Here is a 55,000-nt window from a genome sequence, read left to right as displayed (position 1 = left end):
TTATCAAGGTCACCCCCTCTCCTCGGGAGGGTGACATGTTCGATGCCAATATAACGCAGAGACAAAATCGAATGGCCTGCCTCCAAAAAGTGGGCCGCAACTGGGTAAGTCAGGTTTTTGCACCTAATGGTGCTACGGTGCTCTGAGATACGTACTTTTAATTCACGCTTTGTTTTACCCACATAATTTTTACCACAGGGACAAGTTATAAGGTAAATAACTGCCTTAGTGGAACACGTAATAACACCTTTAATTGGGATAGATTTCCCTGTTTGGGGGTGTTTGAAGGATCTACATTTGTAAGTGCCATTGCATTGAGCACAGCCATTACACTTGTAATTTCCATCCAGTATGGGCGCAAATAGGCGTTGTTCAGGAATATCTTGGGGTGGTAAATCAGAGTGTACCAATTGGTCTCTGAGATTTCTGCCCCGCGAGAATACGACCAGGGGAAGATCAGAAAACACATTACCAAGACTATCATCATATTTCAGAATGTGCCAATGTTTGTGAACGATTCCTTTAATTTGTTCAGAGCACTTTGAATAGCGGGTAGTAAGAACGCATGAATGCGTCTTTTTGCGAGACTGACCTTGAAAAAGGTCATGTCTCGTTTTGTTTTGAATTTTCTCAATGGCAATATTAATCTGATCATTGTTGTACCCCCTCTCCTTGAACTTATCCTGAGTCTCAGCCATATTTCTGTCGAAATCTGATTGTTTAATGCAAATTCTTTTGATTCGACAGAATTGGCTGTAGGGCAAACTATTTTTCAAGGGAAGTGGGTGACAACTGTCAGCCCTCAACAAACTGTTACGATCAGTAGGTTTCCTGTAAAGATCAGTGTATAAAACATTATCTTCACACAAGATCAGAAGATCAAGAAAACTGATTTGACGTGTATCAGATTGCATAGTAAATCTCAAATGTTCAGAACAGGAGTTAAGAAAAGCATAAAACGACTGGAGCAGTTCTGCATCACCCCTCCATAGAACAAAAATATCGTCAATATACCGTTTCCAAATAATGATGTTAGGCAAGAAAACATTTTTGAGAGGGTTAAAAATGGATTGTTTCTCCATGTAACCCACATACAAATTAGCATAGTTAGGAGCCATGGGAGATCCCATAGCAGTACCCTTCGTCTGAATAAAGAAATAATTTAGAAACATGAAGTAGTTGTGTGTGAGTACTATTTCAGCCAACGTTACAATGCAGGCACTGGAAGGTAGCTCATTAGGGTCACGTTGCAGAAGAAAATGTTCCATGGCTTCAATACCGCCCTCATGCGGAATATTTGTGTATAACGACTCAACATCAAAAGTAACTAACAAGGTGTTCTCAGGCAGAGGATCAAGAGCCCACAGCCATCCTTACATTCCATCCGCGTTAAACGTTTAGAAATAAATTACTAGTGCTGCTATGTCATAAACCCTCAAAGTTCCAGAATGGGGTGAAAATGGCAGCCATCTTTGTCAGGGAGAAATCCATACCAGTCTAATTGGAATTAATGATTTAATGATTGTACTTAAACTGGAGAGAGAAAAAAGTAAGGCATGTGATACATCAGAAAAATAAAATATAATTATTGTCAACCTAAAATATTGTCATGTACTGTAGTTTACACAGGTTTTATACAACATAGATGTAAACAGACTGTAAATGTCTCAATTCTTGGAAAACCATGAGTGTTATTATGCATTTTAAACTGGGTGGTTCGAACCCTGAATGCTGATTGGCTGATAGCCGTGAGTGTTATTATACAATATCTTCCTTGTCCTATCATCTACCGATGTCAGCCAGTGTACGGCTGTGGATTGAATGCATTGTTTCAATGGAATGTTGGCATATTCACAGTTATTTAGAAAAACAGTTATGGAACCATTCTTCTAAAATTGACCGGCTAGCCAGGTAACAAACATAGAGTGTATATGAAGTCTTCAAATTCATAATTGTACACAATATCTTATCGCAGCACTGGCTGACCATGGTTGATCAACTCCCTTAACGAAATGTCTGACCTTTTTATATCGTCATAACAAGGTTCATGTCCATTCTAGTATTGTAATACCTGAGTCTATGACAACTCAAATGTTTATTAATAATTAAACTAAATAATAGTGATTTATATCAGCCTAATCGCATGGTGTAGATTATATCACACATTCCAGTGTTGGAACTTGATTTGACAGCTCTAACACATCTACATCTCCGACACCATCTAAACATGAACAATGAAAAGCTATGGGTTTGTGGGCTAGCACGGATTGAATCCCGGCCGAACTCCCTCATTACTATCCTTGTTGTTCACGGCTTGAATCCCGGCCGAACTCCCTCATTACTATCCTTGTTGTTCACGGATTGAATCCCGGCCTAACTCCCTCATTACTATCCTTGTTGTTCACGGATTGAATCCCGGCCGAACTCCCTCATTACTATCCTTGTTGTTCACGGGTTGAATCCCGGCCGAACTCCCTCATTACTATCCTTGTTGTTCACGGATTGAATCCCGGCCGAACTCCCTCATTACTATCCTTGTTGTCGACGGATTGAATCTCGGCCTAACTCCCTCATTACTATCCTTGTTGTTCACGGATTGAATCCCGGCCGAACTCCCTCATTACTATCCTTGTTGTTCACGGATTGAATCCCGGCCTAACTCCCTCATTACTATCCTTGTTGTTCAAGGTTTGAATCCCGGCCTAACTCCCTCATTACTATCCTTGTTGTTCACGGATTGAATCCCGGCCTAACTCCCTCATTACTATCCTTGTTGTTCAAGGTTTGAATCCCGGCCTAACTCCCTCATTACTATCCTTGTTGTTCGAGGATTGAATCCCGGCCGAACTCCCTCATTACTATCGTTGTTGTTCACGGATTGAATCCCGGCCTAACTCTCTCATTACTATCCTTGTTGTTCGAGGATTGAATCCCGGCCTAACTCTCTCATTACTATCCTTGTTGTTCGAGGATTGAATCCCGGCCGAACTCCCTCATTACTATCCTTGTTGTCGACGGATTGAATCTCGGCCTAACTCCCTCATTACTATCCTTGTTGTTCACGGATTGAATCCCGGCCGAACTCCCTCATTACTATCCTTGTTGTTCACGGATTGAATCCCGGCCTAACTCCCTCATTACTATCCTTGTTGTTCAAGGTTTGAATCCCGGCCTAACTCCCTCATTACTATCCTTGTTGTTCGAGGATTGAATCCCGGCCTAACTCTCTCATTACTATCCTTGTTGTTCGAGGATTGAATCCCGGCCTAACTCTCTCATTACTATCCTTGTTGTTCAAGGATTGAATCCCGGCCTAACTCCCTCATTACTATCCTTGTTGTTCGAGGATTGAATCCCGGCCTAACTCTCTCATTACTATCCTTGTTGTTCAAGGATTGAATCCCGGCCTAACTCCCTCATTACTATCCTTGTTGTTCAAGGATTGAATCCCGGCCTAACTCCCTCATTACTATCCTTGTTGTTCGAGGATTGAATCCCGGCCTAACTCCCTCATTACTATCCTTGTTGTTCGAGGATTGAATCCCGGCCTAACTCTCTCATTACTATCCTTGTTGTTCAAGGATTGAATCCCGGCCTAACTCTCTCATTACTATCCTTGTTGTTCAAGGGTTGAATCCCGGCCTAACTCCCTCATTACTATCCTTGTTGTTCACAGAAGTCTCCAGCAGAGCAGATCACCTTTGAGACTCTGAAGAATGCCATTGGTAAGATTGACGCATACACACACACACAGACAGACAGACAGACAGACAGACAGACAGACAGACAGACAGACAGACAGACAGACAGACAGACAGACAGACAGACAGACAGACAGACGACAGACAGACACCAACCACCAACAATACTACATGTCTTATTGCTTTGGATAAAAGCACATTTTAATTTCTGTCTCTCGAAACATATTGTCTTTCAAAACAACTTGTCTTTCAAAACCTATGATTCTTTTCAGATATTTTGAAAGACAATAACCCCCTGCCCTCTCTCTCTCTCTCTCTCTCTCTCTCTCTCTCTCTCTCTCTCTCTCTCTCTCTCTCTCTCTCTCTCAGTGGATAGTGTGAATGGTGAAGAGCAGGAGAGGGAGAAGAGGAGACTGGTGGTAGAGAGGTTTCAGACCGCCCCCTTCGAGGAGATCGCCGCCCACTGTGGGGCCAAGGTGAGTCTTGACCCCTGACCTTGAATGAATTAGAATGGCTCCGTTTTCCGGGCTCCTGACCAGTCTATTTTGTGTTTGTTATTTTTTTAGCTGCTTTTAACTTTTTTTTGTACATGTTTCCGCCATAATTTCATCTATATTATTCGTAGCCGTCTATTTACCACCACTAACTGACGCTGCCACTAAGACAGGACTCGACCAGCTGTATAAGGCCATAGGCAAACAATAAAATGCTGATCCAGAGGCAGTGCTTCTAGTAGCTGGGGATTTTAATGCAGGAAAACTGAAGTCAATGCCACAGATGTCACACGTTTGAGGAAGCGTGCGATTGGCATGCTGACCGCAGGAATGTACAGCGGAGCTGTTTGCCCGGAGAATTTAATGTTAAAGACTAATTTCTCTACCATAAACTGAATCCAACGTCATTTTAGAGAATTTTACAGTACGTCCAGCTGGCCTCACAACCACAGACAGCGTGTCTGGCGTTGTGTGGGCGAGCAGTTTGCTGATGTCAACGTCCATACCATAACCCCATGGTGTCGGTGGGGTTATGGTATGGGGCAGGCATAAAGCTACAAACAACGAAATCAATTGCATTTTATCAATGGCAATTAGAATTCACAGAGATACTGTGATTAGATCCTGAGGCCCATTGTCGTACCATTCATCTGCTGCCATCACCTCATGTTTCAGCATGATAATGCATAGCCCCATGACGCAAAGATCTGTACACAATTCCCGGAAGCTGAAAATGTCCCTGTTCTTCCGTGGCCTGCATACTCACCAGACATGTTACCCAGTGAACATGTTTGGGATGCTCTGGATTGACATGTACGACAGCGTGTTCCAGTTCCTGCCAATATCCAGAAACTTTGTACAGCCATTGACTCGGTACCGGTACCACTTGTTTGTAGCCTCGTTATTGTTATTTTATGGTGTTACTATTTTTCCTTGAGTTTATTTTTCACGTTTCTTACTTTTTTGAAACTTATTGTGGTAAGTGTTTCACGGTGAGATCTACACCTGTTATATTTGATTGACCTCTAACCTCTAATTCATATCTCTATCTGAATGCTGAAAGTACCCCCATGAACAAAACAATAACTGTGTGTGTGTGTGTGTGTGTGTGTGTGTGTGTGTGTGTGTGTATTCCAGTCCTCCCTGCTACAGAGTAAACTGGACCAGATCTTTGAGCTGACAATCAGGCCGCCTCCCAGTCCCTCTGGCTCCGCCTCCCAAGGCCAGACCCCCACCCGCTCTGTTCCTGTCTACGAGATGAAGTTCCCTGACCTCTGTGTCTACTAGAGATATATACACACACACACACACACACACACACACACACACACACACACACACACACACACACACACACACACACACACACACACACACACACCCTAACCTCTGTGTCTACTAGAGACACACACACACACACCGGTCTGTATCCTGGTCTGTCCTGGTATGTTCCCCACTGTTGTCTCTTTCTATTGGGGACAATCTACAGAATCCCTGCTGTCTCTCTCTAGAGGGGACAATCTGTGGAATCCTTGCTGTCTCTCTCTAGAGGGGACAATCTGTGGAATCCCTGCTGTCCCTCTCTAGAGGGGACAATCTGTGGAATCCCTGCTGTCTCTCTCTAGAGGGGACAATCTGCGGAATCCCTGCTGTCTCTCTCTAGAGGGGACAATCTGTTGAATCCCTGCTGTCTCTCTCTAGAGGGGACAATCTGTTGAATCCCTGCTGTCTCTCTCTAGAGGGGACAATCTGTGGAATCCCTGCTGTCTCTCTCTATTGGGGACAATCTGTTGAATCCCTGCTGTCTCTCTCTATTGGGGACAATATGCAGAATCCCTGCTGTCTCTCTCTAGAGGGGACAATCTGTTGAATCCCTGCTGTCTCTCTATTAGGGACAATATGCAGAATCCCCTCCATTGAAATACCAATGGAATACCCCAACCATCATTGCATGTATATCAATGTTGTTGTGTGTTTGTATACAGCAATAACGCCATATAGTTCAGCAATAATGTGACATCATAAGAGTATACAGAAAGTCTGTATGTGTATGTGTGTGCGTACATATGTTGTACATTCACGTGTGTTACTACTGAATGTGAACCAGTGACTAAAGTGAATGTTATTGGGTGTTTGACACTGTGATTCATCCATGTACTGAGGAGTGTACCACCAAGCAGGACCACACCGTCAGCCAGATAACTTAAGTTACTAAGAATATATATTGTTTAAATTTATACAATTTCACTTTTAAGTCAGTCTTCTGTATGAACCACAGAAAGTTGTTCCCGGCTGATTCTTTGATTCTGCTTTGTGACATCATACCCCCCTGAACTACCACTGTGTACTAATATCAATCAAACAACAGTGTCCGTATCTAATCTACTCTATTATATTATACTCTACTCTATTCAATTCAATTCTGCTCTGGTTTACTCTACCCGAATCTACTCTGCTCTGGTGTACTCTACTCTACTCTACTCTACTCTACTCTACTCTACTCTACTCTACTCTACTCTACTCTGTTCTACTCTGCTCTACTCTATTCTACTCTACTCTACTCTACTCTACTCTACTATATTCTACTCTAATCTACTCTATTATATTCTACTCTACTCTATTCTACTCTATTCTACTCTATTATACTCTACTCTACTCTACTCTACTCTGTTCTACTCTACTCTACTCTGTTCTACTCTACTCTACTCTACTCTACTCTACTCTACTCTGTTCTACTCTACTCTACTCTACTCTGTTCTACTCTACTCTACTCTACTCTACTCTACTCTACTCTACTCTATTCTACTCTACTCTACTCTGTTCTACTCTACTCTACTCTACTCTACTCTACTCTATTCTACTCTACTCTACTCTACTCTACTCTACTCTACTCTACTCTACTCTACTCTGTTCTACTCTACTCTACTCTACTCTACTCTGCTCTGCTCTACTCTACTCTACTCTACTCTACTCTACTCTACTCTACTCTATTCTACTCTATTCTACTCTACTCTACTCTACTCTACTCTACTCTACTCTACTCTACTCTATTCTACTATATTCTCTTCTACTCTAGTCTACTCTACTCTACTCTACTCTACTCTACTCTACTCACTGTGTCAGTGTAATCTCTGTTTCCAGTAATATTCTGAATGTCAATATTTAATCAAACTCTGAAAACAGAATCCTGTCAAACAAGACATGCAGAGTGATGCTGTGACGTCTTGTTTGAGATCTGACACTGACGCTCTGATGTTTTGTTCTCAGTGTGTGTGTGTGTGTGTGTGTGTGTGTGTGTGTGTGTGTGTGTGTGTGGTGTGTGTGAAAGGCAAAGTGTCTCTTCCAGTTCATCTGTTGTTGTTGTTATACTGAAACCAATCTAGTCACAATTTTCATGACAAATCATAACAAAAGGATTGATTTGTTCTGGTTGATGAATATTGGTGATGGTTTGTGATTCAATGCGTTTGTTCCTTGGTATTATCATGATAATGCATTGAAACTTATTCTGTTATTGGACCTCTGTATGTCCCTACCAGTCGCATGTCAGCATTGGTGTGTACACCTGTCTGTTAAAGTATGGTCTTTGTGTGTGTGTGCGTGTGTGTGTGCGTGTGTGTGTGTGTGTGTGTGTGCGTGCGTGCGTGCGTGCGTGTGCGTATGTGTTGTCTTACTCTTCCCTGACTCTGTGCTGTCTAATTGTTTCTCTCTGTCACAGCTGTACATAGAATAATGAATATACAATTAAAATATAGAATTTTAACAGATGTGTTTGCGTGTGTGTGTGTGTGTGTGTGTGTGTGTGTGTGTGTGTGTGTGTGTGTGTGTGTGTGTGTGTGTGTGTGTGGTGCGTGCGTGCGTGCGTGCGTGCGTGCGTGCGTGCGTGCGTGCGTGCGTGCGTGCGTGTGTGTGTGTGTGTGTGTGCGTGTGTGCGTGCGTGTGTTTGTACTGTGTTTACATGGTGAGATTCAGGGCATTGTGTCAGTAAATGAAAACTGCTAGACTGTGGTTGCTTGCAGTAAAAACAGGGAATCGGGTTGGAACCAGTTCAGGGAACAGAACTGAAAAAACAACAGCATTTTTGTCAAATCTTTAAAAAAAACAATTCACTATTATTGATATTTTGTGTTGTTGCCATTTAGTAGACTCTCCTATCCAGAGCAATTAGTGTTAAATGCCTTGCTCAAGAGCACATCCACTGATTTGTTTTACGTAGTCGTCTCTGGGATTCGAACCAGCGACGTTTCGGTTACTGGTGTCGTGACGTTGTATTAGTTAATGTGACGACTGCTGCTCATCGAATGATTAACGGTTTATAATTGCGTGATTAAATGAATTAAGCAATGAATCAAGCAATTATTAACTCATTAGCCTGGGGCACCATGGGAACATTGTTTTGATTGAGTTTCTATTTCCCAAATTAACTCAAAGGATATCAGAATATCGATTACAACAGTCGCTAAATTAATCAATTTCCTCTACAGTCTCATAATCTGAACGTCGTACAATCCGGGAATCTGCACGGACCCGGGCTTTACCACTGAATTTACCACACCAATCTTAGTTGATTATTTATTTACTAGCAAGCTAAAATGATGATAAAAATACACATACACAAAACACAGTCTAGCTATTGATTAGGACTTAGTATAACGGGCCAACACACTATGGCGCTTGTTACCCAAAATGGGGATTTTAAAGAGAGAGAAACAAAGGAAGTACACGAGAGAAATATACATTTGGGTTCATTTGTCAGCCATGCTTATTTAACTAGCCTTGCCCCGAACTGCCGCTCTTATGGGTCAGAATATAATGATGTAATTACGTGTTGGAGGTCTCAGGTGGGAAGCTCCGCGTGGGTCGTTTAGGCTTCTAAATGACGCACTTCTCCGGCGCAACTCTCTGGTTGTCCTCACGATGTCAGTGTCCTTCTTGGCTAAATGGTCTGATCCCTCACCCTTGATCTGAAAGGGGTCTTCTGAGGACAGACAGCTCTGTAGCTCAGAGCTCACAGCTTCGGCCCGAACGGGGTCGATACCACGATTCAATGGAGAGTGGAGGCTGGGTGGTTCGGCTTGAATTCACCCGCTTAGACACAGCTACTCGTCCGTAGCTCGTGTAGAAAAATATTTCTTTGTCTTCAACCTTGTGTTTCGTTTTGGGGTTCGTCGACTTTGTTAGACCTTAGCTGCAGCTTGGGGTCAATAGTCTCCTATGTTAATTCTTCATTCTCCTGTCTTATACCCTCGGGTCAGAAGTGGGTGTAACCGCCTTTAGGGCAATTCTCTGGGCGGACCAAGTAAAGGGGGCAAGGCTTTGGCTCTAGAAAATATCCAATTTTAGACACTAACTTCACATTTCATCTTTACCAAAACATTCTGTTTGATTTGGATATTTTCTAAACAACGTACAAATGTATAAACATCAGGCACATACGGGGAAAACTCTTAAAGGTACAATGTTTTCATAATAACGTCATCTCTTAACCTTTAAAAACAAATACAAAAGTTACATACATTTTAATATTCCACTTTTCGTCATGACCACCATTGTGGCTGACGGAAACCATTGTTCCAAAGTCCCTTTATTGCATGTTTAATGTTCTGAGGCCAGTTCTCCATTGTTAGGACAAAGGAATTTCTCTGTGGCCTAAGTTTTATTATGGGCGTGAGGGTCATAAAACCCCCACATCTTCAGACCCCTAGATCTCTCCTCCTCTGTTGGGGGTTTGGGAGATAATCTGTAGGGTGGTGGTCTCCTGTACCCTGACCTGATCAGGACAGTCATGACAGTCCCCCTCTGGTAGGTTCAACTTGGAATGATTCTGCATGTTGCAACCCACCATAAGAATTACCATCGGATGTCCTGGTCTGTGGATCATCAGAGCAGCCCCCCCCCCTTTGGTGGTTCCCCCTGGTAGGCTTTCCGCAAGCTGTGGATCACCACCAGAATGGATCAAGGAGGTCTGGCAGTGGCTCTGTGTTCCGGCCCGTCGTCCGGTTATCCCAGTTAGTGGACCTAGGCAGTAACTTGGCAGACGTTAATAACGCACAACACTCAGGCAATACATCATTACATTTCCTCCCCAAACGAGCGGCGTCTTGGCTCTAAGGCTTCCTAAGTGTCAAAGGTAATGAAACGAAAAATTGGAATAAAAACATAAAAGTATACAAAATATGTCTACCACACCTTAATCATCTAATATGGACTATGTTCTATATATGTCCAAGGTCTTGGCTAAATAGCTCTATCATACCCTCGTAAAACTGACCATCCTACCAATCCTCGACTTCGGCGATGTCATTTACAAAATAGCCTCCAATACCCTACTCAACAAGCTGGATGCAGTCTATCACAGTGCCATCCGTTTTGTCACCAAAGCCCCATATACAACCCACCACTGCGACCTGTATGCTCTCGTTGGCTGGCCTTCACTTCATCATCGTCGCCAAACACATTGGCTCCAGGTCATCTACAAGACCCTGCTAGGTAAAGTCCCCCCTTATCTCCGCTCACTGGTCACCATAGCAGCACCCACCTGTAGCACGCGCTCCAGCAGGTATATCTCTCTGGTCACCCCTAAAGCCAACTCCTCCTTTGGTCGTCTCTCCTTCCAGTTCTCAGCTGCCAATGATTGGAACGAACTACAAAAATCTCTAAAATTGGAAACACTTATCTCCCTCACTAGCTTTAAGCACCAGCTGTCAGAGCAGCTCACAGATCTCTGCACCTGTACATAGCCCATCTTTAATTGAGCCCAAACTACTACCTTTTCCCCTACTGTATTTATTTATTTAATTTATTTTGCTCCTTTGCACCATATTATTTATATTTTAACTTTTAACTTTCTTCAAACTACAAATCTACCATTCCAGTGTTTTTTCTTGCCATACTTTATTTACTTTGCCACCATGGCATTTTTTTGCCTTTACCTCCATTATCTCACATCATTTGCTCACATTGTATATAGTTTTTTCTACTGCATCATTGATTGTATGTTGTTTTACTCCATGTGTAACTCTGTGTTTTTTGTATGTTGTCGAACTGCTTTGCTTTATCTTGGCCAGGTCGCAATTGTAAATGAGAACTTGTTCTCAACTTGCCTACCTGGTTAAATAAAGGTGAAATAAATAAAATAAATAAATAAATCATGGCATTGTCTCTAATGTCATGTCTAGGGTGATCCTACTTGCAGGTGGGTAGTTAAGGCACTTGGAAAACTTGGCCCCTGGAGGCCAAAGCTTACATTAGGGACATTACTGGGCTGACCTAGCGAGTTCGGGAGAGGAGGCTGGGACTGGGCCCTGTAAGAGGGTTTCCGGATCCATTGCCAACTTTCCAAAAATCGGGATCGCTTCCGTCCCACGGGTGATCCTAGTATAAGACCTCATTAGGTCTTCCATTGCACGTGTGCGCCTGTGTACGTAGTAGGTGCACACGCCAAGGGAAATGAGACCAAGGATCATGGTAACAGTCAGGATACTGTCCGGCACCGTCCAAGAGCGGGCGACAGACCAATCTTTTGGTCTGTAGTCAGTCGGGTCGACTAACAGTGCCTCATCCAGTACGCTAAGATCAACAGTCATGGGTCCCTCGTACTGGATTTGGTATTGAATAGCTTGTGGTAACTCAAGGGAACGTTTAGCAAAAGCGTCCGGCATTTCAATCTCTGTGTCTATCCGGTCGTCGGGAAGGTGGTATAGAGCGAGGTCGTCTACGTGAATAATCGCCCCCTCTGGTACCGTAACAAAAACAGTCTGGTTGGGGAGGTTCAATTGGGTGATGGAGTCATGGCGTTCATAAGTCATAGTGGCGGACGCGAACGGTGTGTTGACCAACCATCGGTTCCCTACCACCTCCACTTGTGTGGTGGTGGCCCCATCCCTGGCTGTTAGTTTGGCTCTACAGCGTTCTTCGCTGGTGATAGCTTTAATACCACACAGACGCTCAGTGTTATCCCTGACAAATGGTTTGCTAGGACAAAGGTAGTGGACATCTTTGGTTAGAGTACACATTAGCAGGTTAGGGGTGAGATAGAAATCTGGGTTGTTTTCCTGGTAAGCTACAACTGGGGGCGTGGCAATCTTTACGTGGGTACTGTCGCGCCAAAATCCTACATTGAGAACCGTTTTCAATCTATAGATATTCTCCAGTTCAACAACCGGCAGCGTCAGTAGAAAACCCACTTCATTACGATCAACATCAACGTGTATTGGGATGGCCGACCCCAGACTATAGGCCAAATGTGATTGTAACGGCCTTAGTGTGGTTGAAGTAGCTGAGGTCAATATGTCGTGCACCATTGAGAGGGGCACTAGATATGAGGGGATTCTATTCATGGCCAAGTGGTCCATAGAAGAGCTAACTTCACTGAGAAAATCCTCCAGTAACAATTGAACCAATTGGACATGGGCATAGTCATGGTTCATGACCTCTGCTAGCTTTCCTACAGACAGGATAGTTTTGTTCAGGAGAGTAGCGTGTGTGTTGACCACCAGAATAGTTTCCTGGAGAGACTTTCCCACATGTTGCAACCTAAGGTGCCTTCATCTGCTGCTGGATAAGTGGCATCTCTTCAGTAATCTCCCTAACATTCCTCTTGACTGTGGCTAGACTGACTGCGTTGACGGCAGTGGTACCTAGGGCAAATAGTGACCCTACGGCTGCCCCTATCGATAGTAGCGCCCCAACGAATCGTTTTTCTCGCCTGGGCTCAGCTAGTTCTGACTGGGTTACTGTGAACTTTTGGAGTTGGGCCAACTTATGGGCAGTGTCTAGCTGGGCGTGCTTAATTGCCTGGCTGGTCCAGTCAGCCCCGGCCCAACTCAAATGCGCCGCAGGTGGAATGTGTTGGCGGTACACATTCTCTGCATCTAGGCGGACATATACCCTCTGCGTGTGTACTCTGCAGTTAGTTATGAGGAGTCCTGGATCGTCGCGGAGAACGATTCCCGTAGGGGGTCCGTTCGTGATTACGTCTGCTGGGTTGGTTTTGACCAGGGCGCAGAGTGTCAGGATCATCCAAAGGAACTCCATCCTACAGAAACGCATAATCAGAGATTGTTGGATTATTTCAGTTGTTTGTATTCGTAAACAAAATTGTTTTGACAACTATTTTTCTGTTTTTCTTATTTTTAATCAGTACAGCGCAGGACGATATCACTAATGACAACAGATGTATATCTGGTAGCTGGGAAGAGAATAAAAGATATTAGGTGCAACGTACTGGTCTCCTGGAAGGGATCAGCTGAGGGTACTTAAGAATTTTCTTAGTACCTCTGGTTTTTTGCTAGGGTTTTTATCTATTCGGTGCTGGCTAGCACCCCTTCTATTCCCATGGGGGGAGTGTACAACTTGATTTGGTTCCGGTGGACCCACTTTAATGTGGCGTTTTGTCGACCTTTGCTGATTTTGATCTGGTAAGCTACAGGTGATAGCTTCACCACAATCTCGTGCGGCCCCGTCCAGTGGGGCAGGAACTTTGTTGCGACGCCCGCGGGTTTGGTGTATATGTAGTACCACACCTTATCTCCGACCTCGAACACCTGGTGTGAGGCTTTTTTGTCGTAATAGGTCTTGTCACCTTCTGCACTTCTTTCCAATTGTCCTTGAGCGTACGCAAAGGTAGTCTGGAGATGGTTCCGCAAGTCGGTCACGTATTGATGAGCCGTGTAGGCGGTGGCTGCGGCGACATCTCCCGGTTGGTACAGGAGATGCAGTGGAAGGGTCATTTGCCGGCCCGTCATCATCTCAAAGGGTGTCATTCCCGTAGACCTGTTGCGTGTGGCTCTGATTGCCATCAGTACCAATGGGAGTTTGAGGTCCCAATCTTTGTGGTTGGCTGTCACATATTTCCTCAAGATTCTGACAATTGATTGGTTGCTCCTTTCTACCCCCCCCCCCCCCGAGCTCCTAGGGTGGTACGCGATGTGGAGTTTAGCTTTGACTCCCAGGAGCTTCCACAGTTCGGTCATTACAGCTGCCGAAAAGTGGGTTCCTCTGTCGCTGTCCACGGTTTCTCCTGGCAGGCCGAAACGACTGAAAACGTGGTTTAGCAAAAGAACGGCAGTGGTTTCCGCTGTGTCATTGGTCGCCGGCAGGCACTCCACCCACTTTGTGAATGCGCAAGTCACTGTGAGGAGGTACTTGTTGCCTCTGGCCGACCTGGCAACTGGGCCGACCCAGTCGATCTGGATCGAGCTCCAGGGGTAAGACACACCCTTGCGTTGCAGGGGTGCTCTGTGAAGTGGCTTGGTGGGTTGAAACTGGCAGCAAACTAGACACCCCCTCACGTATCGTGCCACGTCTTGTTCCATGTGAGGCCAGTGGGCCACCTGTCGCAATGTTTCACATGTAGCCTTGACCCCCCTATGGCCTCCACATGGCTCGTCGTGGGCATGAGCTATCATTTTCCCCCTCTGTGTTTCAGGAACCACCCACCTTCGAGCGGTGTCGGTTTCTGAAACATACACCAATAGGTCATCTACAAGTGTGAGGTGCTGTTTAGTTGCGTACAGCGAACGCAAGTCGTGTGAACCTGCCAAAGCCAGTTCGGACACTGGGTGGTTGACAGGATCCGACAGGAATGCCATCAAAGTGGTGAGGGACTCATCTTGGTGTTGCATCGCTACCAGGTTGCCATTCATGAATGAATGCGTTAGCAACACATTATGTTTGTGCGACGACGTTTTCCGTGGTGCTACATGGCTACGCGTTACCGCAGACACCATAGCTCCCTCAGTGGGTTTTTCGTCTCGAGCAGCAAACACCCAAGGGGTGCCGTGAATTGCACCAGATTTCGCCATGCTGTCAGCATGGTCGTTGCCAAGTTTGTCACGACCAGGTGATTTGGAGTGTCCCTTGACTTTCTTCCAATACACCTGTATGTCGTGTTTGGTGATGAGATCATCACAAGCTAGAATGAGCTCTTTGTTTTTCACCTCTTTACCACTTGAAGTAGTCATGTGCTTTTGTTTCCAAAACGGCAAGTGGCATAAGAAGGTGAGTCTCGCGTAGTTAGAGTCGGTGCAGATCGCCAGTTCTGCCAATTCGTGTTTCACCGCTGTTTGCAGGGTGATCAGCACGCCAGCCACTTCTGCAAACTGGCTGGTCTTGTTGCCAAGCTGAAATTGAAGTGGTTTGCACGGAATGTCGTTGTGCCATACCAATCCCACCCCAGCTTGCAAGTGGTCTAGATGGCGGTAAGAACAGCCATCTACAAATGCCATCGGCATGTCGAGACACACGTTCTCTTCGAAATAGTGATGGTTCGAAGGCAATGGCGGAGCGATGTCACGCGGGGGTGGTCCGGAGTCGGTTTCATCGTCACCACAGTGTTGACACACCGCCAAAGCACTGCCCAAAGGCAGCTTCTTTGCTTTTGCGTAGTTGATTACTACATCATGGCTCTGCAGCGTCATGAGCCAAGCCGCTATCCTGCTGTTGTGTACAGCACCCTCACGGATTCGTTGGCTTTTCAGAAAAGTCACAGGCTGGTGACATGTTTCTATGATCACCTTTTGTCCGCCGACATAACTGGTGAAGTGTTTGATCGCCCAGACTGTCGACAGCAGCGCTTTTTCGCAGTCTGAGTATTTGTGTTCGGCGGGGTTGAGTGTTTTGCTCGCGTAAGCAACCACACGTTTGTCTTGGTCGTATTTTTGGTACAACCCAGCGCTAAGGCAGTGCTCTGAGAAACCGACTTCCAAAAAGAATGTCTTGTCTTTGTTGGGGTATACCAGGCAGGGTGCCTCGCAAAGCAGGTTTTTCAAGGAAGCCACCGCTTCGTTGTGAGTGACATCCCAAACGAATGGGGTGTCTTTCTGAAGAAGGTGAGTCAACGGTTTTGACAAGTCGGCGTAGTTTTCGATGAATTGACGGGAGTAATTACATACTCCCAAGAAGCTGCGCACCTCGTGAAGGTTTGTAGGTGTTTTGATGTTGCGGACTGCTTGGATTCGGTTAGACTGTGGCAGGATGCCCTCGGCACCCACCAGAAGCCCAACGTAGTTTACCTTGGTCCTGCACCATTGTCCTTTCATGATGGCCAACTTAGCCCCTGCAGTCCCGAGTTGGGTGAGAACGTGGTCCATTTCATTGAGGTGATGTGACCAAGTCTCACTTCTCATGAGAACGTCGTCCACGTAAATTATCGTCCCCCTAGAGGCTGCGTCTGGCATCGCCTTGTGCAGGAAGATGTTGAACTCTGAGGGGGAGTTCGCATACCCGAATGGGCAACGATTGAACGTGAAGAGCTTGTTCGAGAAAGAGAAAGCCAACTTGTGTTGGTCACGCGGGTCGACTGTCATGGTCCAGAAACCATTTGCCACGTCGACTGTGGAGAAGTACTTGGCGTTTGCCACCTTTGGCAACTCTTGGTTGAGCTGTGTCATTGGCCAACGAGACAACGGAACCAGTTCGTTGAGTTGTCTATAGTCAATGGTAAGACGCCATTTACCCGTTGGTTTCAGAACGGGCCACACGGGAGCGCTGTACGTACTGTTACATTCCCTGATTATCCGTTTAGCTAATAAGGAATCGATAATCTCTTGTACTGCTGCGTATGCTGCGAGCGGGATTTTGTATTGTCTAACGAACGTAGGAGTGGCTCCGGGTGGCGTAGGAATACGCACCACATGGATACCCGTAACCCCGCAATCCAGCGAGTCTGTCGACCAGATCTCACTGTGTTTGTTAAACAATTCTCTCAACTGATGGCGTTCAGTGTCATTGACAAGAGCATCAGCCTCCGACAGTAGTTGTATTACCTGTGCATGGAAACCAGGATATGGTTCGGCGACATTGTACAGGTCTTCATCGGGTGGCGACGGCATGTCACCTTTGGAAGAGTCATCGGTTGTTTCCTCACAAGAGTGTACTTCGCATGCAGGAGGAGACGCAATATCATCCTCCGTGACGATGGAGTATATTAACAGGTTGCTGTCAGGATCGACATCCAGCCGGAATGCCGATGTGTCGTCCAGTGGCAATACAGGAGTTAGTGCTATTGCTTTTGACTGACAAGTAAACAGCGTACCTCCCTCGCCATCTAGGTCTAGGGAGGACGGAAGAGGCCCAATCACAGGAACAACTAGTTCAAAATCATGGAAGGCGTAATCGATCAATGTTCCTAGCTGAGTGTGCCGAGGAATGGAAATATCCGCTTGAGTCAGATTTTGTACCAGGAGGTAAGTGGATCTAGCGGTTAGTTCCAACAGTGGGTTGCCATTGATAGTTAGCCCCAAGTCGAATAGTTTTGGGGAGGGTTGGAAGAACGCAGTGGTGCCTTCCATCCGGTATCCGGGCGCCAGGTTCAGTCTTACAGAAACCTCTGTGGTTCTTGCCGGTATCAACATGGCGGACTCAGTTATCGTCTTGCAAGCTTCAGGAATAGTCTGCCCGGAAGCCATTCGCACCGGGTCGAAAGACAAGGCATGTTGGTTTGGCTGCGCCAAAGACCAAAGAACTTGGTGTATGGTATCAAGTTTAATACCCAATCTTACCAAAATGTCCGCTCCCACATAGACTGTATGTGGGAGGTCCGCGACAACCAGTAGGTAGTGGGATAATTCCTTGGTTCCAATGCGGATCGATAGCGCACACACCCCTATTGCGGTGAGTGTTGTCTGGGGAGTCGTTCCCAGTGGAAATCTAAACGTTTTCGGCACAAGGGGATGGCAGTTAGCCGTTTTCGAAATTTCGTTCAGCATTTCCAAACTGATTGCGGATTTTTCTGACCAGGTGGCCAGCCTGGTATCCTCAGCCATAGTGCCGTTTAGGCACACGCCCCCTATCAGAGGAGGGCGGTAAGTGTCGGCTGGTGAATCACCCAAGCCGCACAAGAAAACCACATGTTCGGTTAAGTTCCGAGTCGAACTCACATTGTCCTTTGCCACAAATGGCGGGCTCATGGCCAAGTTCACAGGGTTTGCGTCAGATGCTGACGTCTGACCCACGTCGTTGCACAATGTATGGCAGGTAGCCTTGGAAGAATGCGGCGAAGTCAACGGAGTTGGCATAGGTATTTGTGACCAGATTTGATTGGTTTTCCAATCCATTAGTGGTACCAAACGGTCAATTAAATCACTCCCAATCAGCATTCGTTCGATTTCGATGCTAGTCACATACACGGGGTGTATCAGTGACACGCTTTCGAAGTTGAGTTTAAGTAGGAGACGTTTGGTTAGGGGCGAGGTAGCTTGAGTGAAACCTCGAAGATTCGTATCGCAATGTTCCGTTTTCAACCAACGTTTTGTTGGGTCCACTGCCCTTTTTAGTTCATCCAGCAAGGTTTCGGATATAAGGGAAATTGTTGAACCCGAATCTATCAGAGCGTGACAGGTCACACAGTCCTCCAGGACTGTTCTAAGGTATGGCCTGTTCGAGTTGGTTTTTCTCGTCATATCCCCAACAAAATGGAGTGGGTTGGGAGAACGGAGCGGTTTGTAATCTGCGTCGATTTCCAAGACAGATAAGTTACCTACGTGACCCAGTGGGTCCTCTATCGGAATGGTAGAGGAATCATCTGTTGCAAAGCTGCTTATCTCGTGCATCTCCACCTCCGTGTCCAAGTCTGTAGACAAAACCTGCGGGCTTGTGTCTAGAACGGGCGGTACCTGGAGAGGGATTTGAGTGGGGGCGGGGGTAATGGAAATGTTTGCGTCCTCTTGAATTGCATGAATTTCGGCGGACTCGGTTTCCAACGATTTTACGCCTAGTCATGAGGATTTATCCTTGTCCTCTTTCTCAAATTTCTTACGATGCAGTACATCTTTTATCAGAGCTTCTATATCATTTCGGTTAGTGTTTAAATCATTGTTGAACACTTTGTTGCCCTTGTTACGCTTGTTACCCTTGTGTCCTGACCCTTTGTGAGAGTTAGGCGGAGGGGCATGTCGGCTAGATTGATCTCTACGGGACCTGTTAGATTGGGGACGTTCATCGTAGCTATAGTTACGGTGGTGGTTGTCGGGGTGGTGGTTACTTGGTAGCCACCCCCTTTGATCGTCCTCTTTTACAGCATATGTCCCAGATGCAGCCCCTTCTAATTCGAGTGATGGTTCCCGCCTAAGCTCAAAAGTCGAGGTGTCCGGGCTCTTAGCCCGGCTTGCTTTTGATGCTTCAAAAGCGGTGCTTGCCAGCTCTCGGAGCGTCGAGATTGGCAACCCGACGTGGGCAGTAGGGCCCAAGTAGTTAATGAAGTTGGGAGACATGTTTGACAGAAAAAGTTGTTCGAACGGTAATAGGTCTTCCATTCCTGTTTCAGTGAGCATGCCAAAGTAAGCTGAACGAAGCCGGTGATAGTAGGCTTGTGGGTGTTCATTTCGAGCTTGTCTGATATTGTTAGCCAACGAACTATCGTGTTTGCGAGTCGCAGAACCACTGAATTCTATTTTCAAAACCGTGGCAAGTTTAGCATAGTCGTTTTGCACGTGTTGCTCTTGTAGACGGATGAACCTTGTCACGTGTCTGTTGGACGTTCGCTTCAAAAGATAGAGCCTGTCTGCATTCGTAGCGTTTGGGTAGCCATCCAAGGCGTCCTCTATGTCTGCTAAGAATGTCTCAGTGTCGTTTGGCTTTCCCGGAACGGGGTCGAAGAGGCGGAAGTTTTTGGCGATTTTGTCAAGGCGATCCCCGCCAAGTGCGCGGGGAGCATCTGCACTCTCCAGTGGAGAATTGTGGGCCGAGAGGCCAAGAGGAAAAGTCAAGCTGTGGTTGTGTTGGCGAGGAGGCCCCAATTCACTGTGGGCCGAATGGCCAAGAGAAAGAGGCTGAAATCTCCTGTCATCTACATTCCCTCGTTCTCTTAGCTCCGGATGTGAGCTAGGTTGCTTGGTCTGGTTGTCCCGCGATAGCGCGTGACTGTTCTGGAGTTCCTCCAGATGATACCTAAGGGTGGTGTTATGCTGCATCGCAGAGTCCACCTGGGAGTTGAGGGTGTTTATTTTCGACACGTAGGTGTCGCCCTTTTTTCGCTCGGCCTCATACTTATCTGTCATGGTTTGCAGGAAGAGGTCGCGAGTGTGGAGTGAGAGATCCAGTGATGCGATGTCCTCCTTTTGTTTAGAGGTCACATTTTCCAACTTTCTCACCTGGTCTTTCTCATCCTTCATTAAATCAGCGACTTCAATGAGTTCTGCCGTTTTGTCCTCCAACTTGGTCATTGTGTTCATTAACTGATCGTCTTTGGTCTGCAGCTTTTGGAATAGAGCATTATTGCTTTGAGTGGTTTCATTCACAACCGTTTGTAGGGCATCAATTTGCTCGCCCCGTTTTCTAGCTAGCTCGTCCGATTCATCTAGTTTCGCGTGGACTTCATCGTATTTAGTTTTGGCTAAACCGAGTTGTTCTTTTAGAATACGGACTTGGTCAAGAGTTTGTTCGCGTTCTTTGTTATAAGTGTTAGACAGATCTTCCAATTTATCTGTTCTCACACACAGTTCCTCAGCTAGCAGTAGCTTATCTTTTTCGGCTTTCGATGCCAGCTCCCTGGTTCTCTCCACCTGTACCTTGAACTCCCCAGCTTCCTGCTCGTGCCTCTGCTGGGCACTGAGGTACTGGTGCACTGTCCATCTCTGCTGGTGGGCATAGTTGAGGGCTAAACTGGAGAGAACCTTCACAAGGCCTCCGCCTGATGGTCTATTTTGAAGAGCGTCTGTCGCAATGTCTGCATTTTTCTCGCTTATGGCATTGAAATCTAACATTTTAAGCCCCTCGGCATAGTTAGGATTTGCATCGTTGCTGAGGTCCGCGATCAATCTTTCCGTGGGTGAAGGTCCACTGATTAGAGGGGAAATGGGTGGAAACCCATCTGATGGATTGCTCATTATTATGATTGTCAGTTATTTCAATTTACGTAATGTTTGGGGTTTTTAGTTGGAGGCTGCAAACACGATTTAACTCAGTTTGTAAACGTCAATGAATCATCAAGACTGGGTCAGTAATGTGAGTTGGTTATTACTGAACTTGCCAAAACAGGTTTAATTGATTAAATCGATTTTAATGATAAATCTAACCTGTATCGGCTATTTGGGAATTTTAATTTTAATTCACCTGAAAGAGTTGCTATCTCTAAGTTAACGTTGAAAAGTTTAACTATGTCTCATTGGTTAGTACACATTAGTTTGCGTATTATTCCAATAACCAACCTGGACGGTAGTGTAGCAATTTAATGTATATTAAATTGAACGAGACAATGATATCCAATCAGTTGAGACTGGTCAGATATCGTACAGCATAACCTGAATTATTTAAAAATAATTACTGGTGATTCTTCACCACCGGAGGTCACTGTTAACACAAGCTAAAATCAACAGGGTACCAGTGAAAATAGAATTTTACAATACTGTTAAAAAGTCTACCTAAACACCATTAAGCTGGTAAATGGCTTTAATCTATTAATCAATTTGAATGATTAGTCAACCCCGTATAGGCTAAAGGAATTAGCTTTAATTAACCTGAAGTAATTGCTATATCTAAGTTAACGTGGAACAGTTTAACAATGTCTCATTGGTTATGGCACATTCGTGTGTGTATTATTCCCCTAACCAACCTGCACAGGTAGTGTAGCAATTTAATGTATATTAAATTGAACGAGACAATGATATCCAATCAGTTGAGACTGGTTAGATATCGTACAGCGTAACCTGACTTATTTCACGAAAAATGACTGGCGTTTCTTCGCCAGAGGTTACGGATAGCCCAAGCTGAGATCACACAGGATTCCCGTCTAACGCGGGAATTCACTATGAACAAAGAGGAAAACAAAAATGGCTGCTCCCCTTTGTTAGCTCAGCATCTGGCACAATGCTTAGCTTTCCTTGCGCGGGGTTTCCCCCTCGCCGCACAAGGGATGTTCCCTCCAACAAGGGAACGGGTTTACTTGGTGACGTCTCACGTTCAACCCTTAACCTCTCCCCGTTACCAAACGCGAGAGGTAGAGAGATAATAACCTCGCTTCGGTCAAACGAATATATCTACTCTATTGTCCGTAATGGCTGGCTCATATGTCCTCTGCTCTAGGAATTACTTATGACCGAGTCAGATCACTCCTGAAAGCGATCGACAGAAATAACACTACGTTAGGCCCAACTAGTATTATTTCTCAGAATGCCTGCATCGGCTGGTACATATGCCCTAGCTGTTAGCATTCAGTAGACCCCCCTTCACACTGGCTTTGGTCAGATATACAACAGGGGTCGTTCTCTCCCGACCAGTATCTGGGTGAAATGGAACGACACACACACTTCTCTCCCGCACTAGTCCTGCCTATAGCTATTAATGGAATGTATATATATTGCTACACAATTGATATGGAATAACACAACAGTGCGGCCTAGTCCTATCTTAGACTCCTCACAGGGGGCGCCATATGTCGTGACGTTGTATTAGTTAATGTGACGACTGCTGCTCATCGAATGATTAACGGTTTATAATTGCGTGATTAAATGAATTAAGCAATGAATCAAGCAATTATTAACTCATTAACCTGGGGCACCATGGGAACATTGCTTTGATTGAGTTTCTATTTCCCAAATTAACTCAAAGGATATCAGAATATCGATTACAACAGTCGCTAAATTAATCAATTTCCTCTACAGTCTCATAATCTGAACGTCGTACAATCCGGGAATCTGCACGGACCCGGGCTTTACCACTGAATTTACCACACCAATCTTAGTTGATTATTTATTTACTAGCAAGCTAAAATGATGATAAAAATACACATACACAAAACACAGTCTAGCTATTGATTAGGACTTAGTATAACGGGCCAACACACTATGGCGCTTGTTACCCAAAATGGGGATTTTAAAGAGAGAGAAACAAAGGAAGTACACGAGAGAAATATACATTTGGGTTCATTTGTCAGCCATGCTTATTTAACTAGCCTTGCCCCGAACTGCCGCTCTTATGGGTCAGAATATAATGATGTAATTACGTGTTGGAGGTCTCAGGTGGGAAGCTCCGCGTGGGTCGTTTAGGCTTCTAAATGACGCACTTCTCCGGCGCAACTCTCTGGTTGTCCTCACGATGTCAGTGTCCTTCTTGGCTAAATGGTCTGATCCCTCACCCTTGATCTGAAAGGGGTCTTCTGAGGACAGACCGCTCTGTAGCTCAGAGCTCACAGCTTCGGCCCGAACGGGGTCGATACCACGATTCAATGGAGAGTGGAGGCTGGGTGGTTCGGCTTGAATTCACCCGCTTAGACACAGCTACTCGTCCGTAGCTCGTGTAGAAAAATATTTCTTTGTCTTCAACCTTGTGTTTCGTTTTGGGGTTCGTCGACTTTGTTAGACCTTAGCTGCAGCTTGGGGTCAATAGTCTCCTATGTTAATTCTTCACTCTCCTGTCTTATACCCTCGGGTCAGAAGTGGGTGTAACCGCCTTTAGGGCAATTCTCTGGGCGGACCAAGTAAAGGGGGCAAGGCTTTGGCTCTAGAAAATATCCAATTTTAGACACTAACTTCCCATTTCATCTTTACCAAAACATTCTGTTTGATTTGGATATTTTCTACACAACGTACAAATGTATAAACATCAGGCACATACGGGGAAAACTCTTAAAGGTACAATGTTTTCATAATAACGTCATCTCTTAACCTTTAAAAACAAATACAAAAGTTACATACATTTTAATATTCCACTTTTCGTCATGACCACCATTGTGGCTGCCGGAAACCATTGTTCCAAAGTCCCTTTATTGCATGTTTAATGTTCTGAGGCCAGTTCTCCATTGTTAGGACAAAGGAATTTCTCTGTGGCCTAAGTTTTATTATGGGCGTGAGGGTCATAAAACCCCCACATCTTCAGACCCCTAGATCTCTCCTCCTCTGTTGGGGGTTTGGGAGATAATCTGTAGGGTGGTGGTCTCCTGTACCCTGACCTGATCAGGACAGTCATGACACTGGCCCAATGCTCCCTTCATAACGGTATGTTTCGTTCCAAAGATATTCCTAATGTTTAGTATATAATACGTTTTAATGTTAGTAATAGCTTAAACACATTCCAGTTCACGTCATGTCATGATGTTCAGAGCCAAGCCCCCTCCATGTCCTCCATGTCCACCCTCTCTCTCTCTCTCTCTCTCTCTCTCTCTCTCACTCTTTCCCCAACCGTGAAATTTCAGTCACATCTCACACCTGCAGTTATCTGCCAAATCGAACGCGTTCCATAGCAAGCTTCTCTATCCGTGCTAATGGGCAGAGTAAATTTCTGAGCTATTTTGTAAAACTCTGTTGATTTCATGTGTAAAAAAAAAAAATGTACGAAAAGGAACTATAGTACTTGTTTTTGGTTGGAACCAGTTCAGAACTTTTTATTTTCTTGTCGGAAACACTGGAATGGAACAAAAAGAATAATGGGTTATGTTCGTAACAGAACGATTGGAAAATGATTTCAGTTCCATCCCCTGATTGGAATATTTAATTTATAATTTACAAAAATATTACATTCCAATAAATAATGTAATCATCACTCAGTGACAACGGCATGGTTCTGTACAGAGTTAGGATTTATTGGAGACAAAATTACAGTATTAACTAACATCATCGCTACATCAGAGGACAGTGCTTTTAGCCAATCACAAAACATGTCTGTCTCCTAATGGCCAATCAAATGAGAGCTAACTGGCTCTAAGTCCTACAGTGACTTTCTCTTCCTTCCTCAACCCTGGAAATGTTATTTCCTTTCCCTCAATGCCCTCTTTTCTTCCCCCTTCCTCCCTCCTTTTTCTTCCCTCCCTCCCTCACTGCTCTCTCTTCTGCTGTCCGTCTTTGATGATGACGTTTTTGAACAATGTGAGCAGTGGTTTCTGACTGCGTTCGTCCCAGCTCTTCATGAACCCTCCGTAGCGCTTACTGGCGGGCGGTCCGCTCCAGCGGAAGTGGTTCATCTTATACGAGCCGTCTTTCTTCTCCTGAAGACTAAACACTCCCCCCAGGCCCTCTGCCTCGCCCCCCTCCGCAGTCCCAGCCTCCAGGGAGGGGTACATGGCGTCATCGGTGCCCAGCTCTCGTCTCATCTCGCTGGGAAAGGCCTCGGAGGACTCCTCCTCCACACCGTTGGTGTAGACCTTCACCGGCCGGCGCTTACGGCCCACAGGCTTTCCCCAGCGGAAGTGTTCCATGGAGTAGGAACGCTTGGCCTGGGGGGACACACTATTCTGCTGCTCCGAGGGGTACAGGGGGGAGGATGGGGAAAGGAGGGACAGAGGTAAGTAGGGGGGAGGAGAGTCAGAGTCGGAGGGGGACGGGGGTTGGAGATGCACCTTGACGGGGAAGATGGGAGATTTGGCGGTGAGGTCAGAACGACAGAGCTGGATACACTCCTGGGAGGAGGAGAGAGAGAGGAGGGAGGAGAGAGAGGAGGGAGAGGAGATGGAGAGGAGCGGGGAGAGAGAGGAGAGGAGAGGTTAGGTTAGGTGTGTAACAGTAAAATAACACTCTCAGTCGTAACCACTCTCTTACATACTTGAGCTTTCAACATTTGGAAAACATTCTACTCTTTCTTTGCAATGTTTCTAGCTCACCAGGATGTTGTTTTCAGAGCTGAGGTCATGACAGCGAGGGTTCTCCCAGCACTGACCTTTCACCCCTCTGACCACGCCCACCACGGCCACAGCCAATAACCACGCAGGACACAGCATCTTTGCCTTGCACACACACAGAACACAGTTATACACACACTCACGGTATGATGCGGCTAAACTACACCCTGAACCCCCTGAAAACGGGTCAAAATAGAACCATTTCCAGGTCAGATGGACCCAAGGAACCCACCTGGGTTCAAAAGAAGCTTGGTTCCAAATAGAACCTGTAAAATGATGCTATTTTAGAACCAGAAACAGTTCTATCTGATCTTAAATGTTTATATCTGGAGAAAATAATTCTCGGAGGGTTTCCTCCTCAGGGACACATGAAGTCACATACAGTCCACAGCACACTGTAAACAAGCAGCATAGGTGGAGTTTACTGCCGTAATCGACTTCTGAACGCTGTCATTAATTGGAGGATGGCAGATGAGAGTGACAAAAAAAATGTGACACATTTCTTAACTCACGACTCAATGACACTTTATATTTTCCCTAAAAAGCTCATGACTCAGGTGTGACTGATGGACGGACGGACGGACGGACTATGAGCTAACACCACTTTTCTCACTTTTTTATGCGAACAAGTAAAGAATATTAAACATTTTCCCAATCAATTATAAAACCCCATTGCAGCAGAGGACTAGATGTGATTTAGTGAAATAATGAGAATTTAGTAAAATGATCATGTTAATTAATGGCAATAATTTTAAAGAACTATATATTTATATAATTTGAATTATCATTACAACATAAATAATTACTAGATAATTGGCAATACAAACTTTAGAATTCAGTATTCTGTTTATAATAATTCTCAAATCTAAAGAATATTAAACTGATGTCACCAACCTGTCGCCAAATCTTCTCTCTCTCTCTTCTCTCTCTTCTCTCGCTCTTCTCTCTCTTCTCTCTCTTCTCTCGCTCTTCTCTCTCTCTTCTCTCGCTCTTCTCTCTCTTCTTTCCTCCAACCAGTCTATCACTTTTCTCTTCCGAGGAGTTGTCCTCTTAAGTGTCTGCACTGTTGTTCGTCTGTGTGTCCGAGAGTGTGTGTGTGTCTGAGAGTGTGTGTGTGTGTCTCTCTGTCTCTGGCCCTCTCTTTTATACCTGAACCTGAGTGACGGTGGTTGGCAAGGCCACCCAGAGCCACGGGTTACCCCCCCTCCACAGCCCTTAAGGAAAGAAAGCCACACACTCCCACCACAGGGATTAAGTGTGTACATCTGATGAGTGTCCAACGCATAACAAACAACATAACAAACATCCAGTCTTTGTCCACCAGTTAGGGACTTGAACGTCAACGGAGTGAAGAGGTGGATTATCGAGGGTCTGCCATGCCGTCAGAAGAGGAAGCTTGTCGTCTGTATGCTGAAGGTGTGGAGTTACTCTGGTCTGTGTGGTCCAGGGCCCTGACTAACATCTGGTTGCTGGCTGGCTCTTTGTCTACTGGATTTAACACCTTTTAAGAGGCTGTGTCAACTCTGGGTCAATACATGTTAGGAGGAAGATATGAAGAGATGCTAGAAGGAGGAGTAGATGCTAAAACCTGCGAAATCGTGATTTTGTGACGATAAAACCCCAAACACCGGATCTATTGCTGGTCGTTAGCGATCGGGGCCCCTTAGTATTAAAGACAGATCAATGGTAGTGTTTACGTTTACAGAGTCTGTCCACCAGAGATTAGAGGCTGTGTGACAGACAGGATGGAATGACTGGAGGTTGGAGGGAGGAGAGAATAGGAGGGTGGCAAGAGGGTCATGACCTCTGTTGACCTCCTCTCATCTGTGTTCCAGCCATTCAGCAGGGACCTGCTCTCTCTGTCAGTGGCTGTTTACATTCAATTTAATTCAATACACACACACACACACACACACACACACACACACACACACACACACACACACACACACACACACACAGGGTTCATTCAATAGGAAACTGCTGGTGACAAAGTCTCAGAGTGTCTAACTTCATTCTAATTCTAGAAATGGACAAGAGAATATCCATTAGTCCACAGATCTGACCTTGGCTTGTTGTGTACGGGCCTGCGGATTGACACACACACACACACACACACACACTGGGGGCGCAAAGAGCTTTAATGGTTTGTGGAGTGGAGGAGGCATTTAGTGAAGGACCTCATTGACGGAAACATACAGGTACCTCTGAACATCTCCTCTGTGATGGAAACATACAGGTACCTCTGAACGTCTCCTCTGTGATGGAAACATACAGGTACCTCTGAACGTCTCCTCTGTGATGGAAACATACAGGTACCTGTGAACATCTCCTCTGTGATGAAACAGTTTATTTAACCTCTACGGGCCACGGTGGCAGTATTGAGAATTTTGAAAAAAATAGGTGCCCATTTTTAACTGCCTCCTACACCAACTCAGAAGCTAGGATATGCATATTATTAACACATTCGGATGGAAAACACTCTGAATTTTCTAAAACAGTTTGAATGGTGTCTGTAAGTATAACAAAACTCATATTGCAGGCAAAAACCTGAGAAAAATAGATTTTTAAAAAATGAGAATTTTGTGGCTGTACTATTTAGTGTCATTGTTTATTAGATACCATAGTGAGAAAGGATTCAGTTCGCAACTCCTACGGATTCCACTAGATGTCAGCGATCTTTATAAAGTTGTTTGAAGCTTCCATGATTAACAGGGAGCAAATTAGAATGCATTGAAGTTGACGTCCGTGGGATGTCGTCACTTCCATTATGGCCTGCACCTGCGCAATCATGAGACACGAGACATTTTTAAAAAACGTTTTTCTAGACACAGGTGAAGTCGGGTTGAGACAGTATCATTTACGAAATATTAAACTATAATTATTTGAATGACAATATTATAATTTACCAATGTTTTCGAATAGTAATTTTGAAAATTGTAACGTTGTTCACCGGAAGCATTTCAGAGAAGAAAAAAATCAAAATTTCACCGCTACTGTAAAATGCGGTTTTTGGATATAAATATGAACTTGATGGAACAAAAAATGCATGTATTGTATAACATAATGTCCTAGGAGTGTCATCTGATGGAGATTGTCAAAGGTTGGTGCATAATTTTAGCTGGTTTCTGCTTTTGGTGACGCCTGACCTTGAATTGAAAATGGATGTTTGTACTTTTGTGGCTATGTACTGTCCTAACATAATCTAAGTTTATGCTTTTGCCGTAAAGCCTCTTTGAAAATCGAACAATGTGGTTAGATTAAGGAGATGTTTATCTTTTAAATGGTGTAAAATAGTTGATTGTTTGAGAAATTGAAATTATTAGATTTTTTATGTTTTGAATTTCCAGCCTTGCTAGCAATCCCGTCTCAGGGTTCATTGCTAACCCGTGGCCTCAACAGGTTTTTAAGCAGTGAAGTTAGAGTTTAAAACCAGACTAGGGGTGAATCTCAATTGCATCTCCTAGATTCCTTTGATCATATTTTCTTCCACTACTTCTCAAAATGATTTGGAAGAGAAGATCAGAGAGGAGGAAGCTTGGATTTTTCCCCTGAGAAAGAGAAGACACAAGGAAAAGAAGAAATGCAACTGCGAAGTCACCCGAGGGCTCAAGAGAAGAGTCCTGGGACATGGGGGGACATGATGGAGACATGGGGGGACATGGTAGAGACTTGGAGGGACATGGTGGAGACATGGGGGGACATGGTAGAGACTTGGTGGGACATGATGGAGACATGGGGGGACATGGTGGAGACATGGGGGGGACATGATGGAGACATGGGGGGACATGGTGGAGACATGAGGGACATGGTGGAGACATGGGGGGACATGATGGAGACATGGGGGGACATGATGGAGACATGGGGGGACATGGTGGAGACACGGGGGGACATGGTGGAGACACGGGGGGACATGGTGGAGACACGGGGGGACATGGAGACATGGGGGACATGGTGGAGACATGGGGGAACATGGTGGAGGCCTTATGAGCATCAATTGGCTACTTTAATTCTAACCCAGCACTAACACACCTGATTCAAATAATCACGCTAGCTGTCCATCCAGGGGCTCTGCACTGATGCTGACCCCGTGTGTGTGTGTGTGTGTGTGTATAGAGTCCAGTGAGTGTACATCAAGCCTGTATAAGAGAGTCAGTGCAAAAAAAGCTACTGAACAAAATTAAACGTGCAACAACCGGTGTGACTGGCACCTACAACCAGACTCCGTTCAAAGACACTTCAATATGTTGTCTTGTCCGTTCACCCTCTGAATGGCACACACACACAATCCATGTCTGAATTGTCTCAAGGCTTAAAAATCCTTCTTAAACCCGTCTCCTCCCCTTCATCTACACTGATAGAAGTGGATTTAACAAGTGACATCAATAAGGGATCATAGCTTTCACCTGGATTCACCTGGTCAGTCTATGACATGGAAGTGGCAGGTGTTCCTAATGTTTTGTCTACTCAGTGTATATCTATGACATTGGCCTATCTAGTGGTTCTATATCTATACGTTAAGTGGTGGAGGGAAGGGAAAGCCATTCCGGGGTGCAGAGGGTTAAAAAGCTCATCTTAACCACCAAATATGGTCTCTGCAGGTCTAAAGGCGGTCGTCGCGGCGATTAGGGTCCGCTGAGGGAGGGAGGTCTAGTGACGTCACACCATCTACTGTGGAATGAATGGAGGAATAACAATGTGATACAGAGGGAGAGAAAGTGAGATGGAGAGAAGGAATGACAGGACAGGAGAAGTAAGAGGCAGAGAGGGAGAAAGGAGAGACAGAGAGAGACAGAGACAGAGAGAGAGAGAGAGAGAGGAATAAGAAAGGGAAGAAGAGAGGGAAGAAGAGAGAGAGAGACAGAGAGAGAGAGACAGAGAGAGACAGAGAGAGACAGAGAGAGCTGAGAGAGAGTGATGAATAAAGGGTATGTCCAGTAAGCAGTTTAAATAGGGTGTAGGGTCCAGGCCTGCTGATCTGACTAGCAGTGAATCCATCATGGAATTCAGAGGAAGCTTCATCCATCAGACAGAGAGAGGGATTCCCTTCTTAGACATACTACATCCATCAGACAGAGAGAGGGATCCCCTTCTCAGACATACTACATCCATCAGACAGAGAGAGGGATTCCCTTCTTAGACATACTACATCCATCAGACAGAGAGAGGGATCCCCTTCTCAGACATACTACATCCATCAGACAGAGAGAGGGATCCCCTTCTCAGACATACTACATCCATCTATCAGACAGAGAGAGGGATCCCCTTCTCAGATATACTACATCCATCTATCAAACAGAGAGAGGGATCCCCTTCTTAGACATACTACATCCATCTATCAAACAGAGAGAGGGATCCCCTTCTCAGACATACTACATCCATCTATCAGACAGAGAGAGGGATCCCCTTCTTAGACATACTACATCCATCAGACAGAGAGAGGGATCCCCTTCTCAGACATACTACATCCATCTATCAGACAGAGAGAGGGATTCCCTTCTTAGACATACTACATCCATCAGACAGAGAGAGGGATCCCCTTCTCAGACATACTACATCCATCTATCAGACAGAGAGAGGGATCCCCTTCTCAGACATACTACATCCATCAGACAGAGAGAGGGATCCCCTTCTCAGACATACTACATCCATCTATCAGACAGAGAGAGGGATCCCCTTCTCAGACATACTACATCCATCAGACAGAGAGAGGGATCCCCTTCTCAGACATACTACATCCATCAGACAGAGAGAGGGATCCCCTATTGACCTCTGCGGTTTGTATGTGTGTGTATCCATCAGTCGGAGTGTGTGTTGAACTGTGTGTGCGACCAGTATGAACATGTATTTACTTACTACTGTAAGTTGCTATGGATATGAGTGTCTGCTAAAATGTCAAAGTGGAATCATGCTTTTAGACATTTTTACAAATTAATTAAAAATGAAAAGTTGAAATTTCTTGAGTCAATAAGTATTCAACCCCTTTGTTTATTACAAGTCTGAATAAGTTCAGGAGTAAAAATGTGCTTAACAAGTCACATAATGAGTTGTATGGACTATGTATAGAGTTTAGCATGATTGTTTAAATGATTACCTCATCTCTGTACCCCACACATACAATTATCTGTAAGGTCCCTCAGTCGACCAGTGAATTTCAAACACAGATTCAACCACAAAGACCAGGGAGGTTTTCCACTGCCTCGCAAAGGGCACCTATTGGTAGATGAGTAAAAATACAAAAATCTGACAGTGTATCAATACACCCAGTTACTACAAAGATACAGGCGTCCTTCCTAACTCAGTTGCCCGGAGAGGGAGGAAACCGCTCACGGATTTCACCATGAGGCCAATGGTGACTTCAAAACAGTTACAGAGTTTAATGGCAAGCTTAACACAACGCATCACTGAGTACCACTTTTCATATTTTCAACAATGGTACAGGCTACAAAGGAAGGCTATATAGGAAGTACAGAAAGTACAGGCTACATAGGAAGTACAGGAAGTACAGGCTACATAGGAAGTACAAGCTACATAGGAAGTATAGGAAGTACAGGCTACATAGGAAATACAGGAAGTACAGGCTACATAGGAAGTACAGGAAGTACAGGCTACATAGGAAGTACAAGCTACATAGGAAGTACAGGAAGTACAGGCTACATAGGAAGTACAGGCTACATAGGAAGTACAAGAAGTACAGGCTACATAGAAAGTACAAGAAGAACAGGCTACAGAGGAAGTACCGGCTACATAGGAAGTACAGGAAGTACAGGCTGCATAGGAAATACAGGCTCCAGACAGTACAGGCTCCATACAGTACAGGCTACATACAGTACAGGCTACATACATTTCCAAGATGGCGTAGCAGTGCAGACGTGGTTTGTCGTCCTCTCGTTGACTTTTTGTATTTTTCGTCTTTTTTTGTATATATTCCAATTTATTTTTCAATCGCTTTTTCCATTTTAAAATTAAATATACCTTCCGGTAACCCGCCTCACTGTGACACGGATCCACTATTTATTTAGACCTTATAGCCAAAACTTTCATCAGAAGGTAGCCAGCTAATTAGCTACTAGCTATTTAATCATTGTTAGCCACTGCTAGTGACCTTACCCTCTGCTCAGGCACTAGCCGTTTCTTTAGCCTGGATAATACCTGCCAGCCTCGGACTGTTTTTCTCCACTACAACGCCGGATTCCTGCCGTAAACACTGGACCATTACTCCTGATCATCACAGCTAGCTAGCTGCCACTGAGTGACCCAGCCTCGAAGCTAGCCCTGAGCAAGGCGCATCTCGAGGCTAGCAAACAAATTTACCACAACTACAATACCTCTTTCGCCATCTGTCCCTTCGTCGATACGGCGCCCCGCCGTACCACCGCGACTGGTCCGCAGACGTAATTCCATCCGCTTCTACTTACCCCGACCTGCTAACTTTAAACGCTGTGTTTCCCGCATAGCAACGACTACCACACGGCTTCCCTGTTCCATCTATTGCTGTACACTGGACCCTAGGTGATGATGCCTGCTGGACTGTTCATTTATCACGGTACTCCACTTTGTTTACCTTTGTTTATCTGTCGGCCCTAGCCCCGAACTCAGAACCTGTGTGTAGTTAACCAACCCTCTCTGCCCATTCATCGCCATTTTACCTGTTGTTGTTGTTGTCTTAGCTGAATAGCTTTTGTTGTCTTACCCGTTGTTGTCTTAGCTAGCTCTCCAAATCAACACCTGTGATTGCTTAATGCCTCACTTTATGTCTCACTCAAATGTCAATATGCCTTGTATACTGTTGTTTCCGATAGTTATCATTGTTTTAGTTTACTGTGGAGCCCCTAGTTCCACTGTACATGCCTCAGATACCTCCTTTGTCCCACCTCCCACACATGCGGTGACCTCACCTAGTATAACCAGCGTGTCCAGAGAGGCAACCTCTCTTATCATCACTCAGTGCCTGGGCTTACCTCCACTGTACCTGCACCCCACCATAACCCTGTCTGCACATTATGCCCTGAATCTATTCTACCACGCCCAGAAATCTGCTCATTTTATTCTTTGTCCCCAACGCTCTAGGTGACCAGTTTTGATAGTCTTTAGCCATATCCTCATCCTACTCCTCCTCTGTTCCTCGGGTGATGTGGAGGTTAACCCAGGCCTTGCGTGTCCCCAGGCGCTCTCATTTGTTGACTTCTGTAATCGAAAAAGCCTTGGTTTCATGCATGTTAACATCAGAAGCCTCCTCCCTAAGTGTCAGCAAAACACTTCAGCAAAACTTCAGCAAAACAAAACAATAAACGAACAACGAAACGTGACTACGTGGTGCACAAACACAAAATAATATCCCACAAACACAGGTGGGGAAAAATAGCTACTTAAATATGATCCCCAATTAGAGGCAATGATTACCAGCTGCCTCTAATTGGGAACCAAACCAAAACACCAACATAGAAATTTTAAACTAGAACACCCCCTCGTCATGCCCTGACCTACTACACTATAGAGAAACAAGGGCTCTCTATGGTCAGGGCGTGACACTAAGTTTGTTTTACTCACTGCTTTAGCACACTCCGCCAACCCTGATGTCCTACCCGAGTCTGAATCCTGGCTTAGGAAGGTCACCAAAAATTCTGAGATTTCCATACCCAACTATAACATTTTCTGTCAAGATAGAACTGCCAAAGGGGGAGGAGTTGCAATCTACTGCAGAGCTAGCTTGCAAAGTTCTGTCATACTTTCCAGGTCTATTCCCAAACAGTTCGAGCTTCTAATTTTAAAAATGAATCTCTCCAGAAATAAGTCTCTCACTGTTGCCGCCTGTTACAGACCCCCCCTCAGCTCCCAGCTGTGCCCTGGACACCATATGTGAATTGATTGCTCCCCCATCTATCTTCAGAGTTCATTCTGTTAGGTGACCTAAACTGGTATATACTTAACACCCCAGCAGTCCTACAATCTAAGCTAGATGCCCTCACAAATTATCAAGGAAACCACCAGGTACAACCCTAAATCCGTAAACATGGGCACCCTCATAGATATCATCCTGACCAACTTGCCCTCCAAATACACCTCTGCTGTTTTCAATCAGGATCTCAGCAATCACTGCCTCATTGCCTGCATCCGCTATGGGTCCGCGGTCAAACGACCACCCCTCATCACTGTCAAATGCTCCATAAAACACTTCTGCGAGCAGGCCTTTCTAATCGACCTGGCCCGGGTATCCTGGAAGGATATTGACCTAATCCCGTCAGTCGGGGATGCCTGGTCGTTCTATAAAAGTAATTTCCTCACCATCTTAAATAAGCATGCCCCTTTCATAAAATGTAGAACTAAGAACAGATATAGTGCCACGTCCTGGCCAGTATAAGGGTTAATTGGTATTGTAGTTTGGTCAGGACGTGGCAGAGGGTATTTGTTTTATGTGGTTCAGGGTGGTGTTTTTGTTGTAAGGGCATTTCATTTAGTATTCCGGGGTTTTTGGGCACTGTTTGAGTTTCACATATTTCTATGTTGATCTAGTTAGATGTATGTCATGTTTGGTTAATTGGGGTGGACTTCCAATTGAAGGCAGCTGTGTGGTGTTGCCTTTGATTGGAAGTCCTATATTAGTTGGGTGTGTTTGTCTGTTTAATTGTGGGAGATTGTTCTGTGTTTAGCCTTGTGCCTTGCCAGACTGTCTGTAGATCGGTCTTTCTCGTTTTGTTATTTTTGTGTGCATTTTGGAAGTTAATAAACGTCAAGATGAGCTTACACATGCCTGCTGCGTTTTGGTCCTCCTTCACCGACGACAACCGTGACATATAGCTCTTGGTTCACTCCAGACTTGACTGCCCTTGACCAGCACAATAACATCCTGTGGCAGACTGCAATAGCATTGAATAGTCCCCGCGATATGCAACTGTTCAGGGAAGTCAGGAACCAATACACACAGTCAGTCAGGAAAGCAAAGGCTACCTTTTTCAAACAGAAATTTGCATCCTGTAGCTCTAACTCCAAAAAGTTTTGGGACACTGTAAAGTCCATGGAGAACAAGAGCACCTCCTCCCAGCTGCCCACTGCACTGAGGCTAGGTAACACGGTCACCACCGATAAATCCAAGATAATCAAACATTTCAATAAGCATTTCTCTACGGCTGGCCATGCTTTCCTCCTGGCTACCCCAACCCAAAAGCTCCGCACCCCCCCGCAGCTACTTGCCGGAGCCTCCTCAGCTTCTCCTTCACCCAAATCTAGATAGCTGATGTTCTGAAAGAGCTGCAAAACCTGGACCCTTACAAATCAGATGATTGTACATTAACCATTTGTACATCGTTACAACACTGTATATATACATAATATGACATTTGTAATGTCTTTATTCTTTTGAAACTTCTGTATGTTAAATGTTTACTGTTCATTTTTATTGTTTATTTCACTTTTGTTTTTTATCTACCTCACTTGCTTTGGCAATGTTAACATATGTTTCCCATGCCAATGTAGCGTGGTTCGTTCTGCGTTGTGTACTTTTAATCAGGACACTGCCACAACTGGAATTATGATGGTTGAATCATGTTTATTGGTCCTGCACCCGAAGAGACAACACACAATAGGTTAGCCCTCGGTGCAGTCACAGCTCTCGGGCACCTTGCTAGCTGAAGGTCCGGCAAAAGAGCGGGAACTGCATACATACATTCAGTGCCCATCAGCACACTATACAATACAGTTAAAATTATATACAACATATTCAGAACAAAATAAAAGACATACCTGCACCCGAAGAGACAACACACAATAGGTTAGCCCTCGGTGCAGTCACAGCTCTCGGGCACCTGCGTGACCACATAGCAACTCACTCAAACACGGTCCCAAATACTCCCGAGTTACAATAGGTACCCTAATTAGCGGGCTGGTGAAAGTTAACATAAATCTTTATAATTGTTCACATTGTAACAAACCCTATAATTGCGTAACAGCACTTTATGTAACTTTACCACAGTTTTATATTGCCAAATTACGGCGCCAAGGACAACATACCTTGCTAGCTGAAGGTCCGGCAAAAGAGAACGATAACAGGGTCCGCAAGTACGGATAACCCGCGATGGACCAAACCAAAATTATTAACATAATTGGTGAAGCAAAGGGAAATTCTAAATTGATCTGGGAGAATCTAAAAAAGTTAACAGGGAAAGACCATAGTAACACTGCAAAAAGACTAGAAATCATGGTGAATAACAATCTAACACAGGATGCAGTCGAAATAGCAATAGCCTTCAATTCCTACTTTATTGACTCTGTCAAGGTACTGACACAGAACCCCTCCACTGGTTTATTGGGCTCAGTGCTAGTGAATGACGCTCAACCTGTCTTCATCATAAGGGAGGTTTCTGAGTCAAAGGTGAACAAGGTGATTAGCTCACTAAAGAACTCTAAATCCAAAGATGTGTTTGGGCTGGACCCTACCTTTCTTAAAAACTACAAAGAGTCACTCATTGGCCCCATTACTAAGGTCACCAACACATCTATTGGTCTGGGGGTGTTTCCAAGGGTATGGAAGTCAGCCATAATAACGGCCATCTTTAAATCGGGCGACCCTGCTGACGTGAGTAACTACAGGCCCATTAGTATACTACCTGTAGTGTCGAAGGTTGTTGAAAAGTGTGTAGCAGAACAACTGATTTCCCACCTCAACAACAGCCCCTTCACATTACACTCCATGCAGTTTGGCTTCAGAGCGAAACACTCCACAGAATCGGCCAACTGCTTTCTTCTGGAAAATGTGAAGTCCAAGATGGACAAAGGGGGCGTTGTTGGGGCTGTGTTTCTGGACCTAAGGAAGGCTTTTGATACTGTTAACCATGAGATTCTCATCACAAAATTGTCCAAGTTCAACTTTTCCCCCGATGCCTTGAGATGGATGAAATCATACCTCGAAGGCAGAACTCAGTGTGTCAGAGTGAGCAATGAGCTGTCGCCCACTCTTAGCTATGATGTGGGCGTGCCCCAAGGGTCAATACTGGGGCCCCTCTTGTTCAGCCTGTACATTAATGATCTGCCTTCCGTCTGCACTGGGTCTGAAGTTCAAATGTATGCAGATGATACAGTGATATATGTGCATGCAAAGAGCAAACAACAAGCTGCACAAGAACTCACTACTGTAATGGTCCAGGTTACAAAGTGGCTCAGTGACTCGTGTTTGCATCTCAATGTGAAAAAAACTGTTTGCATGTTCTTCACAAAGAGGGCAACAGATGCTACTGAGCCAGATGTCTATGTGTCAGGGGAGAAGCTCCAGGTGGTATCTGATTTTAAGTACCTTGGCATCATACTTGATTCCAACCTCTCTTTTAAAAAGCATGTGAAAAAGGTAATTCAAATAACCAAATTCAACCTAGCTAATTTCCGATTTATACGAAATTGTTTGACCACAGAGGTAGCAAGACTGTACTTCAAATCGATGATACTCCCCCACTTAACATACTGCTTGACTAGTTGGACCCAAGCTTGCTATACAACATTAAAACCTATTCAGTCTGTCTACAAACAGGCTCTCAAAGTGCTCGATAGGAAGCCCAATAGCCATCATCACTGTTACATCCTTAGAAAGCATGAGCTCCTGAGTTGGGAAAATCTGGTGCAATACACCGACGCATGTCTTGTATTCAAGATCCTAAATGGCCTGGCTCCCCCTCCACTCAGTATTTTTGTTAAACAGAAAATCCAAACATATGGCAGCAGATCCACAAGGTCTGCCATGAGAGGTGACTGTATAGTTCCCTTAAGGAAAAGCACCTTTAGTAAATCCGCTTTCTCTGTGAGAGCGTCCCATGTCTGGAATACACTGCCATCAGACACACATAACTGCACCACATATCACACTTTCACAAAATGCATGAAGACATGGCTAAAGGTCAACCAGATTTGTGAACATAATCCCTAGCTGTGTATTGCCGCTTTCCATGCTGTCTGTTGTCTGTAGCTTGTGAGGTGTGGAAACACTTTGTTTTTATGGATTTTGTCTTGTTGCTTTTTGTTTTATGTTGCTCTGTCTGTATGCTACATCTTGCTTGTCCTATGTTGCTCTGTCTGTATGCTATGTCTTGCTTGTCCTATGTTGCTCTGCGTGTGCTCACTGTTCTATGATTGTCTATATTGTAATTGTTTTTAATAACCTGCCCAGGGACTGCGGTTGAAAATTAGCCGGCTGGCTAAAACCGGCACTTTTACTGAAACGTTGATTAATGTGCACTGTCCCTGTAAAAAAAAAAAGTAATAAATAAAAAAAAATAAAAAAAAAATATACAAACTTTTACAATTAGGTGTATTTACAATATAGATATCAAAAAATGTTTGTACACTGAAAAATAACATTAACTATGCTGCTGTAATTAAATAAAGAAAACACATTGAATTATTATTATTGTTATTAACTTAGTAACATCCCCTCTTGCCCTGGCCTACTTGAACTGTCCTTGCGTGCAACTTGGTGCATAATCTAGGGGAACAACATCACTCTACTACACCAATAAAGCCCCTTAATTGAATTAATTGAAATTGAGAGCAGAGAGAGATCGAGCAGAGAGAAAGAGGGGAAACAGAGAGAGGAGAGAGAAAGGGAGAGAACAGAGAGAGCAGAGAGAGAGAGAGAGAGAGAGAAAGGGAGGGAGGGAAAATATTGACCCTAAAATGCATTATAATTAATGTACTCAGAGGGGTGTGTGTGTGTGTGTGTGTGTGTGTGTGTGTGTGTGTGTGTGTGTGTGTGTGTGTGTGTGTGTGTGTGTGTGTGTGTGTGTGTGTGTGAGAGAGAGAGAGAGAGAGAAGCTGAATGATGTATTTTGAGAAAAACCTGCTCCTCAGAATTGAGAACAGACCCTCTCTTCATTTCCAGTACTTCCTGATTAAAGGTCAAAGTTCACCAGCCAGTTTCCTTCCATGGCCACACTGTTGACCACCACCACACACACACACAAACAAACACACACACACAAATACACACACACACTTTTTGTTTTTTTTCCATCCATCTATTTCTGAGCCAACCAAACATGAAACCTAAATCAATGACACTGCACCCCCATCACCAGTAACCCATCATATTGAACATTCCTTCCTGGAACAGCAGACAGATGTTTCCCTGAGGTTGCCATAAGGTTGAGACCATAGAAATTGAATAAATAGAACGGGCATTCAAATCAATGATGTCATAATAGATGGACTGGGGGGCTGTAGTGAGTGTTCCCACAAAAGCAAGTTTAAAAGTACTTGTCAATCTGTGCAGAATATCATTACTGGAACCTGAGACTGTTCTTAGGGCAGTCCCCGTTGTAGCTAGATATTTTCGAGTCGCGTCATGGACAACCTTTTTCTAACCTGATCCTAAATCTCCTAACCTGCAACGTTAATTCTCATAACCTGCTGAGTAATTTATCTTAACTTGCTACGAAAGCCCCATTCTATGCATTATATTTCCATGGTAATTTTATGACAGAAATGTTCCTGGAACGTCAGCAGCATGACGTTGAAGCAAAATCCCAGGATGTACAAATAAGAATTGAACGTAGAGGGTGAGAACAATTTTACATACATATTATGAATTCATATTTTATTTATTTATGCCTTAGGACAACAAGAACAGCACATTATGGGCAACATTTTCTGTCCGCAAAACAGCCCTCGCAACACACAACTTCTTCGCTAGATAAACAAAACATCTGAATCAGACAGTTTGGTGATTCATCCCTAAAAGAGTTTGGAATACTGCAGCTGGCTATTGTGTGGCATATGCAAAACATTTTTCCCACGGTTTACTTTAAATCCACATAAATGTTCACTGCCGTTGCCAAGGACATCGTAAAAAGGAAAAGTTACAATATTGTAAGGTATTTTTTGCTGAGTTTAGTGACGTTTTTTTTGCGGACTGAAAATGTGGAGAGTAGTGGCAAGTAGTGTTCCCATCCTGCTTTTTCGGCTATGCACCTTTAAAAGGCAATGTTCCTGCGTTCACGGAGATCACATTCACGGTAAACACTGCACCCATCGGCTAAATCTTTACATGGCAATCAGACTGAATCCTGGCCATAGTATGAATCAGAGTGCTGGAGAATATCAGGCAGGAGGCAGGCAGGAGGGTAAGAACACTCTATATAGATAAACATGTTCCTTTGATCAATGTTTCTTTTACATTTGGTCCTAAAGTTAAAAGCACAGCCTCACTCTCCAAGCACTCAGAGAGAGAGAGAGAGAGAGAGAGAGAGAGAGAGAGAGAGAGAGAGAGAACTCAGATAGACGGATTAGCAATTTGAAGTGTTTCATAAGGAGTGTATGTGCATGTGTGTGTGTGTGTGTGTGTGTGTGTGTGTATGTGTGTGTGTGTGTGTGTGTGTGTTTGAGAGAGAGAGAGAGAGTTGTTCTATGAATCAGAGGGCTTCCAGAGAGTGGTCAAATGGCTTTGTAAGTGTATGCATTTGTGAGTATGTGTGGAGGGAGGTAGGGAGGGAGGAAGGTAGGGAGGGAGGAAGGAAGGGAGGGAGGGAGGGAGGGAGGAAGGGGAGCATGGAAAAGTGGAAACACTGCCAGCAGTGTGTCTGCTTTAGGGGGAGGAGAAGGGGGAGGTAGGGTTGGTGAATCACATTACATTGGTACTCTTTCCTCTCTTCATCTCCCCTCTCTCCTCTCTTCTCTCTCTGTCTCCCCCCGCTCATCTCTTCTCTCTCTCTCTCCTCTCTTCTTTCTCTGTCTCTCCTCTTTTCTCTCCATGTCTCCCCTCTCTTCTCTCTCTGTCTCCCCTCTCTCCTCTTTTCTCTCTATGTCTCCCTTTCTCTCTGTCTCCCCTCTCTTCTTTCTCTGTCTCCCCTCTCTCCTCTCTCTCCTCTTTTCTCTCCCTGTCTCCCCTCTCTCCTCTATTCTCTCTCTGTCTCCCCTTTCTCCTCTCCTCTCTCTCAGTCCCCCTCTCTTCTTTCTCAGTCTCCCTCTCTCCTATCTTCTCTCTCTGTCTCCCCCCTCACCTCTCTAATCCACAATAAGAATAATATGACACTTATTCAGAAATATCAATACTACATATATCTTTATTATAAATAAAGAGAGAGGTCAACATTAAAGGGTTAGGAAACTAAACTGAACAGGTTGTTCTGCACTGTAACATTGAAATATAACACCGTTATCTCTAGCTCGTCCTGTAGTTTAAAGGCACAGGGTGACACAGTCTTCCATCTAGATCATCGAGACACCAGTCCATCCCAGTATGTCCATAGAAGATGAGTTTAAGGTTGCTGGTCCACGAAGCAGAGAGGAGCAGAGAAATGTGTGTGTGCATGTGTTTCCCTTCACAGTGTGGTAAACTGGCCCAGGGCTTGCTTCAGCTTCTCAGCAATCTGGTCAATGAGAAGAAAACTACATTAACCAGCATGCAACATGAGATGACAACTACATTAACCAGCATGCAACAGGAGATGATTACTACATTAACCAGCATGCAACTATTACTCTGTTTAGAGCTGTAAGATACTGCATACAGCATTTTGCTGTCTTTCAAGCCATATTGTCTTTCAAAACATATTGTCTTTCAAACCATATTGTCTTACAAAACATATTGTCTTACAAAACATATTTTCTCTCAAACCATAAAACTTTCAAACCAAATTGTCTTTAAAAAAAATTGTCTTTCAAAACAAATTGTCTTTCCAAACAAATTGTCTTTCAAAAAACATTGTCTTTCAAAACAAATTGTCTTTCAAAACAAATCGTCTTTCCAAACAAATGAATTCAAAACAAATTGTATATCAAACCATATTTTCTTTCAAAACAAATTGTCTTTTAAAACAAATTGTCTTTCAAACCATATTGTCTTTCAAAACATGATTGTTTCCTGATGTTTTGAAAGATAATAACCCCCTGTGACTCTCTCTCTCTCTGTCCCTCTCTTCTCTTCTTACCATTTCATAGAACCTGATCTGTTCTTCCAGGTAGAGCTGCATAACTCTGTTGTAGTCATAGATACGGTTGCTATGGAAGTGGTTCATCTCAGCTGAATGGAAACACAGGTGGAAGGTAAAGAGGTTGCGTTTACTATTTATTAGGTTCCCCCAATTAGCTGCTGCAGAGGCTACACTCCCTGGGGTCCAAACAGGAAACAACATTATAAAATACATAATATATATTAAAATACAGCACTACATTGACATCACAATTTAGCCATTCAGCACACTTTCACTTCCAGAGCAATCCATAGCTCGTGCATTCATCTTCAGATAGCCAGGCGGGACAACCACACGTCACAGTCGAACACCAACCACGTAGCCACATACATGATACAATGCAAAATACAATACAAAATCCATCAAAATGTCTATGTGTCTCTTCACAGTCCCCGTCGTGCCGTAAGGTGTTCTTATATCTGGTTTATGAGTCTGGTTTTATTGTTAGCTTAAGTTACCTGGGTTACCAGAGAGTTCCATGTAGTCATGGTTTCCCAGCCTCTGTTCTGGACCTGGGGACTGTGAAGAGACCTCTGGTTGCATGTCTTGTGTTGTACCGATGAGTCTCTGCTTGAACAGACCAGACCAAAAAAAAAAAAATAATAAAACATTTACATAAGTATTCAGAAAGTATTCAGAACCTTTACTCAGTACTTTGTTGAAGCACCTTTGGCAGCGTTTACAGCCTCGAGTCTTCTTGGGTATGACGCTACAAGCTTGGCACACCTATATTTGGGGAGTTTCTCAAATTTTTCTCTGCCGATCCTCTGACGCTCTGACAGCTATTTACAGGTCTCTCCAGAGATGTTCAATCGGGTTCAAGTACGGGCTCTGGCTGGGCCACTCAAGGATATTCAAAGACTTGTTCCGAAGCCACTCCTGCATTGTCTTGGCTGTGTGCTTAGGGTCATTGTCCTGTTGGAAGGTGAACCTCCGCCCCAGTCTGAGGTCCTGAGAGCTCTGGAGCAGGTTTTTATCAAGGATCTCTCTGTACATTTCTCCGTTCATCTTTCCCTCGATCCTGACTATTCTCCCAGTCCCTGCCGCTGAAAAACATCCCCACAGCATGATGCTGCCACCACTATGCTTCACCGTAAGGATGGTGCCAGGTTTCCTCCAGACGTGACGCTTGGCATTCAGGCAAAGGAGATCAATCTTGGTTTCATCAGACCACAGAATCTTGTTTCTCATGGTCTGAGAGTCCTTTAGGTGCCTTTTGGCAAACTCCAAGCATGCTGTCATGTGCCTTTTACTCAGGAGTGGCTTCCGTCTGGCCATAAAGGCCTGATTGGTGGAGTGCTGCAGAGATGGTTGTCCTTCTGGAAAGTTCTCCCATCTCAACAGAGGAACTCTGGAACTCTGTCAGAGTGACCATCAGGTTCTTGGTCACCTCCCTGACCAAGGCCCTTCTCCCCTAATTGCTCAGTTTGGCCGGGTGGCCAGCTCTAGGAAGAGTCTTGGTGGTTCCTAACTTCTTTCATTTAAGAATTATTGAGGCCACTGTGTTGTTGGGGACCTTCAATGCTGCAGAAATACATTTTACATTTACATTTTAGTCATTTAGCAGACACTCTTATCCAGAGCGACTTACATGCAAACATTTCATTTCATTTATTTTTTTAAACATTTTTCTGTGCTGGCCCCCCGTGGGAATCGAACCCACAACCCTGGCGTTGCAAACACCATGCTCTACCAACTGAGCTACAGGGAAGGGTACCAGAAATGTTCTGGTACCCTTCCCCAGATCTGTGCCTCGACACAATCCTGTCTTGGAGCTCTATGGACAATTCCTTCTACCTCATGGCTTGGTTTTTGCTCTAACATGCACTGTCAACTGTGGGACCTTATATAGACAGGTGTGTGCCTTTACAAATCATGTCCAATCAATTGAATTATCCGCAGGTGGACTCCAATCAAGAGGTAGAAACATCTCAAGGATGATCAATGGAAACAGGATGCACCTGAGCTCAATTTCAAGTCTCATAGCAAAGGGTCTGAATGTTTTTTTTTATACATTTGCAAAAAATTCTATAAACCTGTTTGCGCGCTGTCATTATGGGGTATTGTACGTAGATTGATGAGGAAAATGTTTTATTTAATCCATTTTAGAATAAAGCTGTATTGTAACAAAATGTGGAAAAAGTAAACGGGTCTGAATACTTTCCGAATGCACTGTATATGCTTTGCCCATGATAGTTTTCTATCTACGGTGACACCCAGCAGTTTATTCTCTTCCACTTGCTCAATTGCCACATTATTCAATAATAGATCCAGATAAGGTTAAACCTATTGGTAGTTACCCATTCTAGAACTGACTGGAGCTCTATGTTAAACCTATTGGTAGTTATCCATTCTATAACTGACTGGAGCTCTATGTTAAATCTATTGTTAGTTACCCATTCTAGAACTGACTGGAGCTCTATGTTAAACCTATTGTTAGTTACCCATTCTAGAACTGACTGGAGCTCTATGTTAAACCTATTGGTAGTTACCCATTCTATAACTGACTGGAGCTCTATGTTAAACCTATTGTTAGTTACCCATTCTAGAACTGACTGGAGCTCTATGTTAAACCTATTGCTAGATACCCATTCTAGAACTGACTGGAGCTCTATGTTAAACCTATTGGTAGTTACCCATTCTAGAACTGACTGGAGCTCTATGTTAAATCTATTGTTAGTTACCCATTCTAGAACTGACTGGAGCTCTATGTTAAATCTATTGTTAGTTACCCATTCTAGAACTGACTGGAGCTCTATGTTAAACCTATTGTTAGTTATCCATTCTAGAACTGACTGGAGCTCTATGTTAAACCTGTTGTTAGTTACCCATTCTAGAACTGACTGGAGCTCTATGTTAAAGCTATTGTTAGTTACCCATTCTAGAACTGACTGGAGCTCTATGTTAAACCTATTGTTAGTTACCCATTCTATAACTGACTGGAGCTCTATGTTAAAGCTATTGTTAGTTACCCATTCTAGAACTGACTGGAGCTCTATGTTAAACCTATTGGTAGTTACCCATTCTAGAACTGACTGGAGCTCTATGTTAAAGCTATTGTTAGTTATCCATTCTAGAACTGACTGGAGCTCTATGTTAAACCTATTGTTAGTTACCCATTCTAGAACTGACTGGAGCTCTATGTTAAAGCTATTGTTAGTTACCCATTCTAGAACTGACTGGAGCTCTATGTTAAACCTATTGTTACTTACCCATTCTAGAACTGACTGGAGCTCTATGTTAAAACTATTGGTAGTTACCCATTCTATAACTGACTGGAGCTCTATGTTAAAACTATTGTTAGTTACCCATTCTAGAACTGACTGGAGCTCTATGTTAAAACTATTGTTACTTACCCATTCTAGAACTGACTGGAGCTCTATGTTAAACCTATTGTTAGTTACCCATTCTAGAACTGACTGGAGCTCTATGTTAAACCTGTTGTTAGTTACCCATTCTATAACTGACTGGAGCTCTATGTTAAAACTATTGTTAGTTACCCATTCTAGAACTGACTGGAGCTCTATGTTAAACCTATTGCTCGTTACCCATTCTATAACTGACTGCAGCTCTATGTTAAACCTATTGTTAGTTATCCATTCTAGAACTGACTGTAGCTCTATGTTAAACCTATTGGTAGTTACCCATTCTATAACTGACTGGAGCTCTATGTTAAAACTATTGGTAGTTACCCATTCTAGAACTGACTGGAGCTCTATGTTAAAACTATTGTTAGTTACCCATTCTATAACTGACTGGAGCTCTATGTTAAAACTATTGTTAGTTACCCATTCTAAAAATGACTGGAGCTCTATGTTGAGGGTGTCAGTTATTTATTTTACTGTTGCAGCTGGTGCTATACTTTTGAGTCGTCAGCATACATGGACACACCAGGCATTATTCAAGGTCAGTGGATGGTCATTAGTAAAACACAGAAAACAACAATGGCCCTAGCCGGCTGCCCTGCGGTACACCCAACTCAACCTGGATTTGCATTAGAGAGGCTTCCATTAAAGAAAACCCTCTGTGTTCTATTGGATAGGTAACTGTCCATCCAAGATATGGCAGCAGACGTTAATCCACAACACCTATGTTTTTTTCCCGCAATATGTTATGATCAATGACATCAAAGACTGCATAACCTCTTGTATGATCGCTTATATACTATTTTACCTCAAGTCTTCGGAACTTTGGTTATCCTAGATATGGCTATTTCATTCTGTTCACTACATCCTATGGATGTGGATACTGCTTTAGAGCAGATTTCTACAACATTAGTAAAGATGTGATCAATACATGTGGATTATTTAGTTCCTGTTCTGTATGTAACTACCTTGGTAGGTTGACTGATAACCTGAACTAAGTTGCAGACACTGGTTACAGTTTGAAGCTTTTTCTTGAGTGAACAGTTGGATGAGAACCAGTCAATATTTAGGTCACCCAGAAAATATACCTCTCTGTTGATATCACATACATTATCAAGCATTTCACACATATTATCCAGATACTGATTGTTAGCACTTGGTGGTCTATAGCAGCTTCTCATAAGAATGGGCTTTATGTGAGGCAGGTGAACCTGCAGCCATATTACTTCAACAGCATTTGACATGCATTTACACACAACACGGGTGAACAGGTGAACAGGTGAACAGGTGTACAGGTGAACAGGTGCACAGGTGAACAGATGCACAGGTGAATAGGTGCACAGGTCCACAGGTGTGTGTTACCTTGTAGTGAGTAGGACATGATGCTGGTACGTTTGATCATGGTCACTTTGTCCTGTGTGGTGATCTTCCCTGCTGCCACCATCTTATCCCCTTCCCTCACCTTCTCTATAGCCGCCTACACACACACACACACACACACGCCTAGTTTAACGCAGTATGACTTGGAGGGAGTTGTAGTTTTAAGGTCCAATGCAGCCATTTTTATATCAATATCAAATAATTTCTGGGTAACAATTAAGTACCTTACCGTAAAAGATATCCTTTAAAACGGGCAAAAAAAATGTCTCAAACAAGAATTTTGCTAGGACTGTCTGGGAGTGGTCTGAGTGGGTTGGGGAAAACTGAAAACCATCTGTGATTGGCAGAGAGGTTTGGAACACTCTTTGCTATTGGTCTATTAACCAATGTACCACATGGTGATGTCACAATGGAAAGCCCAATCTCCCGCCGATGCTAACCTGTTGTTTAGAAGGACCTGTGTACAGTAGATTGAGATTGTATTTTCTACCAGTAACTATCAGGAAATAACACTAATCCCATTTTTTCATACTTTTACAGTGTTCGTTTCATCAGCTGTTGTACAATATGTAATGCTTATTTAGGCCAGTTTGGTTCTGGTTCGATTATTAAAAGATAATCACTTATGCATTATGTGGGTTGAACGCTGTAAAAAAACACAGAATAAACCTATTAACAGAAGCCCCATGATGGTAGTGACTGCCCATTACTGCTTATCACTTATTAACTATAATTTATTAACATTACTTTACTTTAATAAAATATTTCAGTTTGTTGTGTATATTACATTTGTTTTATTTGATGACTTTATTATTTCATTCCAAGTCATCATCTAACCTGTAAAACAACATCCCTATTTTAATAAACTGTTTTAAAAAAAGGATCTGCCCCTTGTTTTCCATTTTCGCCTAAAATGACATACCCAAAACTAACTGCCTGTAGCTCAGGCCCTGAAGCAAGGATATGCATATTCTTGGTGCCATTTGAAAGGAAACACTTTGAAGTTTGTGGAAATGTGAAAGGAATGTAGGAGAATATAAGACAATAGATCTGGTAAAAGATAATTAAAAATGTTTAAAAACATTATTTTATATATATTGTTTGTACCATCACCTTTGAAATGCAAGAGAAAGGCCATATTGTATTATTCCAGCCCAGGTGCAATCTAGATTTTGGCCACTAGATGGCAGCAGTGTATGTGCAATGTTTTAGACTGATCCAATGAGCCATTGTATTTCTGTTCAAAGTTTTGTTACAAGACTGCCCAAATGTGCCTAATTTGTTTATTAATAACTTTTCATGTTCAAAATTGTGCACTCTCCTCAAACAATAGCATGGTATTCTTTCACTGTAATAGCTACTGTAAATTGTACAGTGCAGTTAGATTAACAAGAATTTAAGCTTTCTGCCAATATCAGATATGTCTATGTCTTGGGAAATGTTCTTGTTACTTACAACCTCATGCTAATCGCATTAGCCTATGTTAGCTCAACCGTCCCGTGGACGGGATACCAATCGATCCCGAAGAAGTTTTAAACTAAATCATTATTTAAACAAGCATTTCGCTACACCCGCAATACCATCTTTATGTGACCAATAACATTTGATTTGATTTGAAATATTATTAAGCAACTGGTTCCACATAATGTTTTTTTTTGTTTACTCAACTTTTCAGTGTTCAAAGTAAATCTCTGCCCTGTTAAAAGTAAACTAAAGAAAAACAATTTTATTGATCATAGTAATTAAGGAGTAACATTAAAACAGGTTAATATTCCCCACAAACATTAGACACCTATACAGAAAAACCTCAAATTGCTTAAATAATTAAATCAAATGAATGATGAGAGAATAGTCAGATTAACTGATAATTGGCGTAGCACGAAGATTGGAATGCCATGAACCAAAAGGTTGTGAGTTCAAATCCCAGGTGAGAACATGTTTGAATAATAATTACTGTATTACATGCATAATGTAATCATGTATGTGAACGTTTGTCAAATATGCAAGTTGAAAGCATTGCATGTTAAAAGCATTGTGTGTGTGTGTAACCAGCTGCACAACCTTCTTTAGTCAAGAGGCCCAAATTATAATTTATAATTAAATTAACATTTGAGACAAGTTGAGCAAACACATCCTGCTGGTTACTAGTCCAACGCTCTAACCACTAGGCTACCTGCCTCTAACCACTAGGCTACCTGCCTGTAACCACTAGACTACCTGCCTGTAACCACTAGACTACCTGCCTCTAACCACTAGACTACCTGCCTCTAACCACTAGACTACCTGCTGGTTACTAGTCCAACACTCTAACCACCAGGCTACCTGCTGGTTACTAGTCCAACACTCTAACCACTAGACTACCTGCTGGTTACTAGTCCAACACTCTAACCACTAGGCTACCTGCTGGTTACTAGTCCAACACTCTAACCACTAGACTACCTGCTGGTTACTAGTCCAACACTCTAACCACTAGGCTACCTGCTGGTTACTAGTCCAACACACTAACCACTAGGCTACCTGCCTCTAACCACTAGGCTACCTGCCTGTAACCACTAGACTACCTGCCTGTAACCACTAGACTACCTGCCTGTAACCACTAGACTACCTGCCTGTAACCACTAGGCTACCTGCCTGTAACCACTAGACTACCTGCCTGTAACCACTAGGCTACCTGCCTCTAACCACTAGGCTACCTGCCTGTAACCACTAGGCTACCTGCCTCTAACCACTAGGCTACCTGCCTGTAACCACTAGGCTACCTGCCTGTAACCACTAGACTACCTGCCTGTAACCACTAGACTACCTGCCTGTAACCACTAGGCCACCTGCCTGTAACCACTAGGCTACCTGCCTCTAACCACTAGGCTACCTGCCTGTAACCACTAGGCTACCTGCCTCTAACCACTAGGCTACCTGCCTGTAACCACTAGACTACCTGCCTCTAACCACTAGACTACCTGCCACCCAATTCTGATAGACGTGTAAAGATAATAATGGTGATTTACCTCCACCTGCAGAGCTGGAGTCCTGAACCAACTCTTGTGTTATTCATATATTGTGGCCACTAGATGGCAGTGATATAGTTTGAAGCCATGTATAAACCACAGGCAACCATATTTAAAGAAGAAGACAATGCTCTGATTATTGGCTTATCGCTCCCAACCCATAGGAATCCCCAACCCAGTTGACTACTTGGTGGAAGCACTCAATGGCCATGTTAAAACTGGTTATATCCATCTAGAGTCCTCTAGCTAATTCTATTCACAGAGCTCACTAGATGGCTATGCTACAACAGGCTACAAAACATTCACATTTTCTACAGCTCAGAGCTATAAAAAGGTGAGATTATTGTCTAGATGCTTTTTATAGTGGAGATCAAGTTTATAAATTGTCTGGCTGGGCTGATGAGACAGTGGATTGCGCAGTCAGATGGAACAGAGTGAATAGGCATTTTAATGTCATAGATTTAGCCCGTGGCAACTTGTGGAATAGACACCGGCTGGAATGCGGTTTAAACCAATCAGCATTCAGGATTAGACCCACCCATTGTGTAGGATGTATTATTTCTTTGTTGTGATTGGTTGAGATTTGTTGTTATGTACATTGTATTTCTCCTGCTTTTTTTTGTGGAACTTGTACAAGAGACATCCGTCTCAATGGGACCACCCTGTCTAAAATAAAGGTTAAATAAAGTCATGAAAAAAACTCTGGCGACGGTTGCCATGGAAGCCACTAACCTGTGACCTGTTTGTCAGGCAGCGAGGCGATGGGTACGGCAGAACCAAACTTTTCCAACAGGCGCTCAAACAGCCAATCAAAATGCTTATACCTATGATTGACAGGTCTGTTGGTTGTCTACAGGAAAACAACAAAAGGAGGAGAGTCAAAGAAGAGTGTGTGTGTGTGTGTGTGTGTGTGTGTGTGTGTGTGTGTGTGTGTGTGTGTGTGTGTGTGTGTGTGTGTGTGTGTGTGTGTGTGTGTGTGTGTGTGTGTGTGTGTGTGTGTGTGTGTGTGTGTGTGTGTGTGTGTGTGTGTGTGTGATACTCACATTGGGTGTGACCTGGTACTCTATGTAACTCTTCAGCCCGTACATCTTAGAGCCTTTTTTAGGATCAGCCACGACACAGTCAAGAGGAGACTGGGGATACAGCCACACTGGTCCCACATCTCCCATCTATACACACACACACACACACACACACACACACACACACAGGGAAAGAGAGAGGGTGTGAGAGAGACAGATAAACAATTACTACATTGCTATTACCACCTATTATCACCTATTACCACCATGTGTGTAATGTGAAATTAAATGTATTGTAATTTAATGTAATGTATTGTAATGTAATGTGTGTGTGTGTGTGTGTGTTTGTGTGTGTGTGTTTTACTTGTTGAGGGATATCTTCGTGTGTGTGTGTGTGTGCCTGTGTGTGTGTGTGTTACCTGCATTATGTTGGGTCTGTGTGTGTGTGTGTGTGTGTGTGTGTGTGTGTTTATGTGTGTGTGTCTGTGTGTGTTTCTGTGTGTGTGTTTCTGTGTGTGTGTGTGTGTGTGTGTGTGTGTGTGTGTGTGTTTCTGTGTGTGCCTGTGTGTGTGTGTTTCTGTGTGTGTGTTTCTCTGTGTGTGTGTGTGTGTGTGTGTGTGTGTGTGTGTGTGTGTGTGTGTGTGTGTGTGTGTGTGTGTGTGTTACCTGCATTATGTTGGGTCTGTGTGTATCCCTGGGTGTCCCACCCCTCGGTTGTGTCGTTGGTGTAAGCTCCTCCCACAGACCAAGAGTCGCCGCCGTTAGCAACCTGTAAACAACAGCAGCAGCACTGAACTCTAGACATTATACTCACATACCTGTTTCAGGCTGTCTCTGTTATGAAGGATAATACATGTTTCAGGCTGCCTCTGTGTGTTTCAGCCTGTCTCTGTTTGAAGGATAATACATGTTTCAGCCTGTCTCTGTGTGTTTCAGCCTGTCTCTGTTTGAAGGATAATAACTGTTTCAGCCTGTCTCTGAGTGTTTCAGCCTGTCTCTGTTTGAAGGATAATACCTGTTTCAGCCTGTCTCTGTGTGTTTCAGCCAGTCTCTGTGTGTTTCAGCCAGTGTCTGTGTGTTTCAGCTTGTCTCTGTGTGTTTCAGCCTGTCTCTGTTTGAAGGATAATACCTGTTTCAGCCTGTCTCTGTTATGAAGGATAATACCTGTTTCAGCCTGTCTCTGTGTGTTTCAGCCTGTCTCTGTGTGTTTCAGCCTGTCTCTGTGTGTTTCAGCCTGTCTCTGTGTGTTTCAGCCTGTCTCTGTGTTTCAGCCTGTCTCTGTGTTTCAGCCTGTCTCTGTGTGTTTCAGTCTGTCTCTGTGTGTTTCAGCCTGTCTCTGTTTGAAGGATAATAACTGTTTCAGCCTGTCTCTGTGTGTTTCAGCCTGTCTCTGAGTGTTTCAGCCTGTCTCTGTGTGTTTCAGCCCGTCGCTGTTTTGAAGGATAATACCTGTTTCAGCCTGTCTCTGTGTGTTTCAGCCTGTCTCTGTGTGTTTCAGCCTGTCTCTGTGTGTTTCAGCCCGTCGCTGTTTTGAAGGATAATACCTGTTTCAACCTGTCTCTGTTTGAAGGATAATAACTGTTTCAGCCTGTCTCTGTGTGTTTCAGCCTGTCTCTGTTTGAAGGATAATAACTGTTTCAGCCTGTCTCTGTGTGTTTCAGTCTGTCTCTGTTTGAAGGATAATAACTGTTTCAGCCTGTCTCTGTGTGTTTCAGCCTGTCTCTGTGTGTTTCAGCCTGTCTCTGTTTGAAGGATAATAACTGTTTCAGCCTATCTCTGTGTGTTTCAGCCTGTCTCTGTTTGAAGGATAATACCTGTTTCAGCCTGTCTCTGTGTGTTTCAGCCTGTCTCTGTGTGTTTCAGCCTGTCTCTGTTTGAAGGATAATAACTGTTTCAGCCTGTCTCTGTGTGTTTCAGTCTGTCTCTGTTTGAAGGATAATAACTGTTTCAGCCTGTCTCTGTGTGTTTCAGCCTGTCTCTGTGTGTTTCAGCCTGTCTCTGTTTGAAGGATAATAACTGTTTCAGCCTATCTCTGTGTGTTTCAGCCTGTCTCTGTTTGAAGGATAATACCTGTTTCAGCCTGTCTCTGTGTGTTTCAGCCTGTCTCTGTTTTGAAGGATAATATCTGTTTCAGCCTGTCTCTGAGTGTTTCAGCCTGTTTCTGTGTGTTTCAGCCTGTCTCTGTGTGTTTCAGTCTGTCTCTGTGTGTTTCAGCCTGTCTCTGAGTGTTTCAGCCTGTCTCTGTTTGAAGGATAATACCTGTTTCAGCCTGTCTCTGTGTGTTTCAGCCTGTCTCTGTGTGTTTCAGCCTGTCTATGTTTGAAGGATAATACCTGTTTCAGCCTGTCTCTGAGTGTTTCAACCTGTCTCTGTGTGTTTCAGCCTGTCTCTGTTTGAAGGATAATACATGTTTCAGCCTGTCTCTGTGTGTTTCAGCCTGTCTCTGTTTGAAGGATAATACATGTTTCAGCCTGTCTCTGTGTGTTTCAGCCTGTCTCTGTTTTGAAGGATAATATCTGTTTCAGCCTGTCTCTGAGTGTTTCAGCCTGTTTCTGTGTGTTTCAGCCTGTCTCTGTGTGTTTCAGTCTGTCTCTGTGTGTTTCAGCCTGTCTCTGAGTGTTTCAGCCTGTCTCTGTTTGAAGGATAATACCTGTTTCAGCCTGTCTCTGTGTGTTTCAGCCTGTCTCTGTGTGTTTCAGCCTGTCTATGTTTGAAGGATAATACCTGTTTCAGCCTGTCTCTGAGTGTTTCAACCTGTCTCTGTTTGTTTCAGCCTGTCTCTGTTTGAAGGATAATACATGTTTCAGCCTGTCTCTGTGTGTTTCAGCCTGTCTCTGTGTGTTTCAGCCTGTCTCCGTGTCTTTCAGCCTGTCTCTGTGTGTTTCAGCCTGTCTCTGTGTGTTTCAGCCTGTCTCTGTGTGTTTCAGCCTGTCTCTGTGTGTTTCAGCCTGTCTCTGTGTGTTTCAGCCTGTCTCTGTTTGAAGGATAATACTTGTTTCAACCCGTCTCTGTGTGTTTCAGCCTGTCTCTGTTTTGAAGGATAAGTGGTTTCATGATTATGCTCTAACCCTCGCAATCTTAATGGAGAGAGAGTTAGCTTTAGCAGTGCGGAGAGCCTCCGTGACACAGAGAAGAGCAGTCTCAGTTGAATGACCAGTCTTGAAACCTGACTGATTTGGATCAAGAAGGTCATTCTGAGAGAGATAGCAAGAGAGCTGGCAAAGGACAGCACGCTCAAGAGTTTTGGAGAGAAAAGAAAGAAGGCAAACTGGTCTGTAGTTGTTGACATCGGAGGGATCGAGTGTAGGTTTTTTGAGAAGGGGTGCAACTCTCGCTCTCTTGAGGACGGAAGGGATGTATCCAGTTGTCAAGGATGAGTTGATGAACGAGGTGAGATAAGGGAGATGGTTTGGAGGAGAGAGGAGGGAATAGGGTCAAGCGGGCAGGTTGTTGGGTGGCCGGCCGTCACAAGTCGCAAGATTTCATCTGGAGAGAGAAGGGAGAAAGAGGTCAAAGCACAGGGTAGGGCAATGTGAG

General features: G+C 44.0%; 2 protein-coding genes across 2 annotated transcripts in view; one reads left to right on the top strand and one right to left on the bottom strand.

Moving 5' to 3' along the window:
- Positions 1 to 6,635, top strand: part of LOC115172965 (protein EFR3 homolog B) — a gene marked incomplete in the record, with an annotated part of 49,740 nt that extends 43,105 nt beyond the window's left edge. The window contains 3 exon segments of the mRNA XM_029730886.1: positions 3,677 to 3,725; positions 4,071 to 4,177; positions 5,333 to 6,635. Coding sequence (XP_029586746.1) covers positions 3,677 to 3,725; positions 4,071 to 4,177; positions 5,333 to 5,482 — 306 coding nt within the window.
- Positions 6,636 to 24,687: 18,052 nt separating this feature from the next.
- Positions 24,688 to 26,672, bottom strand: LOC115172963 (pro-opiomelanocortin A). Its single transcript, XM_029730885.1, has 3 exons — positions 26,637 to 26,672; positions 25,725 to 25,847; positions 24,688 to 25,523 (listed from the first exon to the last, which is right to left on the bottom strand). Exons 2-3 carry the CDS (start codon positions 25,839 to 25,841, stop codon positions 24,942 to 24,944), a joined length of 699 nt encoding a protein of 232 aa, XP_029586745.1. The 5' UTR covers positions 25,842 to 25,847; positions 26,637 to 26,672; the 3' UTR covers positions 24,688 to 24,941.
- Between the last annotated feature and the right edge of the window lie 28,328 nt (positions 26,673 to 55,000).

The sequence above is a fragment of the Salmo trutta genome, chromosome 33 (genome assembly GCF_901001165.1).
Source record: "Salmo trutta chromosome 33, fSalTru1.1, whole genome shotgun sequence".
NCBI lineage: Eukaryota > Metazoa > Chordata > Actinopteri > Salmoniformes > Salmonidae > Salmo > Salmo trutta.
Note: the sequence above shows the minus strand (reverse complement) of the source record. Positions and strands in the feature narration are given on the sequence as shown.

Bases quoted from the DNA above. Each gene is read 5' to 3' on its own strand.
- LOC115172963 (XM_029730885.1), bottom strand. From the start codon at position 25,841: ATGCTGTGTCCTGCGTGGTTATTGGCTGTGGCCGTGGTGGGCGTGGTC. The intron at 25,524-25,724 runs GTGAGCTAGAAA...TCCTCCTCCCAG, and splicing joins GCTCTGAAAACAACATCCTG to GAGTGTATCCAGCTCTGTCG.